The sequence below is a fragment of the Schistocerca americana genome, chromosome 4, assembly GCF_021461395.2.
Source record: "Schistocerca americana isolate TAMUIC-IGC-003095 chromosome 4, iqSchAmer2.1, whole genome shotgun sequence".
Lineage (NCBI taxonomy): Eukaryota > Metazoa > Arthropoda > Insecta > Orthoptera > Acrididae > Schistocerca > Schistocerca americana.
Window position 1 is genome coordinate 342,627,838 of NC_060122.1, and position 72,089 is coordinate 342,699,926.

A 72,089-nucleotide genomic window follows, 5' to 3' on the forward strand; every position below is an offset into this window, starting at 1 on the left:
TGTAGTATATTCCTAGAGTAAACATTTGAAGCCAGTTCTTGAAACTTTGTTAATAGTCTTTCTTGGATAATCTATGTCTATCTTCAAGAGTCTTCCAGTTCAGTTCATTCAGTATCTCTGTGGCACTCTCCCACAGATTAAACAAACCTGTGGCCATTTTTACTACCCTTCTCTGTGTATATTCAATATCCCCTGTTATTCCGATCTGGTACAGGTCCCACATACTTGAGCAGTATTCTAGAACTGGTCACATGAGTGATTTGCATGCAATCTCCTGTGTAGATTGATTGCACTTTGTCAGTATTCTACAATAAACTGAAACTACCATGACTGAACCTATGTGAAAATTATGTATAGAATCTGTCAGGGATTCCATGGTGCCCTGGTGATTTGTCCAATTTTAATGATTTCATCTCTTTCTCAACACCACTGAATCTAATACTTATTTCATTCATCTTTTCAGTGGTTTGAGGATAAAAGTGGGGCAAATTTCCTGGGTTTTCCTTTCTGAAGGAATTTTTCTGCTTCTGGCAGCTCTAGTAAAGTCATCAAGTTATTGTGGTCAAACAGTATGAGTCTGGTTCATATAGTTCTCCATATGCATCACTTACCAGCTATATCCTCTTCATCTCAATGTAAGCACTGTTTCCTACATCATCATACCTAGTTCCTCCCTGTGATTCTTTCCTTGTTGTAATGATTCAAAACTTTTAGTTGAAAATAACCAGTTATTGCCAAGTAGCGGCAGGGTTTAACTTTTACAAACTTTCGTAGACAGTGACTCATTCTTCTGGCAGCTCTCTCAGTATCATTTTCAGAGACAACTCATGTTATAAAACCTACTCAACTTGACCAAAAATACACCAGATACCTTTCATAATAATTTCAAAGAAAAAAATCAGGAAGCTGTGGAACAAAGTATCACAACTGTTTTATGAAAGTAAGTTGAGAAGCTATATCAAATTTGTAACATTGCTTCCAATAAATAATGATATTTAATATGTTAATACAGAAGACTTCCATACATTGATCTCCATAAGTTAAGATTCTCTAAGAACATAACAGAAAACATGGCCATGATGGTTTTTACAAAAGGTGTCCTATCAGCACTGTGCACGTGACATAGAAAGATGATAGTTGGCGTGATGCATTTGTGTGTCAGATGTAATGATACAAAACTTTCAGTTGAAAATAAACAGTTATTGCCAATATGATGTAAACGGATAGATAAAACATCTACTCACCAAGCAGCAGCAGGCTATAACTTTTACAAACTTTCGGGGACAGTGACTCCTTCTTTTGGCAAAAGAATTGAAGGCGAAGGAAGAGCAGTGAAGGAGAGGGGCTGGAGAGGTTCAGGGAAAGGGGTACAGTTCAGAAAAGTCACCCCAAACCCTGGATCAGAGGAAACATACCAGATGGGATGAGAAGAACGGAGATACTGCCACCTGGTGAGTAGATTTTTTTATCTACCCATTTCCATTATATTGTCAAACTTTTAGTTGGCTTCATGCACTAATATGTAAGATATAATGATACAAAACTTTGGCACTAGTTTTCTATTTTCTATAATGAGTAGACATACAGGTATCGGTACATGCATTTCTTGGCTTATGACATCTGTTTCTGGAATCTGGGCTGTTTTTAAGGGATCCAGAGAATCCTTTGAGGTGTACTAGTGCCACTTGTCCAACAATATTCAACAAATAAAATAAGCAGGTACCAAGACATAGTACCAAAGGTCCTATTGCTGCTGCTCAAATAGGACCAAAAATTATTGTATAGTATAGGATATGGATAGTACCATAAGCATTGCTAACAAGAATTGAATTAACAAGAGAGTCTGTTTCCTGTTTCTGGGATGAAAATATTTGGGGCTACAGCAGCCATAGGGAAAATGGTGATGGAGGAGATGTAGGTGAACTTATTTGAGATGTTTGGATTTTGAAGAGCCTATGTGACTATTTAATAATAATAATAATACATACATAATTTTAGGGGTGGACTGGATAATGGCTTATTAGGGTGTCATTGGCTTTAATATAAGGTGTCATCAAATAAAAGTGAGGCAGATGGGAACAAAGTAAGTAAATTGTTTGTTATTTTAAAAGTAATCACCATAAAAGTTAATACTTTTTCCCACTATGAAAAAAGATGGCCAACACCTGCATGAAAAAATGTTTGTGGTTGCCTATGGAACCATGATTGTAACCAGGCATGCACCTCTTAGTTTGAAGCAAATCAACAGCCATGAACATCTTTTTTCAGGGATCTAAAAGTAGGGAAACTGTACAGGAAGAGATCTGGACTCTATGGAGGATATGTAAGAGCTTCCCAGCAAGCCTTCTGTAGTTTACTGACAACAGTATTGGCAACAGGCGAGTGGTTGACTGTCCCATATATAAATAATGAAGTCTTGATGTTTAATGATAACAATAAGCTTAGAGAATTAAGTTTAAGAGGGAAGAAGTGTGTAGGGACTTTAGTCTAAATACTTCTAACATTAATTTACTACCAGAAACGAGAATTTAACTAAGATCTACTCAGAGAAAGTCCATTTAAATGGGATGTTGAGTGGAGTGTTCAGGAAGAGTCCCTCAGTTTATTTGATAATAAATGTATAATAAGTAAATGTGGTAGGGAACAGATACTAACAGATTTGAAGAAATATATGGAAATTTTCCTATTAAGACTAGATTTAAAAAAAAACAACAAATGTACATCCTTCAGGTATGCACCATTTTAAGTGAAGCCTTACGCTATACCTATTGTAGTTAAAGCAAATGCACGAAAAGAAATAGAAAACATGGAAGCGTGGAGCATGATAGAGGGGTTATGGAACCAGTACAACAATCCTTGGTTCCTGTTAACAAATCATATATTACAGTAAGAGTACACTTAAATGTTATGACACTTAATCATATTCCTGATGTGGAAATGGCCTGGTCCCCCATTGTTGAAGAGTTACAATGTTTAATGAGGGTAAGTACATAGTATCATTGATCTCATAAATAGATAGTGGCAAGTACTGCTTGCAAAATAATTCAGATCATATGCAGCCTCTGTTTTTGAAGAGGTTAATTATCAGTTTAAGGTGTTTTCTCTCAGTGTGAACACATCTGTTTTAGCTTTTATTAGGATTCTGGGCCAGGTAACTAATAAATAATTATGTTAAAATTTTTAATGCATTTAGATAATGTACTGTAATTACCATGAATTCTATTATACATGGCTATTTATTATTTATAAATGATGTACCATACCAGTTGCCAGCAACAGGGCCAATGTTGAAACTTCCTGGCAGATTAAAACTGTGTGCTGGACCAAGACTCAGACTCCGGTCCTTTGCCTTTTACAGGCAAGTGTTCTACCAACTAAGCTCCCTAAGCATGACTCACAACCAGTCCCCAGAACTTCAATTCTGTCAGATGGTATAGCACTTGCCCATGAAAGGTTAAGGTCCTGAGTTCAAGTCTCCATCTGGCACACAGTTTTGATCTGCCAGGAAGTTTCATATCCGCACACACTCCACTGCAGAGTGAAAATTTCATTCTGGAAACATCCCCCAGACTGTGGCTAAGCCATGTCTCTGCAATATCCTTTCTTTCAGGAGTGCTAGTTCTGCAAGGTCTGCAGGAGAGCTTCTGTGAATTTTGGAAAGTAGGAGATGAGCTACTGGTGGAATTGAGCTGCGGTGATGGGTCGTGAGTTGTGCTTGTGTAGCTCAGATGGTAGAGAGCTAGCCAAAAAAGACAAAGGTCCCAAACTCAAGTGTCGGTCTGGCACACAGTTTTAATCTTCCTTATAGTTTCATATCAGCTCACACTCCACTGCAGAGTGAAAATTTCATTCAGGACCAATGTTATTTGTGGATAACACTAGCATTTTTATTAAAGGACACAGTAAATGTGATATGCAGCAGAAGATCTATGTGATAATAAAGAATCAGAAATAAGGTTTGCAGACATTTAAATGGTGATAAATGAGCATAAAACAAATGGTATGAGCTTTAAAGACATAAGAATAAAAATCAGAAATAACACAAGTCTAAATTTATGGGGCTGTAGCATTTGACAAATATTTTACTCAAACTTTCAGGAGTTTTGTTAGTTGATCCTTTAAGATGAGAAACATAATGAATTTTTTCATGTAAATCTAATGGAGACAAACATTTATTTTTCATGTTATTTTTGCACAAAATGAGCAATAGATGAACAACAGCAGCAGCAACACAGTAGCAACAACAACAACAGCATCACTTATAATCATTATTTTTATTCTTATACAATATAGAACAATTACGTGGTTAAGAAGTTAGAGAATCACAATAAAGTTAAGTATGTCACAGCTCATAAGAAAAGAATTTATGTTCTTTGGTCATATTATTAACTAATGGAATATTATACCAGTAAATGATCATAAAAGCTTGGTTCTTTAGCTAAGATGGCACAGAGTAACAGCAAAATATCTGCACAGGTATTGAAAAATGATATGAAGGACAGTTTATGGTATGTGAACTGTCTGAAAATCAGTGATGGTAAGGACAGTTTGTACTAGTGATGTGTCAATAAAAAAATAAAAAAATTAAAAAAAATAAAAAATAAAAAAAATAAACTGCACAGGTATGTCAACCTACACTCTCTTGGAAAAATATAATCTGAAAAGTTTTGAATAGAAGCCAAAACCTCTAACAACTTGTGGTAGTTACAGGAGGTGCTGCAGACACATTATGAGTACAAAAGTTTTTTGAAAATATGATATTCAAATATGTATTGATCCATATGCTTCTCTCTGTGTGGTGATCAAAAGAACTGGTCAGCTAGTAGAAAACACAAGTGAAAATGATAAGAAAATAATAATGGTTGGGTCAAACAGTACCGAAAGCCCGTATGTCAGCATTTGTAAAATCTCTGACTATATGTTCTAAAAGTCATTGACACAACAAATACAATTCTTCAGCCAGTGCTCAGAAATTTGGTAGCAAAGAACAAACATCAAGATTTGAATAGTAAATCCCTTTTTAGTGCACTGTGAATAGTTCAAAATATTGCAACAAATGTACGTTTTTTCTAAACTTTGAAATGCAAACAGGTTTAGATGCTAAATTTACACATCTTTATTTACTCTTGAACTGAAATGCAAGGAGCAAGTGTGCAGTGGGCTTATTTCATTGTTTAATCTGAATGCAAGTGTAAAGTATAGAAAAGGAATGTACGTCTGTCCAGAGAAATTTGTATTTAAGAGAAGCAGCTAAAGTATAACCATGGTTAAATTTTAGACTTTCTCTAGAATGAAGCAACTGTTGCTAGGCAAGCAGACTATGAGTGGAAACATCTCAACCGAAGAAAGGCAGCATCTCACATACAATGAACCAACAAGCCAGAAGTCAAACACTAAGAACCCCACTCCATTGAAGTAATCAGGATTTTTCCCACTAGAGTAGGCAGTGAAAAAGTGAAGTAACACAAAGTGACAAACTAACATGTTATTTCCAGAACTAATCTAAAGCAAGTTATAAAATGAGAAGTAGGCTTAGGTGAAGTAACAGTGTGTGTGCAGAAATCAACTACATGGAGAGTATACAAGCTCTTAAAGTACATAGTAAATGAATCCTTCACATGAGGGAAATTACCAGAATATTCAAATTACAGTAATACAAACTGATTAAAAACAAAAACTAAATAAAGCCACACTAGTGGTTACTGCCTCCAGTTATTGTTCTTCAAACATAGTGTAGCATTTGATACAAACAAATCATGAGAAGTAGCCAAATGATAGAAGACTACATTCAGATTCAAAAATTCATGTATTGACATTAATCACATACCCAGCAGCACCTGAAGAACTGACCATAACTTTCTGGGAATTACGAAACAAATGTCAGTGGGTGTTGATGAGATACAGAACAAGTGGTTCACACTACATAGTAATGTGAATGTGTGTTTTTCAAGTATTGCAGTGAAATCACAACAAAAGTTCCCAGAAACAAATATAATGCCAGTAAATAATTAAGCTCTAAGTGCAATGATGTTGCTACCAACCTCACAGCATAAAATGAGTAAAACTGTACAAAAAATAAAAAATCAGTAGGCTTAGGTGAAGTAACAGTGTGTGTACAGAAATCAAATACATGGAGAGTATACAAGCTCTTAATGAACATAATAAATGAATCCTTCACATCAGGGAAATTTCCAGAATATACAAATCAGCAGCAGTTGTACCTCAGCTAAAGAAAGGTAGTGCAGAAGACATAGATAATTACAAGCCATTTCCCTGTTCTCACCAGCTTATAAATAACAGAATCACTTATGAGAGACAGATTAATGAGTTACCTGAACAAATACAACCATTTAAATAAATCACAATCTGGTTTCCAAATTGTAAAAGTAAAGAATCAGACATAGTAGGATTCACAAAAGTGGTACTTGATGCTCTTGAGAAAGACGAGTGTATCACAGTCATATTTTTGAATGTCTCTAAGGCTCTTGATACCACTAACCATAAGATTCTACTAAATAAGCTAAAAGCTTCAGGAATAAGAGAGGCAGCTAATGACAGCTGATCATACCTGGCAGGTAAGGTACAAAGAGTAGAGATAGCACATCCCTCAAATAATTATACAGCATTAATGAAACACTTATCAGAGCAAAATACATTAATATAGGAGTTCCTCAGTGTGGAATTTTAGCACCAATACTGTTACTGATATGCATCAATGACTTTTAAAGTAGTGTTAGTCATGAAGGAAATATTCTCCTTGCTGATGAAAACAGTATTGTACTCAAGAAGAGAAAAAAGAAGTCCTTGTAGAGAGAGAAAATGAAACCCTCAATGAAGTTTACAATTGGTCAGTAATAAACAAAATCACATTGAATATAAAGAAAACAAACTCCATGAATTGCAGTCATAAGAGAGAAAATGACACTATTAAGTGTATTAAATGCAGAATATCTGGGAGAGAATGTTGATTCTCAGTTGAAGTTGTGCAAACACATATATACATACATGCAAACAAATATATTAGCACATTATGTCTTTAGAGTCCTGCCATCAGTGTGTGATAGCCAGTGTCTTTTAGCTGCATACTGTTCACATGTACACTTGGTTCTTAGCTATGTCATTCTTTTCTGAGGATCAAATGCACAAAATTTGAACACAATTTTCAAATTGTTGAAAAGGTCATAAGAATAATAACCAGACAGTAGCCAAGCTAATTGTAATGATCTGCTCAAAACACTGGGGATTTTAACCACGCCATGTGAATACACTTACCAAACAGCTGAAGACACAAACATAATGGTGGTAACTACTGCACAAAGACCTCTGTTCATGACAATGTGACAAGATCTAAGACTGAACTTACATGTACCAAGAAGGAATAATACAAAATAGAAAACACTATTTTCTACCAAGGACTAAAACCATACATTAAATTGCCAAATGACAAAAAACAGTTACAAATAAATATATTAATATAAAAATAATACAAAAGAATTAAAGAAATCAACTTATTTAAAGAGGCAGTTGAAAAGTAAAAGTACTTGTTAACTGAATCATTCAGTCAATGGGATTACTTATATAAAAATGAGTAGAGGCTTAGCAAAAAATGTAACACAAATAATAACAATGATTATAAAAATCTATCATTTCACATACCGTGATGAAGTAAGCTGGGATAATTTTAATTTCCCTCTTGTTTTGCCTTCTGCCTCCTTAAATTCGTTTTGTTACTTTTAACTAATTATCATTAACATACATGAATATAATCTGCATTTCCATAAAAGAGAAAGTTTGGCCCTCAGTTTTAAAGGATATAATACCAGATCTAATTTTGTGCTTAGTTTCATGTATGTAATTGATTTTCTAATTTATTTTGTTTATTCCTAGTTAGTAACTATAGGGTTGAATCAGTAATTCTTTCGTAACTTAAATTCTATTGTTGACATATAAACACATATAAGTTCCATAATAAATGTAAACATTTGGAAGACGAAATTAATAGTAACCTTAAAGTATCTATTTTACTCTAATCAAAAACATGTTAGCAAGGCATCCCTTAAGTAATTCCAAAGTAATTAACAGTTTTGTCAAAAGTATTGTTGGCATGACTATATTTGTTAATTTCTTGATCTAAATAATTAATTCAGCCTAACTCTTGCAATGGAAGAAACTGTTAAAAAGAACAAATCTTTTGAAGTATTCAGTTAATTTAATGAAGTAAGTTTTAATTGTACTTTCTGTAAATTGAACTTAGAACAGTGTGTAGTTTCAGTACCTATTACTGTGATGATGTATGAGTGCCCGGTTTTTGGTCCCTCACGAGATAAGTCAGTCCACGGCCGGATTTCAGATGAGTAACCTGTGCTGGTTAGAACAACAACAATGCTTCAAATTAACTGTGGAATAAGTGATAAACAATTAGGCCTTTTCTGTGTTGTTGTGTTGATGTATGGTGATTTTGATTAAACTGCTCCAACAGTACCCCCAGTACCAGCTTTCTGCCTTTACATCTACATCTAAATCTTCATCTATGTCTGCACTCTGCAAACCACAATGAGGTGCATAGCAGAGGGTACATCCCACTGTGGCGGTTATCAGGGTTTCTTTCTGTTTCATTCACATGTGGAGTGTGGGAAGAATGATTGTTCAAATGTCTCTGTACATGCAGTAATTATTATAATCTTATCCTCACAATCTCTATGTGAACAATATATAGAGAGGGTTGTAGTATTTCCTAGAGTAAACATTTAAAGCTGGTTCTTGAAACTTTGTTAATAGATTTCCTGTGTATAGTTTACACCTATCTTCAAGAGTCTTTCAGTTCACTTCCTTCAGCATCTCTGAGACACTCTTCCATGGATTAAGCAAACCTGTGACCATTTGTGCTGCTCTTCTCTGTATATGTTCAGTATCTGCTGTTAGTCTTATCTGGTGTTAGTCGCACACACTTGAGCAATATTTTAGCACTGCTCTCATGAGTGCTGCTCTGTATTCTGTAATCTGATTTGTAGGCTGGTTGCACTTCCCCAGTATTCTGCCAGTAAACTGAAGTCTACCATGTGCTTTGCCCATGACTGAAAATATCTGATCATTCCATTTCATGTTCCTACAAGGTGTTACACCCAGGTATTTGTATAGTTAGCCAATTGCAACACTGACTCATTGATGTTCTAATCATGAGATACTACATTTTCTCATTTTGTGAAATGAAAAATTTTACATTTTTCAACATTTAAGCAAGCTGCCACTTTCTGCGCCACTTTGAAATCTTACCAAGATGTAATTGAATAGTTTATGCAGTGTCTTTCAGATAGTACTTCATCACAGGTAACTGCATCATCTGCAAAAAACTGATTTTACTATTAATATTGTCTGCAAGGTCTTTAATATACAGTATTAACTGTAACAGCAAGGGTTCCAACATACTTCCAAAAGCTACTTCTACATCTTATGATGATTCTGACCAAAGATAACTTCCTGCATTCTCCATACCAAAAAGTCCTCAATACAGTCACAAATGTCACTTGATAGCCCATATGATCATACTTTTGACAGTAAGCATAGATGTGGTACTGAGTGAAATACCTATAGGAGATCAAGAAATGCAACATCTACCTGAGTGCCTTGAACCAAATCATTCAGTTCATCATGTGAGAAAAGTGCAAGTTGGGTTTCATATGATTGATGTTTTTGAAGTCCATGTTGGTTGGCATTGAGGGAGTCATTCTGTTCAAGAATCCCTCATCATGTTTGAGTTCAGAATACATTCTAAGGCTCTTCAATAAATTGATATGAAGGATACTGGATTGTACTTTTGTGGATCACTTCTAGTAACCTTTTTGCAGATGGATGTGACCTGCGTCTTTTTCCAAGAAATGGGCACAGCTTTTTCTTCGAGGAATCAGTGATGGATTATAATTAGATGAGGGGCTAACTCAGGTGATAATTGAGTGTAGAATCTGATAGGGATGCCAGTGAGCCCTGGAGCTTTGATCAATTTTAACGATTTCAACTGTTTCTAAACACCATTGCCACAAATACTTATTTCATTCATTTTTTCAGCAGTATGAGAATGAAATTGGGCGATTCTCCAGGGTTTCCCTTTGTAAAGGAACATTTGAAAATGGAGTTAAGCATTTCAGCTTTTGCTTTGCTATGATCAATTTTATATCCTGTCTCATTTGTTGGAAATTGGACACTAACTTTGGTACCATTAACAGCCTTTACATATGACCGGAATTTCTTTGGATTCTGTGAAAGATCACTTGACAATATTCTGTCAGCAGTAGTCACTGAAGGCATCACACATTGCTCTCTTGGCAGTCAAATGCATTTCATTCAGCATCTCTCTATCTGTAGCCCTACACTTTGTTTTGCACCTGTTATGCAGTACTCTCTGTTTCTTTAGAAGTTTATTTACATGATGGTGTACCACAGAGGTTCCCTTACATTATGAACTGTGCTACTGGGTACATATCTCTCCAGTGTATGGTCAGCTATTGTTTAAAAATTGCGCCAGAGTCCCTCTACATGCTTCTGCCCTGTGCTGAAAGTTTAAAGAGTCTCATTGAGAAATTGCACTACTGTTTTTTATTCAGTTTTCTGAACATGTTACACATTTAGATAGAAAACTATCTGTTTCATTTTCTACTTGTTAAAAACAGCCTTGAATAGTTCCATTATTTTGACGTGAGAATTTTGTTCACGTGTTCATGCTTACAAAATTCTTGGTGGACTGTTGTAGTGGAACTATTGCATATAATTATTTCTTCATCAAGAATCAAATGAGCCAATACATTGTAATTCATGACACAATTCAAAGATTCTGAAACTGAATTCTCTATAATTCTGATGTAAATGTACATTTGTGGAGCATAATGCTGACATAAAATTAACTATTTTTTTCTATTTCTAATGTACTTCACAGTTTTATTCACTTGTGAAGTCAAGAATATTTAGATTTAGTATTATAATTATACTTATTATTTTCCATGACTCTTCAAAAAGATAAAATCAAGAGAACACTGTATTTATTTTCTCTTTCTTGATATATTAATTAAATTGTAACTCTTTGCTCAAGGGTATCCATTAAATCAATCACATAAACATATATTTGCAATGAAATGAGTATATCTCTTTTCTTGTTCACATTGGGGGTGTGTTACATTTTTGTGGGAGGCAGTTGTGATGTAGCTGAAAATCAGTTCTTATAGTGAGGTGTAATGGTTGGAAGTTAGTAGTTCTTGTCAAGAAGTGTGTTAATTTGTGAAAACTGCAAAATATGGAATAAAGTATTTTGAGAAAATACGCTCCTGCTACATGGAATTTTAGGCTTGACGTATGGATAAACAGACCCCAGATACCTCTTTGCAGATTTAGTCCCAAGGAATCCTTAACCTAATGTGAGTGTGCCAAGAGAAAGAAGAACTTACAACAAATGACAAGAGATATGTTAAGTGCGAAGTACTTTTTCTGATTCTTTTATTGTCTACTTTGTGCCATTAAGAAGTGAAGACATATAATCTCCAATACACGCATAGTAATAGCATAAAAACTGGATTAATTAATCATATTTTATTTAAATTTTGGTCCATTTAAGGCCCTACAGTGAGTAGAGGTGTCAGAATTAGTAACTATGTTCTTTTAGTAAGCATTTTCCATTCCAGCTAGAGGTGAGGCTGTGGTTGTGAAATATTAATAAAATACTAAAATCTGGCTTAAATGCTTAAAATTCAGATAATATCAGAAGTTACACAATACATTTTGGGAATAACATAGTAATTCATTGTCAAAAACAAAACACTGGAATAAAATGTTTCTTTCTTAATTTACATTCAGTTCTCTTTATATTCTCCTGGCATTGTTGAAATAACTAACTTTTGTTCCTTTTGTACATTGCATTTTTTCATTGTCTGGCATAACCAAACATGCATTCTGCTGTGTTCTTATTGGGTAACACTGAGTGGCAATCTGGAACATTGATGACATGAGACAATGATAAATACAAGTATGTGGGTGTGTAAGTAAATAAAAGAATTTCACAGGTATCAAAGTATTGTATTGTATTGTATTGTATTTTTATTGATCCAGGCAATCATAGTATTGTACAGCTGTACATATGATATTGGATAGGTCAAGAGAGCTATTTACAGTAATTTTTACAAATTGATGTTTACATTATTTTGTAGCAAGGAAATTATCTTTCTTCAACAAAACAGTTAATACAAATCAAAGAGATGTAAGGTTTTACATACAATATTGGATAGGGCAAGGGAACATATTTGCAGGTAATATTTAATAAATTGTTTTTACATTATTTTGCAATGAGGAAGTTAGCTATCTTTAACAAAACAGTAAATGCAAATGTTGTATGGTAAAATTCAAACAGCCAATACAAATGTAATAGTAAAGTAGTCCAGTGTATTTCATGGACATGCACAGTATATAATTTTCAGACCTAATTGAACATTTATCATATTTTTTACATTTTTAACCCCTTTCAAAAAAATGATCAACTGCATAAAAGCAATGGTCCAAGAGATATTTTTTTAACTTATGTGTGAAGGCTCTTGGGTTCTTTGTTGCTTTGATTTCATTGGGTAAATTATTATACATTTTTATCCCAACATTTAAAACACTTTTTTGGTAGCAGGTAGTTCTGGACTGAATCATATGTAGGTCAGATTGCTGCCTTGTTGCATAGTTATGAATATCTCCATTGAATTTTAGTGTGCAGTCATTGTTTAACAGGTATGACTTGACAAATGAGACGATATTATAAATGTAAGCAGAGGGCAGTGTCATAATGCCATTTGTTTTGAAATGTTGTCTGCATGATTCGTTATGTCTTAGATTACATATTATGCGTATTGCCATTTTTTGCATTTTGAAAATATATCTACCTCCAGGTGAGTTCCCCCAAAATATGATTCCATACTGTAATGTAGAATGGAAGTAAGCATAATATACATGTATGAGAACAGATTTTGTGACTGATTTTTTGAGTATCCTTAAAATGTAACACACAGTTGAGAGCTTTTTTGAGATATAATTTGTGTGTGTCTCCCACTTAAGATTTTCTGCAAGCCATATGCCAAGAAACTTGACAGAGTCCACACACGCCAGTAGCTCCCTGCTAGCAGCAAACCAAAGGAAAACAGGTGCAGAGCAAAATTTTCATGAACCAAAACTACAAGAAAACCCGGTGAGTGGTGTCAAAAATCATTCCATTGGAAAACAGTCACTATTATCCTTTAAAATATTACACCATAATGTGCAGTCAATGTTTAATAAGTTACTAGAAATAGATCTCTTCCTAAAAACAAAGCCACACTTAGATGTTCTCTGTATTACTGAACACTGGTTAACAGAAGACAAAATTAAAAAAACCCCACTTGGCGAATTTACTCTAGCTGGTTATTCTTGTCGGAACAAAAGTAAGGGAGGTGGTACAGCAATCTATGTCAAAAAATATTTAAGATACAAAAGCCTCACAAAGTACAATAATATGCAAATAGAAACAGACTTTGAATTCTCCTTAATTATCTTAACAGACTATAACCTATTGATACTGAATATATATAGAGCCCCTGATGGAAACATCCAAACCTTCAAACACTCCCTCGAAGCACTACTCACAAAAATTCACTCACTAAACAAAAATCTATTAATAAGTGGAGACTTTAATATTGACTTCCTCACACCTGGAAAAAACAAAGACGAATTGTTGAATATTACAAATTCATTCAACCTATCCCCAACTGTAAACACACCAACCAGGATCACAAAAAATTCAAGAACAGCTCTAGATCAGATTTTCATAAACACAGACAAACTACACCACTCAATCGAAGTCATCAGCACAGGTTACAGTGACCATGAAGCCCAAGTACTAACAGCGAATTTAAATTACATAGGACAATATCCCACAATAACTAAAATGCAAAGGCAATTTAATGATGATAATATAAGGCTTTTTAACTATCTGTTAAGGGCTGAAAACTGGGCAGAGGTCTATAAAGAAAATGATGTAAACTACATATTTAATTCCTTCCATGAAACATTTCTCCAACACTTCAATACTGCATTTCCACTGAAATCCAGGAAAATCGGAAACAAACACACAAACTCATGGGTAACAAAAGGGATAAGGATTTCCAGCCAAAAAAAGCGTGACTTAAAAAATCACATGAAACACCATGACGTTGATGATCAGTTTAGGTCATACTGTAAGACCTATTTTGCAATCTATAGGAAAGTTATCCAACAAGCAAAAAAATTATACAATGATAAATTTATAAAGGAATCTAACAATAAAATGAAAGGCTTGTGGACGGTTGTAAAAAATGAAACAAACAGTAAGCAGCATGTTATAAACAAAACATTAAAACTAAACCTAAATGATGAAGTCACATCAGATCCCCAAAAAATAGTAAATGGTTTTAATGACTATTTTAGCAAAATAGCAGAAAACCTGATAAAGAACAACTGCCACAGACCAAATGCTCAACACCAAACACTAATAGAAACCGCACCGGTACAGGCATCAATGTTTCTTCACAAAGTCTCCAATCCTGAAGTACTTACAGTTATAAAAGGACTAAAGAATAAGTACTCCAGTGGTAGTGACAATATTCCTGATTTAATTGTTAAGAAATGTGGAGAATCCATTGTAGAACCCCTAACCCACATAATAAATACATCCTTTACAAACGGAGTTTTCCCTGACCTACTAAAGACTTCTAAAATTACCCCACTTCACAAAAAGGGCTCTAAAAATGATGTAGCCAATTACCGGCCCATAGCACAACTCAGCTCATTCTCAAAAATATTTGAAAAATTATTTTACACCAGATTGGAAGACTTTACTAATAAACTATCCTTATTGACAAAACACCAGCATGGTTTTAGAAAGCAAAAGACAACTACCACAGCTATTTATGAATATCTCAACGAAACCTTAAAAGCATTGGATAATAAGGAAATCACTACTGGTATCTTTTTAGATTTATCCAAAGCGTTTGATGTAATTGACCATACCATACTCCTTAAGAAGTTAGCAAATAAAGGTATAAGAGGAATTGCAAACAAATGGTTAGATTCTTACCTGTCAAACAGATTTCAAAAAGTTGAAATTAATTTTGAAAAGAAGAATACAACCACCCATCAATCTACTGTCCACTCCTCTGACACAATGCCTATTAGATATGGTGTGCCACAAGGCTCAATCCTGGGACCCATACTGTTTCTGCTATACATTGATGATATAAGCACAAAGCTTGCTACAGGACATACCACACTATTTGCCGATGACACAAGTATTCTAATAACGGGTACTGATACAGAGGATCACAACCAAAAAATTAAACCGCTTATGTCGTCACTCAGCAAATGGTTCAACGAGAACAAACTGATTATAAACATACAGAAAACAACCTACATCAACTTCAGACTCTCATCCCAAAAACAAGAAATGCCTGATGTGATTCTAAATAACCAAGAGCTTATGTGATGATGAATGCTTAGAAAGATATTTAAATGACAATGGGATAAACTGAACACAAAGATAATTGATATACCAGGTGGTTATAATCAAACTTGCCCTATTTAACATGTTATAACATGGAAATTAATTACCTCATGAATACCAGACTTGGTAGCATTAATGTCCAGAGTATGGGGTGCATGATTTCCATGTGTTGCAGTGCCACTGTCCAATTCCAACTATGGCCATTGAGTGCTGTGATCAGTCATCATGATTCACATTCTCACAAACCTGACAAGTCTTAGTGTACTTGTTGACATGTCAACATGTGCTTGGACAAAAGGAGCAGGTGTTACTAGTGAAGCTCTATTATCAAAACAACAGTGCATTTGTTGACATGTCAACATGAGCTGGGACACAAGGAGAAGGGCATTAATGGTGAAGCTCTAGTATCAAAACAAGAGTAATGCTGCATCTGCACTCCTAGAATACTGCTGAATGAAAGAATTACTAAAGGGTGCTGTTTCTCCACTGGTGCCAAGCAGAGCATGATGAAGAAGTTTGAATCAACTGTAGAACTGAGTGTCACCCTGGGAAGAGGCTGCAACAGATTTCCCACAAGTGGCTGATGAAACCGCTGTTGCTATGGCGGACAATGCTGCATGCAATTCCTGATTATCAGACAGTACATGTGCTGTGTCATGACAGTTGAACATCCCATGGTCCACTGTACAGAAGGTGCTTCGAACCATTTTCAAATGGTATCCACGCAAGATACATTTCATGCAGCAGCTTGCAACACAGGATGCACAACAATGTGTTGACTTCACTCTACACTTTCTCACAAGGATTGAAGTTGAAGAGGGGTGGCCCTCGACCATCCTACTGAGAGACAAAACATATTTTTCTCTGACAGATGAGGTGATCACAGTATTGCTGAATGTGGGGATCTTAACCTCCAGCCACTGTGCATGAAGTGCCTCTGTATGGTGAACATCTCACCATAAGGTGTGGCTTCACAGCTGCGTTCATCATTGACCCATTCTTTTTTGAACTGGTTGGTGCTCAAGTACCAAATATGCGCAGTATGACTGGCCAGTGTTACTCCAATATGCTTTGCAGCATATTATATCCACCCTACAGGAAAGAGATGAATTGAACTCAACAGCTTTCATCCAAGATGGGGCCCCACTGCACATTGTTCGCGAATTTCAATTGCTTCTCTGAAACACATTTGAAAATGATTGAATTATCAGCTGTTTATTTTCAAATGCTTGGCTGGCACAGTCAGCTGATCTCATTCCCTATTGATTTCTGGTTGTGGGGCTACCTGAAGGACAGGGTTTACCAGGGCAACAGTCACAAATGTAGTGATCTGAAAAACAGCATATCAAGAGAGGTAGTAAGCATACCTAAGGACAAGTTGAGTTCTGCTGTGCAGAATGCAGTCCTGTGCTTTCAGACTGTTCTGGACGCATATGCATGCCACATTGAATTCCTTTTGTAGCAGTTACAGTACCAGTATCAAATGGTATGATGTACCATATCAGCACATTAAAAGTGTTTCAGTTGAACTGATTCTGCATTATTTCTCTTCCCCATGTCCTTAATATTAATGCTACCAAGTTTGGTCCTCATCAGATAATTAGTTTCTGTCTTGTAACGTATTAAATAGGGAAAGTCTAATTATAACCACCCCGTAGATTGTAAAATACTTGGCAATTTATTACTGAAGAAATTCTGTGACTGTAACAGGTGGCTTTTGTGTGTTCCTTGTATACCATCAAGATTTTTTGAGGCTTTGATAGGGATATCTAAATAGAGGATAGGCTCATTTAAGTGTTAAGAATTGTTTATTAATTTAAAAATCTTATTCACTGTGTTGATAATTGTTAGATATAATTTATCTGCACCAAACGTTAATGTGAAATTTACTCACTTATATACCAGATTATATTGAATATTATTGACACGTCTGTTGTCATTGGCCATGGACATTTTTGATTCATTGCAATGTGACCAGGGAGGTCTGGCATACATAACTGCGACAATGGAGTTGTGTCCTAGCTCAGTTAAGCTTTATTCAAGGAAACACACTATGATGCAGACAGCAATAAGGTGTTTAGGGAATCACTATTTAAGGAAGTTGGTGAATCTAGGAGACTGTTTTCAGACAACAGAAAATAATTTGTAGGTAAAGCAGTTAAGAGATTCCTAGCTTAGGAATGAGTGAGACAAGTGTTTATATCAAAGGCCCACTCCCAAACCAACATGTTAAAGAGGATGATGGAGTTGGAGTGGTGAAGGTCATACTGTTCAGAAAGGCACTCAAGCTGGCTTTAGTTAGTTGCTGAAATTGAACAAAATTGTAATGTGTTAGCTCATTCTAGATTGTTGATTGTACTTAATGAAGCAGTAAGCAAAATTAATGAGGGAGACATGTGCTGCATTGAGAGGATTGACCAAAGCATATATTTGTAACCCAGGGAGACAAAGTATTCTTAATAGGTTGGGAATGGTGTAGCAAGAAAGAGGTGAGGAGGAAGGGTGTACTAATTGTGTTTAAAGTTGGTGTTATGAATTTAGACTGAAACAATTAAGTTAAAAACCAGTTGAGGAGAACAAAAAGTTCTTTTCTTTGTATGATGGATCAATCATAATCCCACCCAAGCTGCATCCCAAATCATTGTATTCTGATGTACCAGTAGCAAGGGATATGGCTTATACAGCTTCCGTGATACAGAAATCTGGAGACAGACATTCATCTCTACACTCATGTGAAACAGTGTGCAAAAATATATACATTAATAAGAGTGATTCACATAAGAATGGTCATAAAAAAAAAATTTTCTTTAGTTGTACAAGTAAGGTGCCTACAGCTTGTATTTTTTCAATTAAGGTAACCATAGTTTTTGAATTAACAATCTTTAACATTTTTCGAAGTGTGGTTCAATAAAGGCTTTAGGGGTATTTTATAATATTTGGTATTTGTTTGAGTAGGTGTGTTGGTTTATTTAGCATTGTAGAAGAGTTATGCCAACTTATCAACATTATGAAACCTGTTTGGAAGTCATCACCACTGGAGCTCTCTAGCGCTGACTTTTCAATTGTTGGTAGCTTACTGCAAAATGACTTCTCAGTACACAACTCCTTAAAGTAAATTGCTTTGATTTTGTGTTAAATTAAATAAGCATTATATGCTATGAATTTCAGTGAGTAATAAAACAGTAATAGTTGTGTGGAGACAGAACTAAATAAGCGTGATTGCTGTTATTTATATGGAATTTTAAAGTCTCCTCTGAGGTGGTGGGCAGCAGCGTTAATGTAGTGGTTCACCCTTGTGAAAATGATGCAAAATACAGTATTGCTAACCACTGCCAGCTGACTTGGTGAAAGCATTGAAAAATGACAAAGGAAGAAACACAGGTGATGCATGATAAAATGTGGTGATACCACAATATGCTAAACTTTTTTAGTAATGTAAAAGTTCTATAGCTGGCAAGAGCTCAAGAGGGACTCAAGGCTTTTACTGCTTTAAATTGCTTTTACATGTACTGAACATCAGTTCATGTTAATGCAGGTGGGATTCATTCATAAATGAATTGCTTGGTAGTAAAGAATGTTGTGTACAACATTGATTCGGTTTCAAGTGGTGCAGTACATGACCTCAGTTCATGGCTTGTAGAAAATAAACTAATGTTAAATCACAGTTAGACTCAGTTTTTACAGTTTCTAACACACAATTCAACAAAACCTGACGTTTTAATCTCATAGAACGGGCATATGATTAGTGAAACTGAACAGTCCAAATTTCTAGGTGTTCAGATAGATAGTAAGCTGTCATGGAAAGCCAACATTTAGGATCTTGTTCAAAGACTTAATACAGCCATTTTCACTATTCGAACGGTACCAAAAGTGAATGATACTTCGACACGCAAATTAGTCTACTTTGCTTATTTTCATTCACTTATGTCGTATGGTATTATGTTTCGGGGTAACTCTTCCCATTCTAGAAGGATATTTTTGGCTCAGAAACCGGCGGTTCGGGCAATAAGTGGTGTGAGTTCACGAACCTCTTTTCGACCTCTGTTCGCGAGTCTGGGTATTTTGACATTGGCCTCTCAATATGTATATTCCTTATTGTCGTTTCTTGTTACCAATATTAGTTTATTTCCAAGAATAAGCAGCTTTCACTCGGTTAATACTCGGCAGAAATCAAACCTCCATTTGGATCGGACTCCTTAACTCTTGTGCAAAAAGGTGTGCAGTATACTGCTGCATCCATTTTCAGTAAGCTGCCAATCGAATTAAAAAATTTCAGCAGTAATCCACGCGCTTTCAAATCGAAACTGAAGAGTTTCCTCATGGGTCACTCCTTCTATTCTGTCGAGGAGTTCCTTGAAAAATTAAGCTGATTCTTATTGCATTGCGAATAGCGTTTACTCAGACTTGTGGACTGGCTTTTTTTCAGGTTCATGAACATTTATTTTTATCTGTTATTACTTTTATGTTGTAAGTTCATGTACTGACACATACCATGACCTTGGAGATTTGCTCCTCAAGTTGGTCCTACGGAACTTGACGTGTAAATAAATAAATCATATGGATTACTAAAAGTCTTTGTGTGAGAGAAGAAGGAACAAGTTTCCAGATTCGAATACAAGGACTCAGGCTCTTGAATAAAAACGCGGAGTGTTGTTAACTGCTGGTCGGGGTGGCCGAGCGGTTCTAGGTGTTACAGTCTGGAACCGCGCGACCGCTACGGTCGCAGGTTCGAATCCTGCCTCGGGCATGGATGTGTGTGATGTCCTTGGGTTAGTTAGGTTTAAATATTTCTAAGTTCTAGGGGACTGATGACCTTAGAAGTTAGGTCCCATAGTGCTTAGGGCCATTTGAACCATTTGTTGTTAACTGGATCTTAAAACGTAAGACTGCCTTCAGAATTTGATTCTGTTGCAGCCCACAGGGCATGGGGGCCAATGGGTGCTCATTACCTTTGTTCATGGACAAGTGCAGATAGTATAAGCTACCCTCCAGATGGCGCTGTTGCACCACACTGACGTTTTTATCTGCTGAATGCGTGAGCCACTTGGCACCTGATTTCCTGTGTGTATAAACTGTTGGCCCGCCAGTGTCCATCCCTTCCCACAAATGCCCAGGATCCTGTATTGTAGGTCACGCTGTCCAGTTTGGACCTTAACCATGACTATTGGTGTCAGTGCGGATTTTGGCATACGGCATCCCATGCATGTGCATCACAGGTGCCCTTACAATAGTTCGTAAGTGGTAGGGGCAAGACCTAGGGGATGGAGTATTTTTAATATTTTAAAGACAAACGCCAATCCTTTAAGAACCCTGCATAATATCGACTTTTAAATCGCCTTGTTGAAAGTAAAACGCATGACTGCATATTTAACTCTTTAGTGTTAGCTGAGCACAGTAGATGCGTGCTGTCCTCCTGTTTTGGGTACTCATCTATCAGGCCAAATCTATGTAGTTACATGGTACCATCAGTCAGATGGGCTCTTATTGCCCCATGGAAAAGTTCACAACGTTGCAGGATACCGTTTTTATGTAGGCCTACTGCAGCTATTACACTGCACCAAGAAACATACACAGACGCCGATAATATATTTATTTGGGGGCACAACGGCTACACCTTTAGCGCCTAAACTAAAATCGGTGTGATTAGAGTACAATAATACTGATACCCTACAACCATGGATACACAGACACACACGGAAAAACTAAAATCATGGTTTCATTCAGTTCTGTACCGTAGGATAAAGACGAGAAATACGGTGTAATGAGCTAAAATAACACTACATATGTGTGTGATTGGCTGAGCGACGGACTAAAAAAGGGTGACTCAGTCATTCCGCAACACATTAAAAATTCCAGCTTAAAAACTTATGCTAGAAACTCAATGATCAACCTAATTTTAAAAACTTCTTTCCGTGTCTCATCATTTATTTTGGCCTCTCATTTAGGCATGGAATGAATCCTATTAAAATGTGGCGACAGTGATTTTTATGCCACTGGAAAGACACCTTGCCCTATGTATACACGTCATGACGGCACACCTAAAGAAAACATTACACCTACACAGGATTGTTTCGACATTGGCTTCTTTTTAATCTTTTCCAGGAATGTGGCAGATGAATGGAAGTCGAGAATTACTACATTACAAATCGAAACACAGAAAATGGAATGTTTGGTGATCGAGAAAGAGATGTTTGGTCCAAAAAGTTTGAGGGTAAAACTACCATGCAGCGTTTAATGTTGGGTAAAAGTACTGATAATTCTTGAAACCAAACAATTTTGCATTTTATGTAAAACTATTATGATATAATGCTTTAACAGTACTGTATTTAGGGTTGCAAAGCAATGAAAATAACTAGAACAAAAATTCGTAAGAAATACGTAATTTCCTCCACTTTCTCCTGCCTTCACTTATCTTTGAATTTTCCCTTTTAATTACAGGTGTAAATAAACTTTAATCCATTAACACATTATTACCGCAAGCCGATTAATTTTCTACTTTCTAATGGCAACCAGCTACTGAGCTTTAGTTGACGGCCTCGTTGAAAGTTTCTACTTGAATAAATTATAATTAATTAATCTAGCAGTTATATCCCGCAATCATCCATCACAGCTTCGTAAAAGTGCTTTCATATTTTTCAATTCTTTATAAATATTGGCAGCATTCCGACTTTTCTGTCTTAGGAGCAAGAAAATGTACTATTTGCCATATCGGGTCAAAAGAGTGAATGATGCAACAATCACGACTTACTCTTTTTGCTTCATGTGGACTTCTCGCTGCTGCGTAAGCTAGTGGTTTACCATTGTGTAGAATGGAATGACTTGTTTCCCTTCGTTTGTATATCAAAATCCATGCGTTAGTGACTTGAGGCAAGTAATGCATTTAGCCTAATACTTTTCAGCAGTCAACGTGTGTGGGAATCCATGAAAACAGTGATCATATTTGAAGTCTTACTAACAGACATTTTCAGAACATGTCTCCTATCACCGTAATTGGTATTCCTTAACTATAACCGTAAAGTAATAAGTATGTTAGTATGAAATTACCCGTAACAGCTGTCTTGCTACTATCCATTGCTTATACCCTATACGGGTAAGCGAAGAGAAAAGAAATAAGACAAGCTTATCCCATGAAACGCTGGTAGCTTAATTACCAGAAACTTCCGGCAGAAAAATGTCCAGGGTACATGTGGAACATCAAAAGAAATTTTGATAACTTGCATGAAATCACCGGAAAATTTAAGCAGAAAAATAAAAAGTATAACGAAAACGGCATAGAAAAAGGAAATGCTGCTGGGTCTGGGCATTTTTCTATAACAGCTATTGTTAAAGCATGAACAAAGTCGAGTCTTAGAATTTAGTGCAGAACTTTTTAATAAATGTTTGTCAGTAAGTGAACTGTAGGTAAGTTCTTTTTGCGAAAATGCCAACAAGAAGAATTGTCATAAACGTTAAGGCGTTAGTTTTACCACCTCCTTAGGGTAGTTGTGCTACAAGATACTGAAATCAAAAGGAATTGGTGGTCGAGAGCTAGATATTGAAGACAAAGTTGTGTTTAAATTGGCAGGTCATATCAGCATAATGTGGGGGTCGTTCAAAACTTTTTTCTGAAAGGAGGTTGGTGTTATTCAGGATTCCAAGACACATAATTATTCCCCAATATTTTGGCTACAAAACTCTATTTTTCAACATAAAATCAGTTCAATACGACAGCCCTGCGCCACCTTACTGGTAGGCCCCATATGCCCTCATGGTACTCCTCTACTGGTCGACTTCACAGCCCACGTCTTACTATATCAGTAGCCTCCCCATCTGCTTCCTGCAGAAGGCCAAACAGATGAAAGTCGCTGCGAGGTCCGGGCTGTAGGATGGATGAGGAGGAACAGTCAAATGAAGTTCGGTGAGCTCCTCTCTGGTCCGATGACTCGTGTGACGGCTTGCGTTATCGTGGAGAAGGAGAGGTTCGTTTGTATTTTTGTGGCGACGAACAGACTGAAGTCGTTTCTTCAACTTCCTGAACGAAGCACAATATATTACAGAGTTGATCGTTGCACCAAGACGGAGGACATCAAACAGAATAACCACTTCAGAGTCGCGGGAGACCATCGATACGCTTTACCTGCAGAGGGTGCGGCTTCGAGTTTCGGAGGAGAGGTGGTGTGGCGCCGCTCTGTGGAATACCGTTTTGTTTCCGGTTAGAAGTGATGAACACATGTTTCATCGTCTGTGACTGTGTTCGACAAAAAATTGTCACAATCAGCCGCTTAAAGCACAAGCAGCTCAGCACTGATGGTCCTTCATTGCCCTTTACGGCATTCTATTAGGAGGCAAGGAACCCAGCCGGCACACACCTTTGAGCACCCCAACTGGTGGGCGAGTGGGTCAGCGCTACCGACAGAGACATACAATTGTGCAGCGAGATGTTTGATTGTGACTGTCGATCACCTCGAATGAGAGTGTCGACACACTCCGACATTGCAGGAGCCACAGCTGTATGCGGCCTGCTGGCATGCGTAGGATCGGACAGGTTTACGTGACTTCGTTGCGATGATGACAGACGCCACATCCAGTGACTCACCGTGCTTTTGTTCAGTGTCACGTCTCAAATCAAATGGTTCAAATGGCTCTGAGCACTATGGGACTTAACATCTGTGGTCATCAGTTCCCTAGAACGTAGAACTACTGAAACCTAACTAACCTAAGGACATCACACACATCCTTGCCCGAGGCAGGATTCGAACCTGCGACCGTATCGGTCACGCGGTTCCAGACTGAAGCACCTAGAACCGCACGGCCACACAGGGCGTTTCTCACGTCTCCATAGACTTCCTGCAAGCGTACATGAATATCTGTGACGGTCTGGTTTCTCCGTCAACAGAAATTCAATGACAGCTCTCTACTTGGAACAAACCTCCGTTATAGACGCTATTTTAAAGGTGAAGTATAGCACCGTTACCTGTCATTCATGAAACTATAGGGGCTGAATCGGGAATATTCCACGATGTACCACAATAAATTCCGCATTTTTCCAGCTAAAAATGGCCGAGAAAAAAAAAGTGTTGCGTAACTTATTGAACACCTCTCTCATTTTTGTCTCAAGACATCTAAGCAGCGAACGACTAGAACGAGTCATGGAATTTCGAAAAGTACAACTGATCAGATTTTTCAGATTAAGCGAAACGGGAACGAATGTACCTCGCAGAAGTACACACGTTCATCACAGTAAAGTATTTACGCTATACACGGGGAGACTGTAAAAACGACAAAACAATTTAAGGTTAATACAGAACAGAGACTAGAATTTTGTACACACTTTCCGAAAAACTTATGGGCAAGAAATTCTTAATAATCAAAGTAAGAAATCTGAAAAGATGATACAGAAATAGGTATGTTCTTATTCACAGAAAAACAGTTTTTGATGTCTACGATGGAGACATGAACCATGGACCTTGCCGTTGGTGGGGAGGCTTGCGTGACTCAACGACACAGATAGCCGTACCGTAGGTGCAACCACAACGGAGGGGTATCTGTTGAGAGGCCAGACAAACGTGTGGTTAATGAAGAGCGGCAGCAGCCTTTTCATTAGTTGCAGGGGCAACAGTCTGGATGATTGACTAATCTGGCCCTGTAACACTAACCAAAACGGCCTTGCTGTTGTGGTACTGGGAACGGATGAAAGCAAGGGGGAACTACAGCCGTAATTTTTCCCGAGGGCATGCAGCTTTACTGCATGATTAAATGATGATGGCGTCCTGTTGGGTCAAATATTCCGGAGGTAAAATAGTCCCCCATTCGGATCTCCGGGTGGGGACTACTCAGGAGGACGTCGTTATCAGGAGAAAGAAAACTGGCGTTCTACGGATCGGAGGGTGGAATGTCAGATCCCTTAATCGGGCAGGTAGGTTAGAAAATTTAAAAAGGGAAATGGATAGGTTAAAGTTAGATATAGTGGGAATTAGTGAAGTTCGGTGGCAGGAGGAACAAGACTTTTGGTCAGGTGAATACAGGGTTATAAATACAAAATCAAATAGGGGTAATGCAGGAGTAGGTTTAATAACGAATAAAAGAAATAGGAATGCGGGTAAGCTACTACAAACAGCATAGTGAACGCATTATTGTGGCCAAGATAGACACGAAGCCCACGCCTACTACAGTAGTACAATTTTATATGCCAACTAGCTATGCAGATGATGAAGAAATTGATGAAATATATGATTAGATAAAAGAAATTATTCACGTAGTGAAGGGAGACGAAAATTTAATAGTCATGGGTGACTCGAATTCGAGAGTAGGAAAAGAGAAAGAAGGTAACATAGTAGGTGAATATGGATTGGGGCTAAGAAATGAAAGAGGAAGCCGCCTGGTAGAATTTTGCACAGAGCATAACTTAATCATAGCTAACACTTGGTTCAAGAATCATGAAAGAAGGTTGTATACACGGAAGAACCCTGGAGATACTAGCAGGTTTCAGGTAGATTATATAATGGTAAGACAGAGATTTAGGAACCAGGTTTTAAATTGTAAGAAATTTCCAGGGGCAGGTGTGGATTCTGACCACAATCTATTGGTTATGAACTGTAGATTAAAGCTGAAGAAACTGCAAAAAGGTGTCAATTTAAGGAGATGGGACCTGAATAAACTGAAAGTACCAGAGGTTGTACAGAGTTTCAGGGAGAGCATAAGAGAACAATTGACAGGAATGGGGGAAAGAAATACAGTAGAAGAAGAACGGGTAGCTTTGAGGGATGAAGTAGTGAAGGCAGCAGAGGATCAAGTAGGTAAAAAGACGAGGGCTAGTAGAAATCCTTGAGTGACAGAAGAAATACTGAATTTAATTGATGAAAGGAGAAAATATAAAAATGCAGTAAATGAAGCAGGCAAAAAGGAATACAAACGTCTCAAAAATGAGATGGACAGGAAGTGCAAAATGGCTAAGCAGGCATGGCTAGAGGACAAATGTAAGGATGTAGAGGCTTATCTCACTAGGGGTAAGATAGATACAGCCTACAGGAAAATTAAAGAGACCTTCAGAGAAAAGAGAACCATTTGTATGAATATCAAAAGCTCAGATGGAAACCCAGTTCAAAGCAAAGAAGGGAAAGAAGAAAGGTGGAAGGAGTATATAGAGGGTGTATACAATGGCGATGTACTTGAGGACAATATTACGGAAATGGAAGAGGATGTAGATGAAGATGAAATGGGAGATATAATACTGCGTGAAGAGTTTGACAGAGCATTGAAAGACCTAAGTCGAAACAAAGCCCCGGGAGTAGACAACATTCCATTAGAACTACTGACAGTCTTGGGAGAGCCAGTCCTGACAAAACTCTACCATCTGATGAGCAAGATGTATGAAACAGGCGAAATACCCTCAGACTTCAAGAAGAATATAATAATTCCAATCCCAAGGAAAGCAGGTGTTGACAAATGTGAAAATTACTGAACTATCAGTTTAATAAGTCACAGCTGCAAAATACTAACGTGGATTCTATGGAGACGAATGGAAAAAGTGGTAGAAGCCGACCTCGGGGAAGATCAGTTTGGATTCCGTGGAAATGTTGGAACACGTGAGGCAGTACTGACCCTACGACTTGTCTTAGAAGAAAGATTAAGAAAAGGCAAACCTACGTTTCTAGCATTTGTAGACTTAGAGAAAGCTTTTGACAGTGTTGACTGGAATACTCTCTTTCAAATTCTGAAGGTGGCAGGGGTAAAATACAGGGAGCGAAAGGCTATTTACAATTTGTACAGAAAGCAGATGGCAGTTATAAGAGTCGAGGGGCATGAAAGGGAAGCAGCAGTTGGGAAGGGAGTGAGACAGGGTTGTAGCCTCTCCGCAATGCTATTCAATCTGTATATTGAGCAAGCAGTAAAGGAAACAAAAGAGAGGTTCGGAGTAGGTAATAAAATCCATGGAGAAGAAAGAGAAACTTTGAGGTTCGCCGATGACATTATAATTCTATCAGAGACAGCAAAGGGCCTGGAAGAGCAGCTGAATGGAATGGACAGTGTCTTGAAAGGAAGATATAAGATGAGCATTAACAAAAGCAAAACGAGGATAATGAACTGTAGTCGAATTAACTCGGGTGATGCTGAGGGAATTAGATTAGGAAATGAGACACTTAAAGTAGTAAATGAGTTTTGCTATTTGTGGAGCAAAATAACTGATGATGGTCGAAGTAGAGAGGATATAAAATGTAGACTGACAATGGCAAGGAAAGCGTTTCTGAAGAAGAGAAGTTTGTTAACGCCGAGTATAGAATAAGTGTCAGGAAGTCGTTTCTGAAAGTATTTGTATGGAGTGTAGTCATGTATGGAAGTGAGACGTGAACGATAAATAGTTTAGACAAGAAGAGAATAGAAGCTTTTGAAATGTGGTGCTACAGAAGAATGCTGAAGATTAGATGGGTAGATCACATAACTAATGAGGTGGTATTGAATAGGATTGGGGAGAAGAGAAGTTTGTGGCACAACTTGGCTAGAAGAAGGGATCGGTTGGTAGGACATGTTCTGAGGCATCAAAGGATCACCAATTTAGGACTGGAGGGCAGCTTGGAGGGTAAAAATCGTAGAGGGAGACCAAGAGATGAATACCCAAGCAGATTCAGAAGGATGTAGGGTGCAGTGGGTACTGGGAGATGAAGAAGCTTGCACAGGATAGATTAGCATGGAAAGCTGCATCAAACCAGTCTCAGGACTGAAGACCACAACAACAACAACGATAGAGGAGGTATACACCATTTTATGAGAATACCTACTAATGGAGACACTATAGTGGATATTCTATAGAATTAATTTACTATTTCGTAACCGAAATTTTGGCTTTCAAGTCCATCATCATATTTTAAATGATTACCGTCGTCAAAGAGGGCACAAAAGTAACGAACAATACCTCCATGCGAACAACACCGGAAAAAATGTTATGTACTGAGTGTGTACAAATAGAGTAAATGTCACCTTCGACAGTGCTGTTGTAAAATATTTGAAAATCTTCAACTATAAATAAATATAAAGGGGATAAAGCAAAGAAATTTACACTAAGCCACGATAAACAAATACACGAACAAAGAAACAAACGCGCGTGCGTGCGCACATTTGTGTGTGTATGTGTCTGTGTCTGTGGGAGAGAGAGGTAGTGAGTACGTGTGGGTGGTAGGCAGAAGGAAGAAGGACAACATTGACAAAGAATTGCACTCAACTGAAGAGAGGATGTGTGCATGGAAAAACTCTGCAGTAAACTACGTAATAATTTAAATTAAATCAATGATCAGAATAAAATAAAATTAATACAAGAGTACTGAAGATTAGATTGAAGACGTATTACAAGTGTGACGAGATGGAAGCAAGAAATATATGTATACGATAAGCTATTTATCATCGGTATAAATAATTTCACTTATTGTAGAAAAGTTGCACATATTATAAAACTTCAAGACATTTGGTGCATTTTGAGAATCACAACAACATAAATAAACGTAGGAAAGACAGAGGAAAAGAAAGCAACAGGCGGGTGACCAGAACTGGATACAGCAGAGGATTAAGTATTGTACGTTCTTTGACAACGATACCCGTAGTTACTGTCCGAAGATGGCCGTGTAAGCTGAAAGCCGCTTACGAAATAAATTAATATTGTTGAACATCCACTGTACTGTGCTTTTTATTTATGATTATGAAGCTGTTCTAGCTAGAAGGGACGGAAGGATTAACTAACGTACTGTACTAGTGGAAGAATATTGATAACAGAGTCTGGTTTCAAATTCTATAAAAGGGGAATGTTTGAAAGTTGGCTGATATACAACAGATCTAGAAAACTTTACTGCTAAATATTATAAACAACATATGTACTTCGGAATTTTTATATCAGAAGAGGAACAGAACAGAAGAGACGTACGAAATAGATTTACATGTATTCAAATTGTTAGGTCATTTATCGTCAGCAAAAAAGGAATTAGAACAAAATTCAATACATACCAAGCAGTTCTAAGCCCAAACAAACTTACAGAGCAAGATGTTAGAACCGACCAACGGTTTATGTTGTCACGAGAGATAAGTACTACCCGTACCGGTGATGAAACGAATGTAAACCGGTGCCGTACGGATCAGACATGGCTGAAATGTGCTATAAAACGTAGCAGAACTACTTGACTCTAAGAACTAACCTGATAAACAAGTTTCTTCTTGACGAAATTCATCTGTTCTCACAGAGGCAGTCTGCTGGCATCACCACACGATTAATGTTATAGATTAGGTTTCTCTTTTCCCCGCTGATAGCGTTGTCCCAGCATTAATTATACCTCTTGCCAACAACCTTTCTGTGCCGTCTGAGGTTTTTGAAACCCCTTCTACTTATCATCTTTTGATCTTTAGACCGCGTTAGTCACTTATGAGACACTTCTGGCGCTGAGCACAGAAGCCGCCTGTCTGCGTTCAGTGCCGCCGAACGTAAAGCACGCCGCCGGTTGCGTGACTGAAGGCAGAAGCCATCCGCGTTGTTTGATGTTACTGCCTGCTCTAATTGGCTGTCAGCTTCATCGATTTAGCGCATAACCGAGGCTAACGCTGTAATCTGTTAATGTGCAGAGCTTACCAATCGTCTTCCCTCTTTGATCTTATTTTCAGTACTGACTGAAAACATTTTTCACGAAATATTGTAAGACATACCTTCTGAAAACACATTACTTAGAAATTCCTTTTACAGAAGTCTAGAAAATGCGCTAGTTTGGTAGATAACAATGCTCAGCGAACAAAATGCTGTGAAAATGAACTGAGCTAAAGTGTATAAACCCCTTGAGTCCAAACATTATATTACGTGAGATTTCAGTCCTGGGGGATTTAAAGTCATTGCCACATTACTAGGAACAACATCAACTACTGTTATTTCCTATGTGAATGAAAAATCTTTGCTACAACGAGCACTAATTGCAGCAATACTGACAGATGGGACAGTCATTAACTCCCGGAATGAAAACTATTGTGCGTGGACCAGTGACGGAGCAAAGCAAAGCACACTATTGGCGTTAGTAAAAGTTCAAAGGGAAAAGGAATGCTATTCTATTACGTCATTGTTCCTGGAGGGTAAATGAACACGTCTGCTACGTAGTACAAGAGGAGCACAAAAAAATTTAATTTGGTAGGTATTTGATGCCTTAAAAACAAATATCACCTTTTCTTTCCAGGTGCATTCGTTAAATATTATTATCTGAAACTGACAACCAGTCAATAGATTTAAGCTTCATTTTCGCGTTCTGTAACCTGAAAATACCCGTATGAATAAGCCAAATTCTCTTCAACATAAAATTCAACTTCATAAAATTTGTAATGCAGTGTGATGTTCGAATAAGAAACTATGTCTGGGGTCCCATAGTTTTCATATTTTAGGGATAAATATTTAAAACAATGTGTTCTGCTCATGTACGGCTGTTGGTCGAATTAACAACTGCAGCCATTATTAAATTTCAAACCAGATAACATGTCATACCAGCCTAAACTCGTTTGTAATCGTGAATCCAACGGAAGACGAGAACAGGGTGTGTAAAGTAACAATCGAAATATTGAATGTTGCGAGTATTTTGGCACTGGGAATTACTACCTCATTAGCTGTCTGGCTGCAACTGAAAAAAAATTAGCAGGCACAGAATAAATTACTATCACTCCTTTACCCACCCATTACAAGGTTGTTCCTACAGTGCAGAAATGGTCTGACTCCAGACTTCTTTACTGTCAATGTCTACACGCCACCCACTAGACATTCTGGTATTCCTAATTATTAATTCAGAAATGTTTTGTACATGGAGACTGCTAACCAAAAGTTCCGCCATGTCTATCACTAATCTGTCCATTTCTTTCCTCAGAACGTGGTATCTCCTTCTTTGTACACTTTTTCCGTTTCTCCACGGGGTCTGCCCTCTTATACAACTTCTGGCAATATTAGTGACAATTAGTGGTCTGATGCCGTTCCTCACGCCACCACTGCAACCAGAACGGAATCTGTGTATCCCGTCCGTCTCCGTCGAGAGTAAATATCACGTTCAAGTGTGAGAACGTTTGTAAATGGTTGCGTAGTTGGTATCAGAGGCGGGACGTGGGTACCAGCCCGGCATTCAGCTAGCTGGATGTGAGAAAGTGCCTAAAAGCCAATCCACGGTAACCAGCCGCCTAGTACACGTTGTTAATCCACAGAGTGATTCGATCCAGGGGTGGCAGGCATCTCCGAATCCCGGAACCGGTGAGTTAACGCGACCAGCTATCCAGCCAAATCAGTCCTGTGAAATTACTGCGCCGTTAGATATTTACTTTCGTACCTCTCCTCATGCTCACGTTAGCACTTTGTATAGTTACTATTACCGTTTTAATTCTGAAAATAGTGGTTATTATTTTTATTGTTTGCAGCAGCAGTCCTAGTAGTAGTAGATGTAGCAGTAGTAGTTTGGTATCATTATCTGTTGTCTCAGACACTGTAACATTAATTACTGCACTCATCACGAAACTAGTGGCATTATTTCTGCCTTAGACATACACCGAGGTAACGAAAGTGACGGGATAGTGATATACACATATGTGGATGGCGATAGTATCGTGTAGACAAGGTATAAACAGCGCAGTGTATAGGCGGAGCTACCATTTGTATTCAGGTGAAATAGAAATTTGTGGTAAGGTCTTTATGGGACCAAACACCTGAGGTCATCGGTCCCTAAGCTTACACGCTGCTTAATCTAACTTAAACTAACTTACGCTATGGACAACACACACGCCCTGCTCGAGGGAGGACTCGATCCTCCGACGGGGGGAGCCGCAAGGGCTATTCAGGTGATTCATGTGAAAAGTTTTCCGACGTGATTATGGCAGAACGAGGAGAATTAACAGACTTTTAACGCGGAACAGTAGTTGTAGCTCGACATATGGGACATTTCATTTCGGAAAACGCTAGGGAATTCAATATTCCTAGATTCATGGTGTCAAGATTGTGCCGAGAATACCAAATTTCAAGAGTCTCTCTCACCACGGGCAACGCAGTGGCCGAAGACCTGCACTTAATTAGAGAGAGCAGCGGCGTTTGCGTAGAGCTTCAGTGCTAACAGACAAGCAAAACTACATGAAATAACTACGGAAATCAGGTGTGGGGTGTAAGATGAAGATGTCCGTGAGGATAGTGCGGCGAAACTTTGCGTTAATAGGCTATGGCAGCAGCATGACATCGCCTCTCCTTGACCTGTGACAATACCGGTTGGACCCAAGAGAACAGGAAAATCGGGCCTCGTCATATGACTCATGATCTCAGTTGGTAAGAGTTGACGGTAGGGTACCAGTATGGCGCAGATCTTACGAAGTCATGGACCCAAGTTGTCAACAAGGCACTGTGTAAACTGGTTGTGGCTCCATAATGGTGTGGGCTGTCTTCACATGGAATGGACTGGGTCGTCTGGTCGAACTGAACCGATCATTGATTGGAAATGGTTATGTTCAGCTACTAGGAGACCATTTACAGCCATTCAACAATGGCATATTTATGGATGACAATGCACCATGTCACCGGATCACAACTGTTCGCGACTGGTTCAGAGAACATTATGGACAATTCGAGTGAATGGTTTCGCCACCCAGATCGCCCGACGTGAATCTTATGGATAATTTGTGGGACATAATCGAGAGGTCAGTTAGTGGTCAAAATCTTGCACCGGAAATATTTCCGCAGTTATGGATGCCTACAGAGGCAGCGTGGCTCATTATTTCTGTACTGGACTGTTTTCCACTTATTGAGTCCATCCCATGTCTAGTAGCTGCACTATGCCGGGCAAAAGGAGGTACATCACGAGATTAGGAGGTATGCAATGACTTTTGTCACCTCTGTGTTTTTAAAGGTGTCCAGATCAAGTTGCAAAATCCAATATTAATTATGACAAATACTAATTATAGTGCAACGAAACTGTACATTTAAAGTTGTTTTTGTTGTGTTCTTCAGTCTGAAACTGCTTTAATACAGCTCTCCACGTTGCTCGGTCCTGTGCAAGCTCTTCATCTCTGAATAACTGTGAACAGAATGTTTTTGAACCTGCTTTTTGTATTCATCTATCAGTCACTCTCTACAATTTTTACCCTCCCCTCCCCCAACCTTCTCTCCAATACTAATTTGATTATTACTAGGGGTCTGTCAATGTGTCCTATCAAATGATCTCTTGTTTTAATCAAGTTATGGCACTAATTTCTTTCCTTCCCATTTCTGTTCAGTCCTTCCTCATTAGGTATCCAGTATACCCATCTGATCTTCAGCATTATTCTGTAGCTCAACATTTCAAAAGCTTTTATTAACTTCTTCTTTGAACTGCTTATCGTACACGTTTCACTTTCTTACAAGGCTACACTCCAGACAAATACCTTCAGCAAAGACTTCACAACATTTAAATTTAAATGCGATGTTAACATATTTCTTTCCTTCAGTAAAGCTCTTCTTCTCATTGCCAATTTCCATTTTCATTATCTCTGGTTCTGTCATTATAAGTAATTTTACTTCCCAAACAGCAGAATTTATCTACTACTTTTACTGTCTCATTTCCTTATCTAATCCCCTCAGCATCACCTGATTTAATTCGACTACACTGCATTAGCAATGTTTTGCTTTTCATCTAACACCCTCCTTTCAAGACACTGTCACTCTGCACAGCTGAACTTCCAAGTCCTTTCTCTCTCTGACAGACTTGCAGTGCCATTGAAAACATCAAATTTTTCAGTTCTTCTCCATGAACTTTGATTTCTTCTCCAATTGTTCCTTTGGCTTCCCTTACTGCTTGCTCAGTGGACAGATTGTATAACATCACGGATAGATTAAAAGCCTGTCTCACTACCGTCTCAACTGTTACCTCCCATGACCTTCGAAGTTTATAACTGCAGTCTGGTTTCTGTGCTAGTTGTATATAATCTTTCGTTCCTTGTGTTTTAACCCTACTACTTTCATAATTTCAAATATTCTTTTCCACTAAATACTGTCAAAAGTTTCCTCTAACCTTACAAATGCTATAAACGTATGATTGCCTTTCTTTAATCTACCTCCTAAGAAAAGTCTTACGGCCAGTACTGCCTCACATGTTCCTACATTTCTCGCAGAACCCGAACAGGTCTTCTCCAAAGCCGACTTCATCAGTTTCTCCATTCTTTTATAGATAATTCGTGTCAGTATTTCACAGTCATAACTTATTAAACAGATAGTTCGATAATATTCACCTCTGTCAGCACATACTATCTTTGGAATTGGAAATACTACTGTCTTCTTGAAGTCTGAGAGTATTTCGCCTGTCTCGTACATATTGCACACCCAGTGGAATAGTTTTGTCATTGTTGGCTCTGCAAAGAGTATCAACAGTTTTGGTGGAATTCGTCTACTCCAGGGACATTTTATTAACATTTGTCTTTGGTGCTCTGTCAAATGCATCTCGTTCCATGATATCTCATCTTCATCTACTTCCTCTTCCCCTTCTATAACATTGCCATCAAGTTCATTTCATTTGTATAGTCCCACCACAAATTCCCTCCACCTCCCAGCTTTACCTCCTTTGCTTGATACTAGTTTTGAATTTGAGCTCTTGATAGTTTGTAACACCGAAAATAGAAATAAAGTATCTTCTACACCACCTCAATATTTTCACCGTTTAATATCCGTGGATAACTTGCTCTGTACTTCTGATTCTGAAGCTGTAAGCTGTATTACAGAAACTATGCGAAGAGTACAGAAAAAGAAAGTGCTTTGTCCACTTTTTTTTCAAAAACGAGTCATGTATGCCATGAGATGTATGATTCTATGTTGTTTAATATTGTTAATCGTCCAGTGTGATGGTATGAATAGTCCATTTTGTATAACTCATTTTAGGCTAGGCATGCAGGGCAAGAATGTGCTAATGTCTCTCACTACAAGAAATAAATGTGCTTTGTCCAATGTTGTGTATTAAGTTTTAGATTCCTTCTGGGTTGGCAAACAATGTTGAAGCAAGAAGAAGAGAGTTTTCCTTTATTGTGCATTGTTGTTACTAGTTAGAACCATTACTTTAGTTTGAGACATTGTGTTTAGTAATGTAGGTGTTGTAAGTGATTCATTTCAACTTTAATAGTTTTTATGTACAACCAGACACTGTAGTCATGTGTGTGTGTGTGTGTGTGTGTGTGTGTGTGTGTGTGTGAGTGTGTGTTTGTGTGTGTGTGTGTGTGTGTGTGTGTGTGTGTGTGGAACTTCCATTGTTTTATTTTTTACATTGAATGGTGAGTACTTCATCTGAGGTTGAAAGACAGAGACTGTCAAATTGTAACAGTGTTAGGAAAAGATAAGTATGAGGGTGAACGAGTACACTCCTGAAGAAATTAAGGGTTCAGTCGCACGAGCTAGGAAAAGACTGTAAGTCAAAGTGTTTTGAGATAGCAAGAACTGAAAAAAGATCAAGTATTATACGAAAATTTAGTAACACCGCAGACTGAAATGAACAGTCACTGTATCTGAGTTGCCTTATTACAATACTTACACTTCACAGAAGGCGATTGAGGAGTAATGAAGATGAAGCGCAGCTTCAAGAGTGTAATTTCAAGCATAGAGTTACCGTAGAAGGCGGCGAAATCGCTCGTGGGCTGTACGTGCAGTGACAAGGCGATGATTAATGTCAGTTCAGATATTTTTGAAGTTGCGCAAGTCTCTTCGTGCTAGAAGGGGTAAGCTTGGAAGTAGGCCATGGAAAATTAAGGAAGGAGTAGGAATGGCAGTTTATGATCACATTCATTCATCCAAGAGTAGATCAAATCGTTACACCAATTACAAGATCAAGACATTGCATCTCCAAGAAAAAATGGATGAAATGGCCAGGAAAAACACCCAAATTTTGACATTTCGTATGAAATGCACAGAACAGTATTCAACACAAAATTCAGTATTCAGTATAACTTTGGGATATCCAAGGAACGATACATGCTCATCATGCAGTAAGTACACTGCTGAGATGAAAGTGTTGAGATAAAAATGCTTAATGCAATGTTATCTGCAAATTTAGATGATAACATGAAGAAACAAGTCTTGAAAGAAATTAATAAGATCACCACTGAGTAGAAAGGATACAAAGTGAAAGCTGAAACATCTTATACCATAAAGAGAAATGCCATAAGAAGCCATAAGTCCAATAAACAGAAACAATTTGCATCGACTGCTTAAAAAATGTATACTTACATAATGTAAGTACTAACAGTGTCTACTACAAGAGGCAGTTGTCTATTTATTCTTTCAGTATTCTTCAGGTTTCAAGTGCTACTTCAGTGTTCTACCCGTACACTGAAGATACTGGAACAAAAGGAAACAATTAAGTTGTTTCCTTTTTAAATTGATTTTTGATAGAACTATTGCTCATGAAAGCGAAACGTCTAAGAAGTTTTTTGCGATTCATATTCAGGGCAGAACAAGAATACACTGTATCAAGATATCTTAATTACCTTGTGAATGAAATGAAATTTTTGAAGGTAGTGAAAGTTACTTCACCTCTTAGAGGACACACTTTTATGTAGTTCGATAATAGTGTGGAACTGATTAACTTCTAAGCAACAGCAGAAGTTTGAATGGATTGGATGAAAATCGTATTTGAATCTCGATGTGAACCCAGGCCTTTTGATGTCATTGTCACTCAAGATATGATACAAAATTGGGGGTCATTTCTGAAGAAGAAATGTTTGAGGAAATGTTCTTCCCCAAGAAGGCTCATCAGAGAGGTTGTCATTGCAAAAAACATCTCCACCTCTTTCAATACTGAGAAACTTAATAATGGAGCATGGATTTTATCAGTGGTGAAAGTTTCACACCAACTTCAATTACAGCAGTCAGGAAATATAAATTCCCAGCTTAAAGATATAAAATATAAAAATATAATAAAATATTATCTTAGAATAATTTTATATACTGCTGCTGATAATAATAATAATAATATCAGTAATTCGTGTTTACAAGTCCGCTGGCAACATCAAAAGCAAAGTAACAGTACCTTCAGGTTTTAAAGGAGTACTATAAAGAAGAAGCTAGAGTGTTTTATGCTCTGACGAACTGAGCTCAGTTCCTCAGCGCACCTGACGATGGCGACATGTCTTATCGCCGAAATATTGTGTCCTTTGGACACTATGGACCGGCAGTACACCCGTGGACTGTTCGAGCAACAAATAATCCGGGAGAAACTGAAGAATCACAATATTAATAACAATAACCTAAAATATTATTAAATAAAATTTCATAACATAGAGTAGGTACGTACTTTTCTTCACAGGAAATATATGATATTGAAACTTGGTTAAAAAACAAGTCAAATCTTCAAGACTGGTTTGCCTACGAATTTGATTTTCACAAATGTCTATTTTTCTCAAAATTTTGTGCCTGTGCTTTGGGCCCTTATGGTTATCAGTGTACCAATTTATTCTATAAATTTTTTCCATTACTCTATTTTTTCCATTACTTGACGTTCTAGAATGATGGCTACAGTAAATTTGCTTAAATCAACGTTAAATGTCATAATAGATCTATTTCCTTTCGATGTTCCTCCTAAAAGACCTGCTATGTTCAGATTGCATTTGTCGAAAATGGTTTCTCCTGTGTCTGTAATAACTAATGGCATCTTTTTGTGAACATTCAATCCATTGGCACTTGTCAAATGTTATGAAGTATTCTTCTACATCCCTTTTCACTCCTTTCCACGTGCAACACTTTCTTAGCCATTCCAGTGTTCTGTGCGTACTTGGTGACCACCCAATGGATTGCCAAGTATGGCCTTATACTTTATGCTTTCTGCTCTTCGCAATTTTTTTCCATGTCCTCTTCTGATTCCTTGTGCTCAGCCTATTGTTACTTGCTCTTCTGGCTCTCTTCCGGTTGCTGGCACATCTGTTTGCTTCATTACATTTAATGCATCTCCAGCAGCTTTCAATTGTCCTGGTGAATATACGATTTCATATGAATATTCTTCCAATTTTTATCTCCACTTCAGCAAATGCCATGAGGAATCTTCCACGCCAAATATCCAAGTTAATGGCTTATGATCTGTTATGCTTGAGAATACACATATGGCATAAATTTCTTCATTGGCTGCACTAATACCGAGAATTCCAGTTTAACGGCTGAGTAATTTTTCTCTCCTTTGTTTAATGCTCTTGAGAGGTACACTCCCAGTAGGCTGCTTCCAGTTTCTCCTTGGGATAAAACTGTCGACTCTGACTGACCACTTGCTTCTGTAATAATGATGAAAGGTGTCCCATATCAGGATACTGCAATGTGTGAATCTTTTATCCCTTCAAATGCATACTGCTGTTCACTTCCCTAATCACATTTTGTGTCAGCTCTTAGTAACTTACGCAATGGGGCCACAACATTACTGAAATTCTTTATGAATTTGTGGTATTGTCCTACTAAATCTACATATCCCTTTAATTCTTTACTATTTCATGGCACTGGGAACTTCTTCACCTTCTCTGCATTTCGCTTATCTGGATGTAACCCAGCATCCATTATTTTATGTCCCTGAAACATTTCCTTCCACAGAAATTCACTCTTGTCTGGCTGTACCTGTAGCCTGTGTGCCCTTAGTCTTTCAAAAATGCCCTGTATTTTCCATTATGCTCTCTCAATCAACTTCCATAACAAATAATATCACCTAAACATACCAAACATTTTGTTCCCTAAATCCATGTTAATGTGACACTCGTCAACCTTTGGAGTGTACTCAGTGCACTATTTAATCTCATTGGTATCGTCTTATATTCATAGTGTTGGTAGTTAGCACTGAAAGACGTTTTCTCCCTGAACAAGGGCCCATTAATATCTGATGTCACTCAGTCGTGAATTCCAAGGTGGAAAAATACTTGGCCTTTCCCAACTGCTTCAGTATTTGTCTTATGGTTGGTATTTGGAATGCTTATCCTACTGGAATGTAATAATGATGGTGTATTCCATAGACTTCAGCTCTCCGCTATATCATTAATTAGGCTATGTTCTATTTGACCCTGTAATACCTTGCTGTGTCACTCCTGGCGCTTACAGAATCTGACACTTATAACTTTGCCTCTGTGTTCTAGTAGTACTGGAAGTGCGTTCTTCACAATTTCGATAAATGGCAGTCTTCCACCCTTTCAATGGAATACATCAGAATATGCACTGCACAAATGTTTAAATTCATGTTTTTATTCTGCATTTAGGTGTTCTGTTGACAAAGCGTCCCTGACTTGCACAATATGAGTATTATATCTCTTTGCCTGTTCCAGCGTTTCTCATCCCCTCCTTAGTGTTGCCTCCTGGCATAGGTCTTCAGTAATTCATGGTATAGAGCTTACATCACATTCTTCGTCATTCTCCACATATGTCTTGCGCTAGAGCTGGAAAGTCTTATGTTCCTTTATTTGAACCCCCATGACCTTCTATTTCCTTGGTCCAATCGCTCCCTTTCAGGTGAGAAGTTAATTTTTCCTTCTGCATGCCCTATAGTATGATTGTCTGTCATCTGACAACTGCTTTGGTTGGTTATTCTCACCGACACTATTTTGCCATTTTAAATTCCTTGGGCCCAACTAGTCTCATTGTTTCTTCTCCTTTATCACACAAGGACTATAAGCCTAATGGACTTTTGTGTGTGCATCTGTCAAATAACCTTTTCTGATTCCATTGGTTCTTTTATTACCTCATCCTTGGATACTGTCAACAGAGGATTGTCCCAACTACTCACTTATAACTGTCTATTCCTGTAGCTAATCACAGCGCTTTGTCTTGTGAGGAAATCCATTTCTAGTAAATCATTGTAAGAGATGTCTGTTGCCATCCTAAAAACGTGAAATTTGTGCTCTCATCACACAAGTTACAGCTATCCTTAGTGCATTGCTGTTCACGTACACTCACTGTGTAATGTGTTATTCCTTTCGGTCTTTGCACCTCATGCCTATTAGTTGGCATATATTTGGTCACAGTTTTGTCTTTAATTACAATAGTATGTTCTCCATGCCTGTTAAGAAATTCAGTGCTTTATCAAAGTCTTTGCCGTCGTCTGTCATTACACTATTACCAGATTCACAGTCTATTGCCTTTATCTTGGAACATTTAGTGGTGATTATAAGAGATGGCTGCAAGCTACATCTGTTTAACTTCCAATCTTCTTACCTGGAGTCACCCTGGTGCACTGTATGCCCATATTTAGTACGTATTTAACATGTAGAAGTTCGTTGCCTTATGCTCACGTCTCTGACATTCTCCACATATAATTATCTTGTTCAACTTCACATATGTATACACTGACTTATCAAAATGGTAAGAGAACTCTTAAAATTTTCTAGCTCTCTCTGTTTTGGTAGGTGTTTGCAGCCATCTTAATTTTCCATTCTTTTGGTTCTTACCATGGTAGTTGGATACACTGCCCAGTTTCCCACAGTAGTAAGATTCTGTATACACATTTCGTTTATCATTACTCTGTCAGCATCTTCCCAAGGGCACATGGTTTTTCCCTTTCACTGACATTATCGTACTTTTGTCTTGTACTGCTGCCTCAGCTATGTTGCTTAAATTAATTCTCCCTCCTCTACTACATATAATGGTTTCTATTCTATTATTTGCGAGATCCTAAATGAAACATGCTCGTCGTAGTGTATAAACCAGTTCTATTGCGCCGTTTAATTGTACTTTCTCGGTCACCTTCGTTACAGCAAACATGAATGATTTGGACAGCTCGTCTATCCTATTTCCCCATGAGGCTATTAATCCCCCTGAATGTTGTCTGGCTTGAAACATCTTACGTGCGTAAAAATCAGGCATACATTATCAGAATAGTTTTCTTCTGAAATACTTTGCACCTCTGGTCAACTACTCATACTGTATCTATGAACTTAGCTCTTGCAGCTTCTGTAATTTTGGACTTGATGTATCAAAGTAATAACATCATTGTCCTCACTTTTAACTACTTAAAATGCGGCATTCGCATTCTCAATGAACTCCTACAGTTCCCTTTTGTTGCATTCAAATGTTCTCAAAACTAATACTAGTGGTTTCTTAGAATTTATGCCATACTTGTACTTCTGGAGGATGTCATTTTACACTATCTCGAGGGGCATTATACTTACTTTTGATGAGACGCCTTGCCCATTTTGATGTCTTGATGCAGTGCAGCTCATTCAGTCTGCCAGGCTCCTCTGGGCATCCGCTTCTTAGATGCTGCTGCCCATATGGGTCTGAATCTGCTGGCCTCTTCTGGTCTTCTGTTGCTTTGACACTGCTACTCAGATGGATCTTTTCTTTTTGCAATACTACCTGGTGATACAACTGATAGGTTTTCTCTTATGTTCACCCACCTTTCATAGCAGATAAACCCTATACACCTCTCACAACCATTATACACTCCTGGAAATTGAAATAAGAACACCGTGAATTCATTGTCCCAGGAAGGGGAAACTTTATTGACACATTCCTGGGGTCAGATACATCACATGATCACACTGACAGAACCACAGGCACATAGACACAGGCAACAGAGCATGCACAATGTCGGCACTAGCACAGCATCCACCTTTCGCAGCAATGCAGGCTGCTATTCTCCCATGGAGACGATCGTAGAGATGCTGGATGTAGTCCTGTGGAACGGCTTGCCATGCCATTTCCACCTGGCGCCTCAGTGGGACCAGCGTTCGTGCTGGACGTGCAGACCGCGTGAGACGACGCTTCATCCAGTCCCAAACATGCTCAATGGGGGACAGATCCTGAGATCTTGCTGGCCAGGGTAGTTGACTTACACCTTCTAGAGCACGTTGGGTGGCACGGGATACATGCGGACGTGCATTGTCCTGTTGGAACAGCAAGTTCCCTTGAAGGTCTAGGAATGGTAGAACGATGGGTTCGATGACGGTTTGGATGTACCGTGCACTATTCAGTGTCCCCTCGACGATCACCAGTGGTGTACGGCCAGTGTAGGAGATCGCTCCCCACACCATGATGCCGGGTGTTGGCCCTGTGTGCCTCGGTCGTATGCAGTCCTGATTGTGGCGCTCACCTGCACGGCGCCAAACACGCATACAACCATCGTTGGCACCAAGGCAGAAGCGACTCTCATCGCTGAAGACGACACGTCTCCATTCGTCCCTCCATTCACGCCTGTCGCGACACCACTGGAGGCGGGCTGCACGATGTTGGGGCGTGAGCGGAAGACGGCCTAACGGTGTGCGGGACCGTAGCCCAGCTTCATGGAGACGGTTGCGAATGGTCCTCGCCGATACCCCAGGAGCAACAGTGTCCCTAATTTGCTGGGAAGTGGCGGTGCGGTCCCCTACGGCACTGCGTAGGATCCTACGGTCTTGGCGTGCATCCGTGCGTCGCTGCGGTCCGGTCCCAGGTCGACGGGCACGTGCACCTTCCGCCGACCACTGGCGACAACATCGATGTGCTGTGGAGACCTCACGCCCCACGTGTTGAGCAATTCGGCGGTACGTCCACCCGGCCTCCCGCATGCCCACTATACGCCCTCGCTCAAAGTCCGTCAACTGCACATACGGTTCACGTCCACGCTGTCGCGGCATGCTACCAGTGTTAAAGACTGCGATGGAGCTCCGTATGCCACGGCAAACTGGCTGACACTGACGGCGGCGGTGCACAAATGCTGCGCAGCTAGCGCCATTCGACGGCCAACACCGCGGTTCCTGGTGTGTCCGCTGTGCCGTGCGTGTGATCATTGCTTGTACAGCCCTCTCGCAGTGTCCGGAGCAAGTATGGTGGGTCTGACACACTGGTGTCAATGTGTTCTTTTTTCCATTTCCAGGAGTGTATGTTGCCTCCCAGCATTACTCCAAGTTTGGTATGGCCTGCATGGTGCAATCAGAACATTGTTGACAAAATTGTTTGTTGCTTGTCTCATTATTAGTCGTTATAATGGATTCGAGAGAGAATGGAACTTTCTTGACTGTTGGGAAACAAAGAAGCATCTTTGAGAGAGATGGCGATGTGACAAAATAACAAGATGATGTGCACTCGTTAAATAAGTATGTGCCATTATACATTTTTATGTTTGAACCGTCTAACCAAATAACATACATACATGAGTTACATCTGGTACTACCTTTTCACTGTCAAAGCTCCTCTCTCTACGATTCTGACCAATTACACATGGGATTCCCACTATCAAGAGACTAGAGCCATCTAGCTTCTTGTTCCTGTCACTGTTAAATGCATTATCTGTGCTGCCCATATCACAGACAAGTCCAGTCGTTGCCATTTCTTCTGCAATCTATTGAACGAATGGGCACTTAGCTTAACTATTATATCAGTGGCTCATTTGCCTAATTCGCAGGAGACAAGTACTATTCAGCTATTTGCTCCTACTAGTAAATGAAATCCACTATGCTACTAATTGAGACAAAGGTAGACTATCACTGTTCAGTGCTTTTCGATGAAACATATATGAGCCACTTGCAAAAATATTATTTATCTAACAATAATTGTTGTGTCATCATCCAGAGTAGTAACGTCTTTTCACAGATAATGTACTACTGTTCCATCAGTAGCCACTGGCATAAAAATTGCTGGTGCCTCCATTGACAATCTACTAACTCCATTAGTACTGACTATTCACTGACTCTCTGACTGTTCACTGCTGCCTTTTTCTTCTCACGAGTTTGGCCTCCATCCTCGACTCATTTGGCGGGTCGGCAAGCGTTACTAAAGTGCTATATATTTGGTAAGCCCTCGAGTGATAATTGGGAATCAACTGCTTTCGAAAAAGTTGTTGTTTACAAATCCTTGGGTTTGCCCCACCTGTGTGGTACCTGCCAGCAGAAACCTATGGGAATCTGCTGAAGAGCTCAATCAGAATTGTTCCACTTCTTTCTTTACATTTAACTAAAATATTCTCCGGCCATGATTGAGTTTTCAAATGCTTTATCAACTCATGGTATAAGTTTGAAATTATATTCAGAGGCCTCAGCGACTAGTATTATATATTTAAAATGGTATTCAAAAGCCTTTTATCTTTTATGTGTGAATTAAGCCGTTTGGAGGTTTAGGAAAAACTGGTAATTATTTCTTTATTTTCATCATGGTAGCAACATCAGCAACTGTCACGAAGTTGTTTTGAATGAAAACACCCGACAATTTCACTACATCGGAGTATAACAGTTGTTGTGGCGGAGGACATACGGTGCCATATGCAGTTTTACTTGTAATCGAAATAGGCTTATGTCTGTTATACTCAGATGTAGTGGCGAAGGACATACGGTGCCATATGTAGTTTTACTTGTGATTGAAACAGGCTTATGTCTGTTGAAGGTATTTTATTTTATTGATCGTGACGCAGCCGCTGGACTAAGACGTTTTTCATTTTTAAAAGCTTATGTAAGTAATATGTTGTCACATACGTAATTTTAGAAATTTGTGCATAGATTGTATTACTGGGCTAAATGTTATTTTGATCACTTTTGAGGATTTCTGAAGAAGGCTATGTTATTATAGTTGAAACCATGGTCAAGATTTAGTATAAACATAATTAGTGCAACTGTGGGCTGTTTTTCATTCGAAACAATTATTTCTTTCATATGCTTGCTGGTGCAGAACACGTCCAGTTATACCTACCACCTACTGCCTATCCTTAAAACCAGTATAATGGATTTAGTAAAATGTATATACACAAAGTGTAAGTAAAGCTTTGGATAAAGCTGTTTATTACGAATTTCACCAAGATTACATTATATTTTAAATAGCTTACAATTTCCAATTATTATTTACTAAGTTTTAGGAGGGTTTGTTGCTGTGTTAGTGTAATACTACATTATTTGCAGTGCTCTTTTTCTTTTCACTAATCCATCTCAGCCTGCTGATGGAGTAATGAGTGTATGCCTTTCATAATAACGATAGCCGCATTACACTGTTCTCCCAGACATTGTGCTGCTACAGAGTGGACACACTTTCATGTCGCCTAGTACTGATTTGGTTAACGTCCCACGAAAACTCAAAGAAAGGTGTAAGCTTTCAGGAAGGGTAGCTCTCTGGCGGTGCATGTCCTCTTTTATTGGCGAGTAACATACAGCATCTTGATCCGTTAACGTCCATTAAAGTTCTTGAGCAGCGCGTAGTATGAATAACCCGCATTTAGCAGCTGCAACAGAGCAGAGGCAAAAAAAGTTGGTTACCTAAAAAAAAAAAAATGGTTCAAATGGCTCTGAGCACTATGGGACTTAACATCTGAGGTCATCAGTCCCCTAGAACTTAGAACTGCTTAAACCTAACTAACCTAAGGACAGCACACACATCCACGCCCGAGGCAGGATTCGAACCTGCGACCGGAGTGGTCTCGTGGTTCCAGACTGTAACGCCTAGAACCGCACGGCCATTTCGGCTGGCAGTTGGTTACCCCAGTCAGGCATTTATTGGTTGATTTAATTTTAATTTGGTAAGCTGAGTCACACTCAAAGTATCACATTTACTGTTATCTACAGTGTGCTACTGACTGATGAAGGCTTCAGAGAGTTGTTTTGCTTATTTAAGATTCATTATTTAAGAAGCAATGCATGCTGACACAAAGTTGAAGGACAAAGAAAATTATACACATTCACTTGTTCTTAATCTGTTTCCAATGTAGTATTAAACAAAAAGTCCATTCATTTAATATTTTATGATGGAAACAGTACTGAAAGGAAGATTGAAGAGGTATGTTAGCGTAAATTTAATTTTGATCATTGACATGGAAAACATCGTAAAATTTTTATGGCATCTTGAATGTTACAAATACCTTACTCGATCTGAGATGCCGTTAAGAACTGAATACATTAAGATAAAAATTAACGTAAGCTTCTTTGTGAAGCTGTGTCTAATATTTTTCAGTGAGCTAAAACGCATATTTCTCTTAAATCAGTAAACATATTAATTTGAAAATTCGAGTTACTGAAACCAGCCACACTAACTTGTAATTTAAATTGATATTTATAACAGAGAAGATAAAGTCTAACCCAGAATGTTTGCATTTAAAGCTTATACAACTTCTACTTTTCAGTAAGTTCATATGAACGCTACGTGGACAGAAATCTGAGCAGTAGGATTGGCATTTAGATCTCCTAAGGTATTGTTTTACTCACGTCTGGGTGTTAGACAGCCTCACCGTAGCATATTGTTGTATGAGTAACCAGATTAACATGTGCTTAAGTGAAGAATAATGGAGCCCAGAGAAGAGACAGAATACCGTTTATTTTACAGTAAAATACAGTTTTTCTATATTTCATGTCTACCTTTCAATGATATCTTCACACCTTCGGTTCTAATAATACGAAGATCGTTCAATAAGTGATGCGACACTTTTTTCTCGGCCAGTTCGAGTCGAAAATATGCTTAAATATTCCCATTTCAGCCTTTGCAGTTCCGTGAATTTCCGATAAGTGGCGGCACTAATATAGCCTTCAAAATGGCGTCTGTAATGGAGGTGCATTCCAGACAGATAGCTGTCACTGAATTCCTTTTGGTCGATAGCTAGAGATTCGCAGATATTCAGAGGCGCTTGCAGAACCTCTACGGAGATCTTGCAGTGAGCCGTTGGCCCAGGTATCTGTGATCATCGCAACAAGATGGTACAAATCTGTACAATCTCCCGCGTGCCACAAGGCCCCTCATAGGTGTGACTCCTGCAATATTGGAATGTACAGACGCTCTCATGTAGGGTGACTGACGGATCACAATCAAACACCTTGCTTCTCGATTGGATGTGTCTGTTGGTAGCGCTGACACATTCATACACCAGTTGGGGTACTGAAACATGTGTGTCTGTTGGCTTTCTCGTCGCTTAACAGAAGACCATAAAGAGCAACGAAGGACCCTCTGTGCGCATTTGTTTCCTTGTTACAAGGCTGATCGTGACAATTTTTTGGCGAACATCGTCAGAGGCGAAAAAGCATGGGTCCTTCACTTTGAACCGGAAACATAACGGCAATCCATGAAGTGGCGAAACAAAAAGTACAAAGCGTCACTCTCGACAAGTAAAGTCCTGGCGGCTGTCTTCTGGGATTCTCAGTTTTTCTTCTTATGTCTCATGACCTCCCTCATGATGCGACGACGAACTCTGAGGTGTACTGTGCTACCCTCAGGAAACTGAAGATACGACTTCAGCATGTTCGTCGCTACCAAAATGCAAACGAACTCCTTTTCCAAGATGATGCAAGGCCTCTACACACCTGAGAGGAGCTCACTGTTCTTCCCCATGCACCTTACAGCCCAGGTACAGGACCCTCCAACTTTCGTCTGTTTGGCCCAATGACGGATGTACTCTGCGCAAAGCAGTACGTGGATGAGGGGGAAGTTTCTGGTGCATCAAGACGTTGGCTCCGACGTCGACCAGTAGAGCCGTACCACGTGGGCATGCAGGCCCTCCTAGTAAGGTGGCATCAGGCTGTCGTATTGAACTGAGACAATGCCGAAAAACAGAGTTATTAGTCAAAAGAGTGGGGGATAATGCAGTGTATTGAAATCCTAAATAAAACCAACCTGCTTTCAGGAAAAATATGGGTTGCATCACTTACTTAACGACCCTCATAACTGAAGCTAACCGAAGAAGAGAGAATATAAAATGCAAACTGGTAATAACAACACAATAATTTTATACGGAAGTCAAACGTGGTCAGTAAGCGGTTCAGGGAAGAAGAGATATGGTGCTAGAGAACAATGATAAAAATGGGTGGATCGAATAACTAAAGAGGTGGTACTGAACCGCTTTCGGGAAGAAAGAAATTGATGCACAGTTTAATAAAAGAAGGGATAGGCTGATAGCATGCATCCTGAGGCAACAAGATATCATCAGTTTGATAATGCAAGAGATTGGCATGGCGGGGTGAGGGGGGGGGGGTGAGGAAGAGGAGGTGAAAATCGTGATTGTAGATCACCGAATGCTGTAAGCTTGTTGAAATGTGGCTATTTTGGAGATGAAGACGCTTGGAGCTGCAACAAACCAGTCTTCGGACTGAATAACGCAACACAACAGACGAAGACACGTGATAGGGATCTGATTGCAATCGACGTATATACCACATACGCCAGAGGAAGGCTCACTGAATTAAAGAACTACTGGAAGAAACACTCTCATCCCCAAAAATTCACGAATTCAACAAGACCTTTAAACTATTAACACTATCATTCAGAGTGCAACAAAAGAAGAATAAGACTTACTAGAAATACATGGTGATTCAAACGTAATTGTACACACTTCATGGGTGCAATGTAAGGATCAAAATAAGAGTAAATTGTTCGATAAAGTTTTATCCAAAACTACTTTGTTTGCGAGTTATGATGCGTAATGCCATTTGTGGTAGGCATTACATCATTAGCCAGTAGAGGCTTTGCCGTGATGTGTTCGCCTGTATATCAACTGATGTTGCTTTGTCGCTGGTGCCCCATCACATTTCACCCGGGAGGCAGGAGTGTGTCTCAGTGTTGCTTATCCCGATAAGTTGACAAGCAGCGCAGGACCAGCTGCATGGCCCGCCAGATCTCCATCTCTCAACCCCTGGACTTCCATCTTTGGGGCCGTCTCGAGGAACTCGTGTACGTTGTTGCAATTGAGAACGTAGCACAACTACAGGAGCGAACTGAAAATGGTTGTGCAGCTGTACAGAATGAGATGAACGGTGTCTGTTACATTTGGAGAGCTGTAATAAATCGAGCCGGCCGAAGTGGCCGAGCCGTTCTAGGCGCTACAGTCTGGAACCGCGCGACCGATACGGTCACAGGTTCGAATCCTGCCTCGGGCATGGATGTGTGTGATGTCCTTAGGTTAGTTAGGTTTAAGTAGTTCTAAGTTCTAGGGGACTGATGACCTCACAAGTTAAGTCCCATATTGCTCAGAGCCATTTGAACCATTTGTTTTTTAATAAATCGAACACGTCACTGTCTTCGCCCACATGGGCATCATTTTGAACATGTCCTGGGGCAAAAGTACAATACGTAGCTGAGTTGAATTTTAGATCCCTTCGTATCGATGCTCTCTGAGAAGAATTAATTTTGCGTTGTTTGTGCTGTACTTGTGATCCCTACTCTATTGCATAACTCTGGAATATAGCAATTGCAGACAAAACTTTTTTTAATGTTTTATTCTTATTTTGATACATATATTACACCCACGAAGTGTGTACAGTTACTTTTGAATCACCCCATATAATTCTTGCCATCATATTCGGACACAAACTAGACAGTGAGCAAACTTATTACAATGGATGTATTTAGGAAAACCCTTACTTATGAATAATAATACAATGAAGACTTTCAAGGCCGTTGTTTAATTAATTATTTTGAAACTTCCAGTCTGAGAGGACGTGGTCGATGCATACAGCTATTCACTAATGTATCGTATCCATCTGCGGGAGACATATTCAGAGATAAAACTGGCAACAGCATCGAAACGGGATTCCGTTTTTATTAGCACGTTATGAACTGAGTAGAGGGCACCACTATTCGTCATGTGATGCTGGGTGCACGTGATCATTCTCTGTTAATAATAATCGATCATTAGAATCACTCTCTTGGTGCAGATCAGTACCCGTAATTTTATTCAGTTTAATTATTTCTACCTTTCTGTAAAACTATTCAGTGTTCGTAAATTTCTTTTGACTCTCATTGTCTCTCTATACAAGCGCACTACATAAAATGTTGTCTTGCCTAGAACACCTGTAACATGGAATTTTATTTCATGGTTTCTGTATTTAACAGCGTGTTCCACTACGGGCGATGCGTCACTCTGCCGGAAGAGACAGTTACGCTCATGGCCGTGTTAACCTTATTGTTACGACTGCAGAGGATTTTATGCACGCCAGCTGTCGCTAGTAGATATTGTACATCTGCAATTCTCAGGTTTTTAATTTTAATTTTTAAATTTTTTTTTGAAATTAATGCTTGTTCGTCCCGGTCTGTAATGTTCTCAACAAGAGAGGAAAATTTTCTCTGTTGGTGGCTGTTGCTCAGCTTTATTCCTGGAATTTTGTGTCCTTGCCGCAGTTCCCATTTTACGTCTCCTTGCCGTAATTCTCATTTCACCTACCAACTGGAGTTATAATTTCTCCTACAAGTCGACTGTAAATATTGAGTTCTGCTTGTAACTGAACCGGCCCGCATGTTTTATTTGCCCAATCCACCATTTTAATCAATTTGCTCGTAAAATTCGTTTCTGTAGTGGAAGTACCTTGTAGTGAGACAGTACCTAAACATAGCTGCTAAATTCACTGGGAAAGTATGTTCTGTATGTGAACCTACTTCATTCGTAGGAATCATCGCAAATAAAGGGGCAAATGTTAGTTGATGAAAATACCACTCAGGCCCACGTCGATGTCCTTCAATTTCTCAGTGCGCTTAGTTTCATACATATTAATAAACTAGTATAGCGCTCCCTGCTTCGCTCGTGTAGGCTGTATGGTCTACACAGATGCTTTTTTATTTTCCTTTAATCGAATTTTTACGTTGTTCATAAATTATAACACCTACTAAGCGTTTCACACTAATTAAGGCCATAGAAGTATGGTGTTTTCCTAACGTACTTCCGAATAAAACAGCGATTCTGGTAGCTGTGGTCCAAAGATTCTATTAATCTTGCCTTTTGCGTTCTTGTGGTGGTATTTCCATAGAAACGTGCATTCCCTGGCACATATTTCTTTATATCTAGCTGAGAAGTGAAATACCACTTTTTATGCATTAACGACATATTTTCTTAAAAATTTTAGTCCCCTCTTTCGCCCTCTTGGGGATTAATTTTCCAAAAACAGCGTAGTAATTTTTTTTTATTTTTTTTTTTAACAGAGAATCCAAAGTTTCACAGATTCTGCTTCAAAGATGTTGCATAATGAAATATTTTTCATGAAAACTTCCATGTCCTCTTTCACTCCCTTAATGGTTGAATTTCCAAAAAACAGTGAACCATCTTTTCATAAAACATTTCATCCGCTATTTAACCCCCTTTTGGGTTTAATTTCCATAATCAATGAAATATGTAATTTTTTTTCTTTTGGCACCAAGACGTTAAATACCAATTTTCATAGCTCTAGCTTCAAAATATACTAAAGTAGTTCTTTAATGATGTTTTATTTTCAGAAACAACTTTAATGCACTGTTTCACCCTTATAGGGGATAAATTTCCAAAAATCCTGGGACATGTGTTTCTTTATTTTTGACACAGAAGCGAAATAATATTTTTCGTAGGTCCAGCATGAGAATTGCCTTATTTTTGACAATGAAACCAAATACCAATTTTCGGTGGTCTAGCCTCAAGATTGCCTTCATGGCAATATTTTTCAAAAAACCTTTCATCCCCTGTTTCCTTCAGTTAGGGATGTAATTTCAAAAATACCGTCTCACACGACACCTATAGTATAAGATCAACACCCTCTGCAAAGTTCATGTATCTATCCTTAGCGGTTTGGGCTGGCCGATGATGAGTCAGTGAGTGAACGAGTCAGCCATTTGGGACATTGCATTTTATATACAGATATTAAAGTTCCTCGTCGCGTCTATCCGTTTGTATCTGAAGGCTAATCTCAGGAACTGCTGCACTGAACTGCTGTACTTTGATACTGTTTCCACTAACAGATAGACTGATCCATGAGGAACGTTTGCACGCGGACGTGCTGAAAAGCAATTCCTCCGAGTTTCTTGTGTGAAAACAGTTAAATCTTTTTGACTAACACTTTATTAACATTCTACATTTTTATTCTTCAGGTCTACATAATTATTTCTCAACACAGTCAACCTGGCAGTGATCAAGTTCTTCCTGAGAGACCAGTTTGTTGATACTGTCACTGCAGAATGTTTGAATCTGTTTGGCGAAACCACAAACTCAGTCTGATTGCACCGCTTCATCACTATCAACGTGGAGTCTTCGATGGTGTTTTTAAGTTTTACTAACATTTGACAATGAGATGGGACCAGTTGGGTCTGTATGGAGGATAATAAATGACAGTGAACCCAAGGCGTCGGATTGTTGCACATGTCACAGCGCTCGTGTGTTATCTGATGTTGTCATGCTGAAGGTGAGAGTGCTCCAAGTGTGGATGAACACGTCGAATTCGAAACTCGATTACAGCACCGACGTAGTTACGTTACACACCGCCATACTACAGTCTATAATTCCGAACCCTGTAGCGGCAGAGGGCTGCAAATACGCAGACATGAAGAATAAAGATGTGGAATGTTAATAACGTTTGTGTTATTTAAAAATCTGTCAGAGTTTTCACATAAAAATATTTGAGACATTACTTTTCAGCACGTCCTCATATAATTCACTGCCGTCACGCAAGATAAGTCGTCTTAGTACTACCTGTACGAAACCGGTGTCGGTTTACGATGTAGGGTTATAGTAATGAGGCTCAATATCTGGTCACCTGGTGGGTAGGAGATGCTACAGATCCAGCAACAGGTTTCAAAATAACCCCAGATCTATGAATTTTAGGCAGCCATATAGTCTGGGCGGATAAGCGTCTGTCCAGCTGAGTTGTTCTTTATTCTGTGCAGAGAAAGAAGACACTTTTGTCATGGATGTTATCAGTTTGCTGCAATGGTTGTTAATGTTGAGATTAATCCATCCTTTTGTTGCATATTGTTCACTACTATGAAGTTTTGTCTCTGTAGCCATTCTCAAGTGAATACTATAACCCATTAATTGCACATACTTAAGTTACTGTCAATGTACTTGTTTTCGTCAAATTTCGCTGATGGTAATTATGCCTGCACACCCACCGTCGTCGCGACTGCACAGATATCGCTTCGCCATTGTCCCCCCCCCCCCCTCACCCCCCTCACAAGCAGCGGAGCTGATCTCAAAAGTTTGTGTATATATTGTCCCGGCTAGTTAAGAACCATTCCCTGCCGTGTGGGTCGGGCATAAAACATCTCTGTATTATGTTGTGAATCTAGTCGTGTGAACTGGCAGTTGAAAATTGATCGCGTTTTTCCAGAGATATTTCATACACTTTCAACCACGACGGATCCCAGGACAATTTTTTTTATTACTCTGGAGTAAGATATCAGTTGAGTTCCAGCCAATTTTTACTAATTTGTTTCCCTCAGTAATTTGATTTAGCTACTTTAGCAGTCTGTATGCATTCGTTGAATCCTATTAAATCTGTTTGTAAAAAGGTTTATCATTTTCCTTCAGTAACCCTTGAATGTTCGCAGATAATATTGTCTATGTAATAGCTGATTATGGAATTTAGTAATCACTGGGAATGTCTCCTATATTTCTGTTTTATTGACACAATTAAGTTCTTGAATTAATGAAAGATGGCACCGCTGGATAAATGAAAGGAGAGTTGACCCCTGTGTGTATTGTTTCGGTATGATAACAGTCAGTCAGTACTACATTCCTTCGTGTACCCATCACCAAAAATACGCTTTCCTATGAAACTGTCCTTTGCCATTAATGCCAGATAAATTATAAATATGTCTCTGGGCCTTACAATGTCTAAGCTTCTCAATTCTCACGACACGATATTAATGATGGGTTCGAATCCTTTCAGTGTCTGTTCAGCACAAGTTTAATCGTTAAACGGGCACTATTTGTCACTTCTCGTGTATTAGCGGAATCACCTTGACAACGAGCGGCAAAGATACTAATGTGATAAGGTCGAAACTATTTTCGGTTCCAATACTCTTTAATGTCGCAGGTTCGACTCCTGCCTCGGGCATGGATGTGTGTAATATATGTATGAAAATAAGAATAAAACATTAAAAAAAGTTTTGTCTGCAATTGTCCTAGTTCAACATAAAAGTTTCCGTATTGTCCATAAATCTCTTCACTATCGTAAGTATACGATCGTAGCGTTTCGTTTGACACGTACAATCACCATTCGCTTGAATATCAATGTTCGCACACCCAATCACCGCCGGCCGGAGTGGTCGAGCGGTTCTAGGCGCTACAGTCTGGAACCGCGTGACCGCTACTGTCGCAGGTTCGACTCCTGCCTCGGACATAGATGTGTGTGATGTCCTTAGGTTAGTTAGGTTTAAGTAGTTCTAAGTTATAGGAGACTGCCTCAGAAGTTAAGTCCCATAGTGCTCAGAGCCTTTTGAACCATTTTTTTCAACCCAATCACCTCTAATTGACTTCGTCTCTGAATTTATCCCAAAATAATCTATTCTCCACCACTCCAATGTCTAATCCACTTCTAAGAATGAATTTTAATTAGGCTTCTAATCCCAAAATTCCGACTACCACGGAATTATATATTACATTCAAAACAAAATGTAGCTCTGCTATGTCTTCCTTGGATTCCCTTTGAACTACTTTGCGTTACTCTGTTTCGAATATCTAATCTTTGGAAGGGACCGATGACCATGGCAGTCTGGTCCCTTTAATCCCCCAAACCAACCATCCAACCAACCATCTAATCTTTGTAAAATTTTAACTAACTATTACTTCGAAATACTACTACCGTTTTTTGGCTCTTAGACCGTTTCGTATTACAGAATTTAATCTAATACTCTTCTGAATAACCACTCTCTAAAGAGCGGTTACATAACCCAAGAATTTGTATTTCACAGGTTATACTCTTCAGCTGAGAATAACTACACAGACGAAACTACGAAGTAGTGAACAGTATGCAACAGTATAGCGCCGAAGTGCTATTCAAGAAATTTATCAAGATTGTGGCCCAGTAGTACGTAAAATGTGTTGATTAGTTGATAAGTAATTATGAAAACTTTCGTTGTGGGGTCTTTCTGAAGCTTCCTATGAGTAGTCGATTCCAAAAGATACTTATCCTTCTTACGATATCATTCACTCTTCATCACAGCGGTGGCATTAACTTTGTCAGCTGTAAAGGTACCGACTTTTTTGCCTGCATTTCTATCTCTCGTCGCCTTCTGTCCGCTCGCTAAAAATTACCTTGAAGCAGCTAAGAGTTGCGTAAGTTTCTGGATGTTTCTGTTCGAATTTCATCAGCACACTCTTGTAGTAACAAACGAATTCCTGCCTCAACATTTGCTATAATTTCCAACGTAGGACTCATCTGAAAGTCTCATATTCTTCTCTAATTACTGGCATTAACTACAGCTTACGTGGTAGGCTGCTGCTGAAAGTAAGGAAATTGTAAATATGAAAAATGACTCCCAATAGAAGCAGAGCTCTCTCAGAAGTCTGTAACACTCTTTTTAAAAGTTCGCCTCGCGATTGGTCAGTTGGGCCAACACATGCACTGTGGAATTTTCCATCGAACTCTTGCTCGAATTTGTATTCGGTAAACTGCTGGTAGACTGAATAACAGGCACAGGCATTTTTAGCAGCCACATAGTTGGACGAACCATTTCTCACTGTGCGTCGTTTCTCATGACGATTTGCTGACAGCATGCATAATAGAGAAACTGAGAGACCTCCTTGGAAGATTCCCAGGGAGTAATTAAAATATTGTCACAGCAGTAGGGATGACACCTGTCTTAATTTTGAAGTACAGGCAGCCAGCTGATAAGATCAGGAAAGTAGTTAGTTTTCCACCCACAGGGAGAGATAGACACATAGCAGTAGTACAGATGGCGACTGGACAAAAACGTGGGGAGCCGCCGAGAGACAAAAATCAAATCCAAATGGAGCATTTTGTGATATATATTTGACACGATGGGATAAAGTGCTGATAAGGCTCATTATTTATCCAGGAAACATAGGTTCCTTCGTAATAAATTCTTAAACATATTTAATGGACCATTTCAGGCCCGCAGATTCCTTCATCGACATGTAGTTGAAGTGCCAATGCTTCACATGAAAATCTTCATGGCGAGCATCGTGTATCGACCATAAAGAAATTTCAGGAATAGCCTGATGAGATAGAATCTGGTAGGCAAATGGCTAAGCTGGGTATATTGCCTTAAGCAGACTGATGCATGCACCATCATCCTCTAAGATGTTGGAGGGTTAGTAGGTTTTTTTTCTTTTATTTGTTTTGGAGATGCCAGTCCTAATTTGTTCTGTTGTCTGATATGCAACGTGGACAACAGAACATTCTGATGTGTAGCTTTCATTGATGTGATCGATTGACTAAGTCACAAAGAAGAAGGTTTTGATGAAGTCACAAGAAGGATACCTGAAGTGTGATTATGACTTATGGGTTGAAGAAATGCTTTGATTTATTTTATGTGCCAATAGCGAAGAGAGTGCTGTGTTGATGTTTTGAGGTGAGTGACTGAAGATGGGTGCAGAGATGACTAGAACTATGTAGACATAGTAAAGAATTTTCTGTTGAAGCAGAGGTGAACTGTAGAATCTAAGTAGATTGGCTGGAGGACTGATCCACTCCCACTGCCCCCAAGTCACCCCGTTTTAACTTTGCAGAATTTCTTGATCTCAAACCTTCCGTCACTATCATTCCCTAAATCTATCAACAAACAAACTAATCTTACATCTGCAGAAATATTCGCAACCCACCACCCTAAACCTGGTCCCGACTTTATAATCCAACCTGTAGCCAAAGGCTAAACCGGTATCGTTTTTAACAAGGATTAATTGGCAGAAGGACTCCGCCAGCTGCCAGATTGATCCACCTACAAATTCTGTCACAGGTCCAGCAGGATTTCCAGTCTCCCCTCAAATCCTTAGGACAAACCTAGAACTTCTCCCAAGAATCCATTTCTCCCCTTACCCATACCACTCCCTGCTATCTTCTACATGCTTCCTAAAGTCCATCAACCAAACCACATGCCCCAATATGGCTGTTTACTGTGCCCCACTGTTCGAATCTCTGCTCTCACAGACCCACACCTTCAATCCATTACTCACAACCTACCCTCCTATATGAAAGGTACCAAGCATCTTCTCCATCGACTCTCCACAGTTCCTGTTCCTTTACCACATGGTGCCCTGCTCATCACTATTGACACCACTTCCCTTTACACTGACATACCTAATGCCCATGACCTTACAGCCGTTTAATACTGCCTTTCCCAACGCCTGATGGATTCCAAACTAGCCAATTCCTTCCTAACCATCATGATCAACTACATCCTCACACATAATGACATCTCCTATGGAGGCATTACCTACAAACAAATTCAGGGTACAGCTATGGGCACCCGCATGGTACCATCCCATGCCAAACATGCTACACTATGTATTCATGGAGCATCTAGGGGAATCCTTCCTAAACACTCAGAATCGCAAACCCTTCATCTGGTTCAGATTTGCTGATATCATCTTCATGATCTGGATCAAGGGTGAGGACATCCTATCCGCATTCCTCCTGAGCCACACCTTCTCCCCAACCTGCTTCACCTGGTCCTACTCATCAAGTCATCCTCCTCGGTGTTGATCTCCACCTTAAAGATGGCTATATCAGTACATTTGTTCACATCAAAACCTACCAACCACCAGCAATACACCCACTTCGACAGCTGCCACCCATTCCATACCAAGAGGTCCCTTCCATACAGCCTAGCCACCCATGGCTGTCACATCTGTAGTGACGATTGACCCTCTCGAAATATAGTGAGGGTCTCACTGATGCCTTTACACATTGTAATTACCCTCCCAACCTTGCACAAAACCAGATCTCCTATGTCTCCCCTTTTCAGTCATCTAACACCTCCCACAGTCCCACCATCTGACCACAGAGGAGCATTCCCATTGTGACTCAGTACCACCCAGGACTGGAGCAACTGAATTACATTCTCTGGCAGGGTTTAGACTATATCTCGTCATGCTCTGAAATGAGAAATGCCCTACCCACTATCCTTCCCACCCTTTCCACAGTGGTATCTGCTGCCCACCAAACCTACACAATATCCTTGTCCATCCCTACACATTCCCAGCTCCCAAACCCTTGTCTCATCGCCCATATCCCTGTAACGGGCCTTAATGCAAAACCTGTCCCATACATCCTCTATCACCTTCTACTACAGTCCTGTAACAAACATCACCTGCCTCATCAAAGGCAGGGCTACATGTGAAACAAGACATGTGATCTACAAGCTAAGCAGCAGCCACTTTTCTATACTCCACGTGGGCATGACAACCAACAAGCTTTCTGTCCACATGAATGGCCACTGCCAACTGTGGCCAAGAACTAAGTGGACCACCCTGTTCCTGAGCATACCACCCAACATGACATTCTTCATTTCAGTGATTGCTCCACAGCCTGTGCCATCTGGATTCTTCCCATAAACATCAGCTTTTCTGATTTGTGCAGGTGGGAACTCTCCCTGAAATATATCCTATGTTCCCTTAACCCTTCTGGCCTCCACCTTTGTTAGTCATTGTCCTTACCCGCCTAGCCCCTTCCCTGTTTCCATGCCAGGAATACACAGCCCTCTATTCCACCAACGCACCCAGTATTTTTACTTCTGAACTTTTCCACTACCTCCACCTCTTCCCCCACTCCTCCATAAAACTCCCAACTGCACCTAGCTGCCCTACTCTTCGCCTCATCCCTGCATACTCCCAGCAGCACTTTACTGTCCCCAATCCCCATCTTGCTATCCCTCTCTCTCCCCACTCCAGCCTCCTCCTTATCCCACCTGGCTGCCTCCCCATAATGTGCTGCTGCTCGCAGTCTGGCTTCAGCTGCCAGACACTTTAGTCATGTGTGTGTGTGTGTGTGTGTGTGTGTGTGTGTCTTGTCTATTTTGACAAAGGCCTTGTTGGCCAAAAGCTAACTTTCCAACAGTCTCTTTGTTGTGCCTTTCTGGGACTCAGTGTCTCCACTGTACATTCCATCCTGAATTTTCCAATGTTTAACATGTACAGACTCACTCACACACAATGATTCTTACTATCAATACGTAATTGTTTGAACGCCCTCATAATCAATCATGTTCAGTACCATGTTAGAGTTATATTTTAAGGTAAAGTTCGTCAGATATCTTGTAACTATCGACTTATGTTTACTTCTTTTCCATGCTGTAATGAGGTCATAATAAGGTAGAAGCATAACGTATCATGCAAGTTACCATGTCATTTTCATGCTAGTGTAAGGAGACACAAAAAACATTGATACAAGATCTAGTATCCAGTAGTTTGTGCACAATCAAGATATTTTCTTTCGATCTTACGCAACAAAGCACATTCGGTTAGTAGGAACCATGTACTTCAGTTTCGAACTGAATCATGAAATTAGTAGTGTTCTCTCCAGTTTGTCAATTGTGTATTGTCTGAGGGTGGGTAAGAATAAATCTCTTCTGGAGAATATTTCATACGTAAACTTTGTATTCATTCTGGTTCTGAAGATTTTTTAGATGTTTGATAATGCTTGTGCTGTTAAAATAATAATTAAAAGTTGTGGTGAATAACTAGGGTTTCGGTTTTGCCTACGATCGTCATCACTGTGAGAGGGTGAATAACAAAAGAAAAAATCGCTGGACAATGATATAATACAATAACAACAGCTCCATCACGATGTTTCTTCCTAGGTTTGAAGTAATGGAAGGCGCCTTTAAGAGCCACCTTCCATGAAAACTTTATTTGTGTTTATTAACTTTGATAAAATATGTCGTTTCAGTCTTCGATCGCTATTCCTTATTTTCAATTACCGGTTTCGGGCTAGCTGCCCATCTTAAGATCATATATTGTAGTTACAGGGTAACTTGTCCGTACAGAACACTCGGTTCGCTGTCATAAGCGAACCGAGTGTTCTGTACGAACAAGTTACCCTGTAACTACAATATATGATCTGAAGATGGGCAGCTAGCCCGAAACCGGTAATTGAAAATAAAGAATAGCGATCGAAGACTGAAACGCCATATTTTATTTAATTAACGATCGCGGAATTCCCACTGAGACAATCATGTCTAGTTTTGATTATTAACTTTGCTTTGCCTGGTCCTAGTTATTATATCATCATGCCTGCGAGACGGATCGCTTGGAGAACCGTGATTTTACTTCCATTTATCTCGTATCGGTATCCCCTGGGAAGTATGAATTTTTGTTAATGCACGTGCGTTAGAAGAATCGGTATAACGTTGTTGGTTCTCATTGCAGGAGCTTTCAAAGCTGGCGTGTGGCGTTGAATAGGCCCAAGAAAACAGTTTGTCGAGCTCTTTTAAGTTCGTCTGGCGACTGTTCTGCCAGGACAAAACCAGCAGAGTAAAATTTTCCACCGCACAGTTGTTCTAATTCTTTGTTCAGTAAACTGGTGGGAAAGTGAATATAAAACTATGGTATTTTTAGGGTCCATCCAGTTGGTCAAAGTGTTTTATACTACAGGTCGTTTCTCATGACGATTGGGTGGCGACCAGGAAGTCTACGCCAGAGCACAGTGTATGGTTTTTGGAAAGTTCTGGTATCAGCCAGTTGAGGTCTGATGGTACGACTTATGTGCACTTACAACAAAACATTTTGGTTGATAATCTGTTTTTTTTGCTTCATGTCGTAATGTAAATAATCTGTGCAGTAATCATACGCTTCATGGGGGTAGTCGTGTGGTTAAATTTCGTCTTTGTCAATTATATCGGTTATCAACTTAGTTTTTTGGAAGGGCAACATGTTTTTCACTGGGCACCTCCGTTGGGACATCTTCATTGTATTCTGCAGATTTTCTTGAGCAGAATGATGGACGCTCACAAGGCAGGTTTGATGGTAAACGCGCCTAATTCGTTGGAGTTACCGGTGAACTTATTTCCTAGTAATTTTCTTCGACTGCTGTGTTGAGATTTTAATATCTTCCCAAGAGCAGCTGTGCCCCATCTTCCCGGTGGCACGATCTTTTGCTCACAGAGTAATGTCCACAGAATTTTTTAAGAAATTGACCCCAATAAAGAACCATAATATTGAAGTAAAGTTTGCTTGTTAATTGATTACTAAACTTCGAGGAGAGAATAACTCGTCTTCTTTCATGGGGTGTGATCCGCTAGTCTTTTAGCATACGAGCATTCTGCCACTCCGTTGTACTTCCTGTGATCAATGAGAATAGCTGTTGTGCTTGAGAAATGTAGTTTTAAATTGGCAACGAAATTTGTTGCCTGATCAGTCCTACTCAAGGCGTTTAGTCAGGCTGCGTTGTCCATTTCGGATAAAGGACGGGGTGAAATCTCATAATCTGATTTACTTATTTCAGATGGCATTATGCTGAGGAACATTAACCAATAGAGGCACTGCTTGTTTTTGACAGAAAGCACAATAGGTTCACCAAGCCGACTACATATGGCAAAAGGTGTATCCCATATATTGGAACAATGCTTAAGATCAGAATTCAGTTTCAATCCAATTAAAGGAATGATAACGTTAGACCACAGTCTCAACACTTTTACTTAACCTGGAATGAAAGATATATTTTAAGACAAGTAATTTCCGAATATATTGTTAGTAGTATGGAGTGTAGGTGGAAATCAATTAGCCAATATGGCTATTTAAAAATTGCATTCTGAAGTTGATTATTTGGATAAGTACTCTAAACGAAGTACATTGGTAAAGTTTGTTAGGTTGATGCTTTCCTTTTGTGTCCTGCATTTTCTGAAGAAATATGTTCCCTTATTGTTAAAATATGTTACTCTTAAAACTGATAAAATAATTTTAGCATTGACATGGGTCTCAAATGTTTGTTCTTTTTTTTTTAAAAAAAAAAAGTAGTTGTTAATAAATCAAGAGTAATTCTTAAACTCATCTATTCATTAAATTACAAATTTTGTGGTATAACGTTCAATCTGTATATTGAGCAGGCAGTAAAGGAAACAAAAGAAAAATTTGGAGTGGGAATTAAAATTCACGGAGAAGACATAAAAACTTTGAGGTTTACCAATGACATTGTAATTCTGTCAGAGACAGTAAAGGACCTGGAAGAGCAGAGGAATGGAATGGACAGAATCTTGAAAGGAGGATATAAGACGAACACCAACAAGAGTGAAACTAGGATAATGGAATGTAGTCGCAGTAAATCAGGTGATGCTGAGGGAGTTAGATTAGGAAATGAGACGCTTAAAGTAGTAAACGAGTTTTGCTATTTGTGGAGCAAAATAACTGCTAATGATCGAAGTAGAGAGGATATAAAATGTAGACTGGCAATGGAAAGGAAAGCGTTTCTGAAGAAGAGAAGTTTGTTAACGTCGAGTATAGATTTAAGTGTCAGGAAGTCGTTTCTGAAAGTATTTGTATGGAGTGTAGCCATGAATGGAAGTGAAACATGGACGATAAATAGTTTAGACAAGAAGAGAGTAGAAGCTTTTGAAATGTGGTGCTACAGAACAATGCTGAAGATTAGATTAGTAGATCACGTAACTAATGAGCAGGTTCTGAATAGAATTGGGAAGTAGAGGAATTTGTGGTACAACTTGACTAGAAGAAGAGATCGGCTGGTAGGACATGTTCTGAGGCATCAAGGGTACTTGAGGGAAGCGTGGAGTGTAAAAATCTTAGAGGGAGACCAAGAGATGAATACAAAAATCAGATTCAGAAGGATGTAGGTTGCAGTAGTTACTCGGAGTTTAAGAGGCTTTCACAGGTTAGAGCAGCATGGAGAGGTGCATCCAACCAGTCTCTGGACTGAAGACCGCAACGACGACGACAAGAACACCAACATGAATGTTATGGCACGTTATAGGCTGTTAAATCGAATATTATTCTAAAACGTTATTTTATGGGATTTAGTTAGCACAAGATGTCCATTCACAGAGTCCACACCACTGGATCGATCTATAAGTTCTAAATACGGCCCTGTTAATGGCAAAATGGAAGTTCCACCTCTCTTGGAGTGTTACTTCCGTCTGTGCAGATCAAAAGAGAGAATGGTGCTTACCGACAGGAAGGTGCTCCTTTCTATCGGGTAGATGCCTCCCGCAGTGAGATTGTAAGGTCTCTGTGCTCGACTCATGACTATCAGCAGCGCTCTACGGAAACTGGTGCTGGCTTCGGTCCAGTGACAGCTGTAGACAGCCAACGACAGCGACTCACCCTGCACACAACAACACGTCGTCAAAAATCGCTTTGCTGAGGAATGTAATTAGCTTTTGATAAGGGGGATATTCTACTGCTATGTCATACTTCTGCACTGGTGACGCACTTTACACCTAGCATGTTCAGTGCCCTGACATTTCTCAGTACGACTGTAACACTCGTGTACTTCCGTAGCTCACAGCATATCGTATATCCGTCTAGTCTACATTATCGATGTCCCTCCACCCCTTCTCTTCCTTACCTTCCACCACATCCATCAAACAAAACAGATATGATACTAGACAACCATATGCATCCCTTGTGTGTATCACAAAGTGTTCTTTTGTGTCGATGAAAATAAATTTGTTGGTGTTTGCAGTCACACCCGTCAAGGAAGCACTATTTCAGCAGAGATGCAGTTAAGAAACGGATGTGTTCTTTTTGAAACTGTGACTCCTGTGATTATTATACATCTTTCGGAACTCTGAGATTAGCAGGACTAAAATACACGGACTGAAAGGTTATCTACAACATCTACAAAAACCCATCTGGAGCTTGCAATGACACTGAACTCATTTTACTTAAGCATGTAACTCGATCCACCAAATGAGACTTGGGTCATTTATCAACAATGCCTGAGTACTGTAGCGCTCTTCATTTATATTTTGTTGGTGTCATTCATTCATTAGTAAATTATTCATTTAACGGCACTAAATAATTACTTTGAATATTAATATAATAACTGATATGTAAACCTTCAACATCGCAGCGTGTCAGCAAGCGTTGGTTAATATATTAAAAAACTAAAAACCCGCCTAGGGTATCTACGCCGAAACCTGGGTTAACACTTAACACTAGGTGTTCTTTTCGCAATCCAGGCGGGTTTTTCGTTTTTTAATATGATATGTAAACAATGTTTTCGTATTACAATAAACATAAGTAAGTAATTTCATGTGGAATTATTGGTTGGGTATCCCGCGTAAGGGCTGGTCAGCTATCTTTCACAATGAACACAACTCTACATCTATAGCTTTCTCGGGATACACAACTTTTTTTCCAGGTTCGGAAACTATTTGAAGTTGAAAATCTTTTACGATTTTTTATGTAACAGTATTTATTTAACATTTCATATTTAAGATTTAGCGCTGTTCGGAAATTGACGCCGGCCGTTGTGGCCGAGCGGTTCTAGGCGCTTCAGTCCGGAACCGCACTGATGCTGCGTTCGCAGGTTCGAATGCTGCCTCGGACATGGATGTGTGTGGTGGCCTTAGGTCAGTTAGGCTTAAGTAGTTCTAAGTGTAGGGGCCTGATGACCTCAGATGCTAAATCCCATAGTGCTTAGAGCCATTTGAACCATTTCAACGGAAACTGACTGTCCGTTGTTAATATCTCATATGAGTCACAACAACACATTTCAGCAAACGAGTATAAATTAACACAACAGTTTTAGTTTTTACATGTGCTGAAATTTATACAATTAATTACACAATGTAAAACAAAATAATTTAATTGCAGCACTTAAGAAGATTTCTCAAAAGATATTGGTACTAGAAACAGCCATAGTGAACTTAAAGACTACACCTCTTACGTAATTTATACACTGACGGAAAAAAATCGCAGTACCAAGAAGAGATTGGTCAACATAAACGAACGTTGGTAGGCGTGTTCCTGCATCTGAAAGGCGATGTCTCTTCAGATTTCACGCCAGTTGCTTAAGAGTGGCGCTAGCAGCACCACTATGAGGATACAAATCATGTTTGCTTTAAATACGTGGTATAATGGTCGTAAGCATTAGTTATCTTTGAGATTGGCCGTGGTGAATTGGTGTTAGTCAAGGAAGCCTTTAAAGCGACAAAGATGCTATTATCAGCACCTCATTGAATTTGAACGAGGTCGTGTAAAAGGGCTATGAGAAGCTGAATGTTCCTTCTGTGATTCTGCAGAAAGACTTGACAGGAATGTGGTCACTGTACGTGACTGCTGACAGTAGTGGTCACGATGAGGTACGGTCGCAAAAAGAATGGGCTCCGGACGACAGCGTGGCACCCTTGACGGGGAAGGTTATAGTGTTTGGCGTATGGCTCTGGCGCATCATGCTGCATTTGCAGCAGCAATTTGAGCAGCAGTGGGCATCAGAGCGACACAACGAACTGTTACAAATCAGTTATTCCAAGGACAGGGTCGTGTCAGAAGCCCTACAGTGTGCATTTCACTGACACCGAACTGTCGTATCACGTATCGATACCACCTGACCGGCGTCTTTAGGTTGATCACGGATTAGCAAGTTTGGTCAGACTCCGACAGCGATCTCGCAGGATCCAGCGGATCCGATGGCGCACACCCCAGGAGCCATTAGGTCCAGCGGCTCAGCGACTCGCCCACGTGCACTTGGAGCCTCTTCGCTGAGGCACCTTCGTTCACGCTTAGTACAGTGAACCTCTTCGTTGTTGACAGTTATAGCTTGACTTTATTTCTTGTTGCGGTATTTTTAATGAGTCTTCGTTCGCTTGGAGAAATACAAGTTAAGTAAATCTTCTGTTTGTTGGGTTAACTTGTTCGCTAATTATATCTGCTCCTGTCAAGTTCTCCTATGATGACAGCTGCCCCACCAATCCGTAACCCACCTCTCCTTACCTTTGTGTACGAAATGATACGAAACAAATCAGGCATCATACGCGCGTGTGGCAGTCGTCAAGTTGACTTCTGTTATCTCGTCTTTTTCCACTGCTTGTCTTTGGTGGCCCCAGTGTTTGCCTTTCTTGTACTTTTCTAGGTTCCGTGGTGCTGCTTTTGTACTCCCCTTTTTGCTTTCAGTGTAAGTATTTGTTTTGTTATTTTGTACGTTGCTTAGTTACTATGGCTACCACGCCACAATCGCCTCATTCGCCGCCTGCAGTTGATCTAACTTAGTTTTCTCATTTTCAGAGTCAACATATAGCGCAACTGCTTGAAGTAATGAATCGCTTCGTGATGGCGCAGATGACTTCACACAAAACATCAGATCGAACGCCAGTGCCACCACCTGCACTGCCTGCGTATGTGCCGCCATTTCATGAGTTTGGCAAGGTGAAGGGAGACTGGACAGGGTACCTCTCACAGTTCGATGTGAACATCGCAGCACGTCACATACAAGATACTGACAAACATTCTTATTTCTTGGTGATGGCGGGAGTGACTATTTATCGCATGTGCGCCAAAAATTTTTCCAAGCCCATAAATAGTACAATGTGAGGACCTGTTACAAAGTATTATGATAGGGTTCAAGTACTGGCTGCCCATTAAAAATTCCTTAGGATGCAGATGTACCGTCAGTGGGTGACTGAACTGGAAGGCCTTACTAAACAGCGTAGATTCAAATGTGACTGTGGCAAGTTCTCTTGAGAACAAGTGCCTCAGTAACTTACTGCTTTGCAAGACAATGGGGTAGTAGTATCCACTATTGCCAGTCAGTGGGCGTCTCCTCTTGTTATTCTAAAGAAGCAGTCAGGCAGACTCTGGTTGTGTGGTGATTTTAAGACAACTGAGAATCCTCAGACATTCATTACAGTTGTCCCTAGCTGTGCCCAGAAGAACTGATGGATAAATTGGGTGCTGGCTGTTATTTTCCCAAAACTGATTTGTGGGACGCTTACTCATGAATACCTTCAGATGAGCAGTCGCAAGAAGGCTTTACCACTAATGCTCATCTGTTTCTCTTCAAATTTTTGAGAGTGCCGTTTGGCAGTGCTTCTGCACCCGCTATATTTCATCGGTTTCTGGGGCACCCGATTGCAAAAGTTCTTTTTTTGTTCAAATCATGTAGATGACATTGTCGTCTCAGTTCGCACTCTGGAAGAACGCATTCGCAATCTTTGCACTCTGTTTCAAGGATTATCTGCACCTGGTCCTGGATGTAACAGAGACAATGTGTGTTTTTTCAGAGTACGTAGGACATGTCATCAACAACTAGGGTGTTCACATATTGCAATCACATTTGATTGCTATCTGTGACCTTCCACTCCCACGAAATGTCCAGGAATTGCAGTCTGTGTTAGAGAAGCACAAGTATGGCATCCGATTTATCCCCAACGCCGCTTAAATAGTGGCTCCCTTCCATCGCTTGCGCAGAAAGAATGTTCCGTTTGTTTGGTCGCAAGAGGGTCAGTCTGCTTCCCCGAAATTGAAAGAGGCTTTGCTTGGTGGTCGAGGTCTCGTTCATTTTGATCCAGCCAAACCTGTGGTCTCGGCAGTGATGCTTCCTCTTACGGCACTGGTGCAGTTTTGTCGCATAAATTTGGTGCTGTTGACAGACCGACTGCCTTTCCTTCGAAACTGTTGAAGAAAGCTGAATGTAATTATTCGCAAATTGTCTATAGTGGTGACTTGGTGACAGAACATAAACCTCTACAATCTTTCTTTAGTCCGTCTCAGTCAGTCCCAACTTGCACAACACAGAAACTGTAACAGTAGGCTCTTATTTTGTCAAATACCACTATGAGATTGTATTTCAGCCATTTCTAAGCGTGACAACGCAGATGCTCATTTTCGCCACCCTATTGGCCCAGATTCAACGTTAGATGTCCTCTGTGTCTTGTAGCAACATTTATGCACAAAACACCGATGCTTTGCATAGCTTTCCACTTAATCACTGAAATTGTCTGTGCCACCTCAGTGGATCCTGTTGCACCAGATCTACACTGTTGGCCGCAGGCAGATACGTAGCTCTGTGGTTCACCAATATTTTACCCATCAGCATGCCGTTGCAGTTCACCAAGGTGTCAGTTTTCTTCGCACCGATTATGACCAGTCACATGTTGTGGTTCCCCAGGCTCTCTGACCTCACATATATCGTTTGCTACACCAAGGACAGTGTAGTGACAGTCGCACCAAGCAACTGGTGTGACGTCATTGCACTTAAAACTGTCTGGACGCACAAATTGAACTGATTACTTTTCTGTAGCAAGCCTGAGCTGAACATCAGTCAACTTCACCTCAGCAGTTCTTTGAATGGTCCAAACCTCAATCGTCTTGGCAACATCTGCGCTTGGATTTTGTGGAAGCTTACTGGAATACACATTGACTCATCATGGTTGACGCTTTCAGCAAATATACCTTTGTGGTTCGTTTGCACTCTACTAGGGCTCGTTCCACAATCTAGGCTCTGTCTCCGATCGTTTTCCTCGTGGGTTTCCCTGAACCGGTTGTGACTGACAGTGGCCATGTTTGAAGAGTTTTGCATCGCCTCCAGTATCAATCACGACACGAGTGCACCGTTCCACCTGCAACACCAACAGGACGATGGGATTTACTAACGCAGGAAAAGCCGACATGCTCATGGAGTACGGAGAGTGTAGGAAGAATGCAGTTCTTCTTGTATCGCGTATGCAGGAAGATATCCCAACAAACGTCAACCATCTCGGCAGTTATTTATCAAGTTTTTCAACGAGTTACGTTAATGTGATAGTGTAGTTCCTAGACAACGTGACAGAGGGAAACAAGTGACAACAGAAGTAGCTGAAAGTAATGTTCTTGCTGCTGTTGTAGTAGATCCACAAATTAGCTCCCGCCCAAGGGCATGAGGAAGTGGCATGAGTTAGGAAGTGTCCTATGCTTTCTCCATCGTTATAAGTTCCATTCTTATCACATCTCTATCAAGAGCTGTGTTGAAACGATTATGAAAATCGTGTTCACTTCTGTACATGGACTTTAAGACAGAGTACTCCGGATGTATGATGATCTTATTTAGTGATGAAGTCACATTACCAAGCATCGCCAGGTAACCGTCAAAACATGCGCTACTGGTCTGATGACAATTCCCAATAGCTTCATCAGAAGAAACTTCAGCGTCCGTGGAAGTGTAAACGTGTGGTGTGCGACGGCGAAGCATCAGCTTATAGGCCTGTTTTTCATACATACAGTATCTCAGCCTCTTAACAGACCAACTTCCACAAATGCTAGAAGACGTCCCACTGCAGACTAGGAGAAACCTGTGATGCCAACATAATGGCTGTCAAGCCAGTAGTGCACGAAATACTACAGCATGTCCTCACAAATTGTTTACGAATTGCTGGACTGGACACAGAGGACTTGTACTTGGCTGTCCCGTTCTCGGAGTTGACGCCTGTAGCCTTTTTTTCTGTGGGAGACAATGGTTCAGATGGCTCTGAGCACTATGGAACTTAACATCTTAGGTCATCAGTCCCCTCTGTGGGACAAGCTGCAAGACTTGTCTACAAGAACATAACAACTACACCTCATGAAATGCAACGACGTATTACTGCAATCTGCTCAGGCATATCAGCTTAAATGTTAGCACGTGTGCGACAGTCATTATATACCAGACTGGATGCGTGTATTGCCGCTGCAGGTGGTCGTTTTGAACACAACTCCTGTAATTGTCAGTTATCCCGTTACTGGTCGAAATACATATACCTCGTGTAAGTGCTTGTATTATTCTTTAGTGTGTGCAACCACAGAAACTGCAAGTGTCACTGTGGGAAATTTTCAAACATCGATATGTCGTATATGACTTGACCTAGACTCTTGCAACAAACACCACTGAGATTCTAATTTACCCTACTTTCAGGTTCTTAATGTCAATAGACGTTGTTCTATTTAAAAAGTGTACATTCGCACAAAAAATTCACTTTCTATGTATTATTACAATCTTTTGATTGCCTAATAATACGAACACTTGCCTACCAACCCATTCTTTGAAACAGCACATCAATAGCGCATTCCATTTCCGCAATATTTGGGGTGCAAATTTTAGGTGTTTCAGCCGCAGTTGATCAGAGTAGTGTCTTACTAACATACAAGAAATTAAGAATGGGTGTTGTCTTTGTTAGGTGGTCACAGAGTGCATTGTAATGCATCCCACCTCCACCGCACTCTATATCATATAGTGCATATAAGGGATGGGTTTGGCAATTAGCATTGTGTGTTTACAAAAGTTTTCTGGGTACAAATTTGGAGGGAGGAGAAGGGGAAGTGCTCTTCCAAGCACTTTATAGACACTCAGGCAAGATAGGGGAATCTGTACACAGTTGGATAACGAAGAAAGAAACACACTAAAACTATTTTGTTCGAGATATAAAGCTAATTTTATCTTCCTGATTTTGAAATGCCAGTTGCTTATTATCAACAGCAATTTCTTTCTGTAGTTATTAAATCAGATGGAAACCCAGTTCTATGCAAATAAGGGAAAGCAGAAAGGTGGAAGGAGTATATAGAGGGTCTATACAAGGGCGATGTGCTTGAGGACAATATAATGGAAATGGAAGAGGATGTAGATGAAGATGAAATGGGAGATACGATACTGCGTGAAGAGTTTGACAGAGCACTAAAAGACCTGAGTCGAAACAAGGCCCCCGGAGTAGACAACATTCCACTAGAACTACTGATAACCTTGGGAGAGCCAGTCCTGACAAAACTCTACCATCTGGTGAGCAAGATGTATGAAACAGGCGAAATACCCTCAGACTTCAAGAAGAATATAATAATTCCAATCCCAAAGAAAGCAGGTGTTGACAGATGTGAAAATTATCGAACTATCAGTTTAATAAGTCACAGCTGCAAAATACTAACACGAATTCTTTACAGACGAATGGAAAAACTAGTAGAAGCCAACATCGGGGAAGATCAGTTTGGATTCCGTAGAAACGCTGGAACACGTGAGGCAATACTGACCTTACGACTTATCTTAGAAGAAAGATTAAGGAAAGGCAAACCTACGTTTCTAGCATTTGTAGATTTAGAGAAAGCAGTTATAAGAGTCGAGTGACATGAAAGGGAAGCAGTGGTTGGGAAGGGAGTAAGACAGGGTTGTAGCCTCTCCCCGATGTTATTCAATCTGTATATTGAGCAAGCAGTAAAGGAAACAAAGAAAAAGTCAGAGTAGGTATTAAAATCCATGGAGAAGAAATAAAAACTTTGAGGTTCGCCGATGACATTGTAATTCTGTCAGAGACAGCAAAGGACTTGGAAGAGCAGTTGAATGGAATGGACAGTGTCTTGAAAGGAGGATATAAGATGAACACCAACAAAAGCAAAACGAGGATAATGGAATGTTATCGAATTAAGTCGGGTGATGCTGAGGGAATTAGATTAGGAAATGAGACACTTAAAGTAGTAAAGGAGTTTTGCTATTTGGGGAGCAAAATAACTGATGATGGTCGAAGTAGAGAGGATATGAAATGTAGACTGGCAATGGCAAGGAAAGCGTTTCTGAAGAAGAGAAATTTGTTAACATCGAGTATAGATTTAAGTGTCAGGAAGTCATTTCTGAAAGTATTTGTATGGAGTGTAGCCATGTATGGAAGTGAAACATGGACGATAAATAGTGTGGACAAGAAGAGAACAGAAGCTTTCGAAATGTGGTGCTACAGAAGAATGCTGAAGATTAGATGGGTAGATCACATAACTAATGTGGAAGTATTGAATAGGATTGGGGAGAAGAGAAGTTTGTGGCACAACTTGACCAGAAGAAGGGATCGGTTGGTAGGACATGTTCTGAGGCATCAAGGGATCACCAATTTAGTATTGGAGGACAGCTTGGAGGGTAAAAATCGTAGAGGGAGACCAAGAGATGAATACACTAAACAGATTCAGAAGGATGTAGGTTGCAGTAGGTACTGGGAGATGAAGAAGCTTGCACAGGATAGAGTAGCATGGAGAGCTGCATCAAACCAGTCTCAGGACTGAAGACCGCAACAACAACAACACAGTTATTAAATCACAATTTGACAACTGTCCAACACTGTACGCGTCTTGTA